At 38.1% G+C, this 72,089-nt stretch overlaps 5 protein-coding genes and 1 long non-coding RNA gene across 10 annotated transcripts; 2 read left to right on the top strand and 4 right to left on the bottom strand.

Moving 5' to 3' along the window:
- Positions 1-3,137: 3,137 nt before the first annotated feature.
- Positions 3,138-4,212, bottom strand: LOC120293164. Its single transcript, XR_005550868.1, has 3 exons — positions 4,091-4,212; positions 3,726-3,974; positions 3,138-3,411 (listed from the first exon to the last, which is right to left on the bottom strand). It is a non-coding gene; the product is annotated as an uncharacterized LOC120293164 (long non-coding RNA).
- A 26,517-nt stretch (positions 4,213-30,729) lies between these two features.
- On the top strand, positions 30,730-31,899 carry LOC120293817 (toll/interleukin-1 receptor-like protein). The gene is made up of 2 exons (XM_039313575.1): positions 30,730-31,214; positions 31,566-31,899. Exons 1-2 carry the CDS (start codon positions 30,730-30,732, stop codon positions 31,897-31,899), a joined length of 819 nt encoding a protein of 272 aa, XP_039169509.1.
- Positions 31,900-32,163: 264 nt separating this feature from the next.
- On the top strand, positions 32,164-35,257 carry LOC120286298 (disease resistance protein RPV1-like). The gene is made up of 3 exons (XM_039314175.1): positions 32,164-32,695; positions 33,761-34,042; positions 34,711-35,257. Exons 1-3 carry the CDS (start codon positions 32,204-32,206, stop codon positions 35,245-35,247), a joined length of 1,311 nt encoding a protein of 436 aa, XP_039170109.1. The 5' UTR covers positions 32,164-32,203; the 3' UTR covers positions 35,248-35,257.
- A 2,551-nt stretch (positions 35,258-37,808) lies between these two features.
- Positions 37,809-40,164, bottom strand: LOC104425579 (probable mannitol dehydrogenase). The gene is given in 6 exon segments (XM_010038299.3): positions 37,809-38,060; positions 38,248-38,287; positions 38,290-38,403; positions 38,655-39,171; positions 39,860-39,973; positions 40,058-40,164. Coding segments are annotated over 6 exon segments (1,095 nt in total). The 3' UTR covers positions 37,809-37,857.
- Positions 40,165-40,696: 532 nt separating this feature from the next.
- LOC104425580 (kxDL motif-containing protein 1) lies at positions 40,697-47,548 on the bottom strand. Of its 4 annotated transcripts, none has more exons than XM_039311930.1 (5): positions 47,292-47,548; positions 45,996-46,133; positions 43,655-43,807; positions 41,492-41,590; positions 40,697-41,350 (listed from the first exon to the last, which is right to left on the bottom strand). In XM_039311930.1, the coding sequence occupies exons 2-5, from the start codon at positions 46,109-46,111 to the stop codon at positions 41,347-41,349; spliced, it is 372 nt and encodes a 123-aa protein (XP_039167864.1). In that variant the 5' UTR covers positions 46,112-46,133; positions 47,292-47,548; the 3' UTR covers positions 40,697-41,346. The 4 variants fall into 4 exon arrangements, with proteins under 4 accessions (XP_039167864.1, XP_039167863.1, XP_039167862.1 ...); XM_039311929.1 differs by having other exon boundaries at positions 45,996-46,138; positions 47,305-47,548; XM_039311928.1 differs by having other exon boundaries at positions 47,305-47,547.
- A 2,618-nt stretch (positions 47,549-50,166) lies between these two features.
- LOC104425581 (nuclear transcription factor Y subunit A-7) lies at positions 50,167-57,673 on the bottom strand. 2 transcript variants are annotated; one of them, XM_039312844.1, is made up of 7 exons: positions 57,103-57,673; positions 55,390-55,452; positions 54,211-54,350; positions 52,538-52,639; positions 52,242-52,406; positions 50,661-50,832; positions 50,167-50,543 (listed from the first exon to the last, which is right to left on the bottom strand). In XM_039312844.1, the coding sequence occupies exons 2-6, from the start codon at positions 55,415-55,417 to the stop codon at positions 50,662-50,664; spliced, it is 606 nt and encodes a 201-aa protein (XP_039168778.1). In that variant the 5' UTR covers positions 55,418-55,452; positions 57,103-57,673; the 3' UTR covers positions 50,167-50,543; position 50,661. The 2 variants fall into 2 exon arrangements, with proteins under 2 accessions (XP_039168778.1, XP_010036606.1); XM_010038304.3 differs by having other exon boundaries at positions 50,209-50,832; positions 57,103-57,671.
- Between the last annotated feature and the right edge of the window lie 14,416 nt (positions 57,674-72,089).

Raw genomic sequence — 72,089 nt, 5'->3', positions numbered from 1 at the left:
TCTCACAGCCGCTCGTGCTTGCCTAAACTAAAACTGGACTTCCAATTGGCAACGGAACAGCCAAAAGTTACAGCTTGATCCTGGACGGCTTACCTCCTATGTCAAATCACGTTATTTCTATCTGGAATTGGCGGAACACACCTCGTCCGATGGTATATGTGAGTCTAAGTGGAGCCAAGAGTTTTTCTAAAAATGGGAAGAAAAATCACGTATGGAGTTGAGTCTATTGAACAAGGTTTATCTTGATCGCTGATCATTTGCGCCACAAGTAACGGTCTAGATGAACCCATTCGGACTTGGGTAGACAAATTCTTTCTCTTGAGTAATAGTTTTAGATGTGTGAATATCAATTCAAAATTTATTGCAATAAGCAGATAATATTCCAACGGTAGATTAGAAGAGCTCCGCGAATTCTTCCTGTGTTATTGCTCGAGGCTATCTGCACCATCGATGATCTAGGCGTTTGAGGAAAAAAGACCATCGTCCTTATGTCGGGAATAATGCGGTATAAAAAATGTGCGAAAGCCTTGCAGTTTTGTAAGAGTCGATCTGATTCCACTGATTTTCGAGATGTGAATACCTTAATATAGTAGAACAAGACTTCATGTAGGATGTCCGAAATCATATGATGACGATGCTGTTTACTGCTTCTGTTAAAACGTGCCTCAACACATGTATTTGCCAACACCATAAAAAGTTCCCGCGCCATGAAATATCGAAACTACCATAACTAAGATGTTATGTAGTTGCACAAGAGATCCTTGATTTCATATTTATAAGTTGATTTGTTATGCTCAGAATAGTGAATGCGGGTATTACGAGTGTCACAGGAACAATTGATGCACGGGGAACTATACTTTTCTCTTACTTGGTTGCTTAATAAGCGTCCAAAAAGCATTTGTTAATAAAATCCATCTTTGAAACGCTATTCGCAACTAAAAAGAAAGAAGCAAAAGACCCGGTATTATATCCCCCCTTCGGCAAGAGCTCGAGCCACTTCGTGCAGCACAACAAGCAGTTTCGAGCAGTCCTTCCTCGTTCATTCTAGCCACGCTGCCGATGTTTACGTAAAAGACTGATCTGCTAGCTTGTCCGTTGAGCCATGAAATGCACCCGGTATCTTCCTTCAGTAATGAGCTAGATGAAGAAGGAGCCAACTTGTGAAAAGGACCAACAGAAAATATCGGTGCAAGGCATATATTCTCCAATCTTCGGTAGCATTTCTTATTCGAGGAAATGCACTGTGTTCGCGATGGTCGCACAAGAATTTCTCGTCGCCCTTGTCATGGCAGCCCGGAGATCTAGGGTGGTGTCTGAGGGATTCTCGCCATGGTAATGGGAAGGTCATTGAGTGACAGCAACTTGTTCTGATTTTCGATAATTAGATATCTCATGTAACGTCTTCCTAGTTGCCTTGCGAACCGTTTAGATGGACTTCTCAATTCAAACTTGCCTTGGAAAGTTATATAGCCTTGCTTGTTGGCTAGGGGAAAGGCGGCAAAAGCCAAAATAGAAGCAGCTGCACTGGCGTGTTCGAGGGCCGCTCAGGTGAAGCTGGGAAGCCGGTTACGATGGAGATCTACTTCCATTCAATTCAAAAGAAGGTTTTATTTGGGAATCATGCAAACTTAATTTTTACTACAAATCCGTATCTTGGTTTACGAAATTTAGTAATGGCAAACCGTCTTAAGCTATGGCTTCCGGAAATCATTGCAACAGAACATAGTGCCTTTGTGAGTGGAAGACAAATACAGGACAATATCTTGATAGTTCAGGAGGTGCTACATCAACTGCGCATTCGCAAGAGGAAAAAGAAAGCTCAGGCAGTTCTTAAATTAGACATGCAAAAGGCATATGATCGAGTTGAATGGGATTTCTTATGTGAGTGTATGAAGAAAATGGGATTCTGCAAGGAATGGGTCCAGTGTGTGAAACAGTGCATTTCCACAGTTATTTAGTGTGAAAATTAATGGAGAGTCGATGCAACAGTTCCATCCATCTCGAGGCATAAGACAGGGAGATCCACTTTCGCCTTACTTATTTATTCTTATGGCAAATGTGCTATCTATACTAATGAGCAGGGCAGTATCAGATGGAAGTCTGAGGGGAATCAAATTAAATAGGTGGTGTCCAACTCTATCTCATCTTTTATTTGCGGATGACGCCATATTTTTCTTGGATGGAACGATTATGGAATGTCAAAACTTGGCGAATATCCTAAACAAGTATTGTTATGCATCAGGGCAGGCCATCAACTTAAACAAGTCAGGTATTTTCTTTAGCCAGAATTGTCCACTAACTCTAAAGAGAAACTTGGCAAATCAACTATGAGTCCCTATTATAGACAAGACAGGCAAATACTTGGGAATTCCATCTGACTGGGGACAATCAAAAAAGCATATGTTTGCATGGATCCTAGCAAGGGTCAACTCGAAGCTAGAGGGCTAGAAGGAGAAATTGTTGACTAAAGTAGGGAAAGAGGTACTTATCAAAACAGTTGTACAAGCTCTTCCACAGTATGCAATGTCTATTTTCAAGATACCGATCTCTATTTGTAAAGCAATAGAAAAAAGAATTGCGTGCTTTTGGTGGAAACAAACTGTTGACCGAAAAGGAATTCATTGGAAGAGCTGGGAATCTTTGAGAACAAGGAAGGACACCGGAGGATTAGGGTTCAGAGATTTAGTGTCTTTCAACAAGGCTATGCTGGGGAGACAAGCGTGGCGACTTGTTCAGGATCCGAATTCCCTATGGACAAAAGTTGTTAAAGGTATTTATTACCCACAAGGAGAGTTTTGGCGAGCTGGTAAGGGTAGTCGCCCCTCATGGGGCTGGCAAAGTTTGCTGATAGGAAGGGAAGCGATTGAATCGGAGACGAGATGGCTGGTGGGTGATGGCAAACGAGATCAGAATAAGGGAAGATGTGTGGCTACCTAGAGGCCGGATCGGAGGAGGTGCAAATCTAAATGAACCAACGACTGTTGCGGAATTGATAGTACCCGAAGAAAAAGAATGGGATGTGGTGAAGCTAAAGGAAATGTTCGACAAGCAAGTTATCAACGAGATCCTATCAATACCACTCAGTTCACACTCATCAATGGACAGAATAGCGTGGATGGGCAATAATGTGGGCTCCTATTCGGTCAAAAGTGGCTACAACAAAATATGCTCCCAGAAAAAACAGCTGAAAGAAAACCAACCATCATCGTCATATCAGCCACCCCGAGGTCTATGGACAACAATTTGGCAAACCCCACACTACCCAAAAGTGAAATTTTTCCTATGGAGCGTCTGTAATAATGCGTTGCCGACAAGAGAAAATCTCTACAGGAGGAAAATGTTACCTGATCCACTTTGTCCCATTTGCCACGAAGCCCCAGAAACTCTCGAACATCTCCTCCTATTATGTCCCTGGACGAAATGGATATGGTTAGACCCCCGCATACAATTGAAAACAGCCATTGAGAAAGTCACAAGAATGGATAAATGGATCTCGGAGAACTTGTTTCACAAGAATGAGTGGAAATCAAACGCACTCCTTGCAGGTATTTTATGGTCGATATGGAAAGCAAGAAATGCGTGGGTTTTCAGATCCAGTAAACTAAAACCACAACAAATCGTGGAGGACGCAAGCTATGATCTTGAACTCTACAGAAAATGGAGCCCCAATACCACAATGCAGAACCGAAAGAACGAGCAAGGTGGGAGAGGGGAGGAGTGGATACCACCAACAAAAGGCGAGCTGAAATTGAACGTGGATGGGTCTTGGAGTTGCGCCTCAAAACAGGGTGCGGTTGCTTGGATTTGCAGAGACCATCACTGGTGTCTTGTGGGTGGATTCGCCAAGAAAATCCTCACTCAATCTGCCCTGGTAGCAGAAACCCTAGCTCTAAAGGAAGGGCTGCACTTCGTGGAGAAGATGCGCACGAGTGCCCTTCAGTTCAACGAACAGGGGAGACCAACTAAAGTACTTCCTGTTCAGATCGTCACATACAACTTAACAACAGCGAAGCCATTCTGGGCCAGGCCGAAATACCTTGGGCTGTTCTATCGGTGGTGGAAGAGTGTAAACAAAAGCTGGGTTCATTACCTGCAGTGTCCGTGGGCTTCAATCCGCGAGAAATGAACCGGGCAGCAGATTGGATCGCGAAGGCATGCCACGACGACTCCCTTGCGCCGAACTGGTTGTCTCATCCTCCTCATTGTCTTACGTCTATCTTATGTTTGGATTTGGGCAAATGTCCTTGTTTTGTTCCCAGGAAGTAATGAAAGAAACCTCTTTTGACCAAAAAAAAAAAAAAAAAAAACGACTAAATTACTCGTTCCATTTCCCTCCAATTTCTCTAATCGGGCCTTTTTTTCCCCAAAAACAAAATTGGGCACAAATTTCAGAAAATAAAATACAAAAAGCAAATTTCTTAATTATTTTTCAAATTAATATCTGAACTTTAGTTTGGTTCACGAATTATTAAACGTACAATGATAATATCACTGCTTTGGCAAAACCTGCATTTGTCAAGTACCGTACAATGTTCTTCCTTCATTTGCCGGGATAGCAGAATCCGATACAAGTTTTAGGTGACATAGCACCTTACAATTCTCATATCTGTAGTTAAATACAAGGCATGCCCATCAGACAAGACTCGAAAGTCCTACAAAAGAACGTAAGACACTCTCCAAATCAACCTCAGCTCACAAAATTTGCCTCCTTAAAATTGCAAGCCACAACTCGCAGTTCATGATAATTGAACATTCTTAGAGCTCTCAGAAAAAAAATTCCAGAATCTGATTTTCGGATGAGAAGGAATTCAGAGAGCGAGGGAGCACGGAAGCAGAAAGCGAACAAGCCAAGCAAGCGCCGGAGCATAGAGCGAAAGAAGAAGACACAATGAGAACAAACGCCAAGCGAGCGAGCACGCATCGGAGAGAACAAAGACGAGAGAACCTGAAATTTTGAACTTACAAGAGGAAGGGAGAGAGAAGGCGTCAGTCTTCATCCTTCGGATGGAGAAAAAGCAGGAGAGAGATGTAAGAATTATTGTGGCCCATATTATGTGATTTATTATATGTTTTAATAATTATTGAAATGCTATAAATAATATTGGTTATGAGAAGGTACGACTCTAATAAAACGAAAGGGTATATCGCTTTGATGGAAGACACATTTTCAACGAACGTATAAATAGAGTCCGGTCCTCTCTCCACCCACATACGAACAACAGTAACCAAAAGGAACGTATTCTCTCCTCCATCAATTGAATATATTAAGGTTTAGTGGGTTAAGGGAGAGAAATCGGATTTCTCCTTTTGGTTCGAGATCATTGGGTTTTCTACAACGATCATCATCAAGCGTAGCGCTATGGATAAAGGTTTGTCTGAATCTATTTGTGAAAATCATAAAGATCAAAGATCATTGATTTGTTATGAATTTCTGCATCAAGTTTTATATGAATTGTCTAACAGTTGGTATCAGAGCGTTTGGTTTATGATCTCATGATTTTTCCATTTAAAGAAATATTATAGTTTATGTTTGATGATTTGTTGAACGATCCTGTTCGTAGCATTTGTTGCTGTTGAAATGTTTTGGAAGGTTCTTAAAGAAAATCCGAATGATGGAGCGTTTTTCATGGACTAAAATGGTGAAGAAAAGTTACTGTGTGTGCACGAGTGGAAAAGGACAAAAATGGAGGAATTCGGAATTTTGAGGGCAAGGAAGAAACTCGCCGGTTCCGGGTAAAATCCGGCAACCCACCGCTTGATTTCGGACCCACACCGTCACACTGTCATGAGGAACATTAGCCATGAGTTTTCCGGTATATCGGTGTTCGCGAAGGCTAATTGAGCGGCGGTGGTGGAAGTTTTGTGTTGAGAATTTTCGTTTGATTTGGGGCCAATTTTTGGTCATTTTCTCGAAACTTGGACGCATGTGATCGTGCCGGCATGTTCTTCAAAACCGCGAAGAATCGGCCGGCGAAGAAACGGCCGGCGAAACCGCGGCGGAACGGCGAAAACGGCGAAGAATCGCGTACGTGCCCGAGGAAGAAGGCTCGTGGGCTCCACGCCCGCGCTGCGGTTGCGGCGCGTGGAACCCATGCGCCACGCGCCTTCACGCGCGCGGGGCTTCCGGCGCAGTTGCAGGCGCGCGTGCGAGGCACGCGCTTGCGTCCCCGCGCGGCCTTATTTACGTTTTGCCCCTATGCCATTTTAAAATTCCAATTTTGTCCTTCTCACAATTTATTTATTGTTATGCCCCTGTTTAATTAATAATTACAATTCTGCCATTGCTGATTATTTACCATTTTGCCCCTAGATATTAAATTTATGATTCCGCCCTTATGAAATTATGATTTTACGATTTTTCCCTTCGCTTTGATTAAGTTGTGTCCTTGTGTGCAAATTTGGTAAATATTTGTATTTTACAATATTGAAAAATTCATATTATGAATGGTTTGTTAGTCACCAAAGTGGCCGAACCTTGAAGTCTTTTGAATTTTTGATATTGTAAATTATTTTATTCAATTACCCATGATTAAGTGATGCTATATATGAAATTGATATGTTTTATATCATTATTGGAGTTATGGGTATATTGAAGTTCATTTATTATAAGAACTTAGGGATTAACCCAAAGGTTAATTATTTTCTTATAATTCATGAAGATGATGGTTGATAATTAATATGATTTGTTAAATTTATTTGTATATCCAAAGATAACAAATAAATTTTAATAATATATATTTACAATTATCAAATAAAAGTTATTAGCATCATTATGGTTTATATATATTTGTATATCATAGGATCGCCCAAAGGAGAACTATGATGTGCATGTGTAGTTTAGTTTGAATATGATTATATGATATTCTCAAAGCATTAATGTATGAGTATTTTCTTGCACATTTGCAGTATCTGTACCTGTTTCACTCCATTCACACGCCTCATTTGTTCCCTTATTCAATGGGATAAATTTTCTGATTGGAGTGAACAAGTCGGTTTCACTTAGGTGTCCTGGATCTTGATTTAGCACTTCAAGCTGAGAAACCAGCTGCTATTGCGATGAAAGTAGCAATGATGAAAAGTCTTTCCATAAAGCTTGGGAAAGATCGAACAGATTGAGCTTAATGTTCATGCGAATGACAGTTGCAAACAATTTAAAGACTTCTCTTCCCAATACTAACAATGCTAAGGAATTTATGAAATTTGTGGAAGAGCGTTCTCAAGCTGGCGATAAGTCACTTGCTGGTACACCGATGAGCACACTGACCACCATGAAATATGATGGTTCACGTACCATGCATGAGCATATACTTGAGATGACCAATTTAGCAGCAAAGTTAAGGACTTTGGGAATGAATGTGGATGAGTACTTTTTAGTACAATTTATACTTAATTCCTTACCTCATGAGCAATATGGGCCATTTCAAATGAATTACAACACTATAAAGGATAAGTGGAATGTAAACGAATTGGCCAGTATGCTAGTTCAAGAGGAAATAAGGATAAAGAATCAAAAGGCTCATTATGTTCATCTCTCAAGTCATCAAGAAGTTCGAAAGAATTTTAAGAGGAAAGGTGGAAGGAGCAAGAAGAAAGGACTATACATCCTGAATGACTCTTCAAAGGCTTCTCAAATCCACAAGAAGGAACACAATCTTATTAAGTGTCATTTTTGCAACAAAATTGGACACTTGAAGAAAGATTGTCTAAAATGTAAGGCTTGGTTCGAAAAGAAAGGTAAGCCTTGTGCTTTAGTATGTTTTGAATCAAACTTTACTGAAGTTCCTTATAATACTTGGTGGATTGATTCTTGTGCCACCACTCATGTGTCAAATACGATGCAGGGATTTCTTACGATCCAAACTATAAAGCCAAATGAAAGTTATGTGATTACGGGGGAACAGAGACAAAGCTCCAGTTGAAGGCATTGTCACTTATCGTTTGATCTTAGATCTTTTGGGCATTATTTGGATTTGTTTGAACCCTTTATGTACCTACATTTTCTCGCAATTTAGTTTCTTTGCCAATACTTGATGTGGCGGGATTTTATTGTAAGTTTGGATCTGAATCTTTCAGTCTATTTAAGAGTGATACTCTTATTGGAATTGGAACTTTATGTGATGGTCTCTACAAATTTAGACTTGATAATACTTTTGTTGAGACATTAATGACCTTGCATTATAATGTTGGCATTAAACGAAGTTTGGTGAATGAAAATTCTGCTTACTTGTGGCATAAACGGTTGGGTCATATATCCAAAGAAAGAATGCAAAGATTAGTAAAGAATGAAATTCTTCCAAATTTGGATTTTACTGACCTTGGAGTGTGTATTGATTGTATTAAAGGTAAACAAACAAAGCACACTAAGAAAGGTGCCACAAGAAGCACGAGCTTCTTGAAATTATACATCTTGACATATGTGGTCCTTTCGATGTTCCATCTTTTGGTAAGGAAAGTTATTTCATAACCTTTATTGATGATTTTTCACGTTATGGTTACATTTATCTATTGCATGATAAGTCTCAATCAGTGAATGCACTTGAAGTGTATATTAAAGAGGTTGGGAGGCAATTAGATAGAAAGGTGAAAATAGTAAGATCGGATAGAGGTGGTGAATATTATGGAAAATATGATGAATCGGGACAATGTCCAGGTCCATTTGCTAAATTCCTTGAAAGACATGACATTTGTGCTCAATACACAATGCCAGGTACACCACAACAAAATGGTGTAGCAGAAAGGCGTAATCGTACTTTAATAGAAATGGTTAGGAGTATGATGAGTCATTCATCTTTACCCTTATCTTTGTGGATGTATGCTTTAAAGACTTCTATGTACTTATTAAATAGGGTTCCTAGTAAGGCAGTTCCAAAAACTCCATTTGAACTGTGGACGGGAAGGAAACCTAGTTTACGATACCTGCATGTTTGGGGTTGTCAAGCAGAAGTAAGAATTTACAATCCACATGAAAGGAAATTGGATTAAAGAACAACCAGTTGTTATTTCTTTGGTTATGCAGAGAAATCCAAAGGGTATAAATTTTATTGTCCTAATCATAGTACAAGAATTGTTGAATCTGGAAATGCTAGGTTCATTGAGAATTGTGACATCAGTGGGAGTGAAAGAATGCGCAATGCTTGCATTCAAGAAGTAAGGGTAGAAGTTCCTATGCCTAAAGCTTCTAAAGTTGTTGTTTATGATATTGTAGTACAATCTAACAATAATCAAGAACAACAAACACTCAATAATGGAGATGTCAATAATGAACCTCTAATAGCCGAGTCACAAGAAATAACATTAAGGAGATCTCAAAGAGAAAAGAGGTCGGCTATTTCTGATGACTATATGGTTTATCTACAAGAGTCAGAAATTGACTTAGGAATTGGAAATGATCCAGATTCATTTTCCCAAGCCATGGAATGTGAAGATTCTAATGAATGGTTTAATGCCATGGAAGAAGAGTTAAAATCCATGCATCAAAATCAAGTTTGGGATATAGTTGAATTGCCTAAAGGATGTAAGACGGTCGGGTGTAAATGGGTCTTTAAGACCAAGCGCGACTCAAAAGGCAATATTGAACGACATAAAGCCAGACTTGTTGCAAAGGGTTTTACTCAGAAAGAAGGCATTGACTATAAAGAGACATTTTCACCGGTCTCTAAGAAGGACTCACTTAGAATCATTATGGCTTTGGTGGCTTATTATGACTTGGAGTTACACCAAATGGATGTAAAAACCGCATTTCTTAATGGGAATTTAGAGGAAGAGGTTTATATGGACCAACCCGAAGGCTTTTCAGTTATAGGAAAGGAACACATGGTATGTAAATTAAAGAAGTCAATATATGGACTTAAACAAGCTTCTCGACAATGGTATCTTAAGTTTAACGATACCATAATTTCATTTGATTTAAGGAAAACACCGTTGATCGGTGTATATATATGAAGATTAGTGGGAGCAAGTTTATTTTTCTAGTTCGTATGTTGATGATATTTTGCTTGCTGCTAATGATCTTGGTTTGTTACATGAAACCAAGAAATTTCTCTCTAAGAATTTTGAAATGAAGGATATGGGAGAGGCAACATATGTGATAGGAATAGAAATATTCCGTGATAGATCACAAGGATTATTAGGATTGTCTCGAAAGCCTACATTGAGAAAATTTTAGAGAGATTTAATATGAGTAAATGTTCAGCAGGAATAGTTCCAATTCAGAAAGGTGATAAATTTAGCCTTATGCAATGTCCGAAAAGTGAATTGGAACGAGGACAAATGAATAACATTCCTTATGCATCTATTGTGGGAAGCTTAATGTATGCACAAACTTGCACCAGACCAGACATCAGTTTTGCTGTCGGAATGCTGGGTATGTATCAAAGTAATCCTGGAATGGATCATTGGAAAGCTGCAAAGAAAGTTCTTAGATGCGGCAAGGAACGAAGAATCATATGCTCACTTATAAAAGATCGATCATCTCGAGGTGATTGGATATTCAGATTCAGACTTAGCCGGATGTGTCGATACAAGAAAATCAACATTTGGTTACTTGTTTCTTCCGGGCTGGAGGGGCAATTTCATGGAAGAGTGCGTAGCAGTCGGTTATTGCTGCATCCACTATGGAAGCTGAATTTGTGGCATGCTTTGAGGCCACAATTCATGGATTATAGCTGCGGAATTTTATTTCAGGGCTTGTGATCGTCGACAGTATTGCCAAACCGCTGAAAATCTATTGTGATAACTCTGCAGGTTTTTTCTTCTCTAAGAACGACAAGTATTCTAAGGGTGCTAAGCATATGGAGATCAAATACTTGTCTGTCAAAGAAGAAGTTCAGAAACAAAGAGTGTCAATTGAGCACATTAGCACCAATCTTATGATAGCAGATCCCTTAACAAAAGGATTGCCGCCCAAAACATTTAATGAGCATGTTGAAATGATGGGCATTATTGGACGTCATTAATGCCCATCAGAAAAGTCTCTTAACCATGAAAAGTCATTAAGACACAATCTTCATGAATTTAGTTTCATCATCCAAAATAATTACACGTGAACGAACATGAGTTTATAGCAGCAATCAGAAAAGTCAACGCACCGCTAGGTAATGACAGCCTCTTAACCATGTAATGGTCTCAAGATGGGGATATCACAACCAGAACAGCCTATAATAGATTGAGTATCCATATAAAATCTCAACAACACAGAAAATACAACAAATTGGAACACCACAAGGTTTTTTAAGGGCTAAAATCGTGATGTATCATCAAATGGATCCATACCACCTTTCATCCATTGAGTACATATGATTATTACTGCAGATGCTATCAAAATGACTCCTGGCATATATTCCAACTACAGGGAGAAATTCGGAGTGACCTACTGGGAAAATAAGATACCAACAATTTACTGCATAGGAGCTAAAATTCTGGAGGGCTCAACTCACAACTGTCGTCTCAAATTACAAATTGGAGAATAGGCAGCGATCATTTCTGCTGATTGGAGATGATGAGTAGATACAAGAATCAACAAAGTCTTCAAGAGATGAGAACATAGTTTTGTTGTTAAGTATTGTCTCATAGCAGTTTCTTGATTCAATCTGGCTATGGGATCTTCCATGTCTTTTTTGCTGTAGATAACCTTTGTTGCAGAGTCGTAAGAAATCTGTTCAACTTATGCCACTCTTCTGATGGAAGAGAGACTGCCAAGTCCCTTGGAAATCTGTAACCTTGCGGTGGCAGGATTTTGCACATCAGGAAATTCGGGACTCTTCATAGTTGTTTGCAATGGGAGTAAATGAAGCTCCTTCACCCGCTTTTCCGGAGCTTAAGTTGCTACCAACAATTTCTGATGATTGTATTCGAGCATAAAACACGTGAGTTTATGTTTCAGAAGGATAGTCCTTGTCATACTGATCTTTGACCATGGAAGCATTATCGTAAGGGGCTCCTCTGCCACTCACAATGTTGTTTCCACCTCTACTGCGTACTTTAAGCAAGGAAGATCTTTCTATGTTGTCCAAAATGAACTTTTTATTAAAGAGTGCCTACGTCAAACTTGCCTCCGGAGAGGTCAAATCATGTTCAGAGTTGTCAATGCCAAGATCAGCAAAATCACTATGCTTAAGTCTTATAGGATGAATCATTGCCTTGATCTGACAATACAGAGGGCTTGCAACACAATTGTAGACATCAGTTACAGGTTGTGGTGTTAGCAAAGGAATGACACCAGTCGCAATTAAATATGCATTCGAGCTCTGCAAATGTACCTCATCAAATCTGCAAAATCTAGGAAAACATATCTCAATACCATTCATGCAACAATCTCGGTTCAAGTGAAGAGAAATAATGTATTGATGAGAATTCATCCAATGAGAAACTGCATGACCTCACAGCAGCTTCAAGCTCAAAAAGTATAGCAAATTGTGATACATCGATATCAAATAAGAGGTTTAGCATCCAATTCTCAAGAAAACACTTTCTTTGCAGTGAACTAAATGTTTGAGCACATCACTATTACCATTCCTATAAATGAATTTATTATGTATGATAGCACTAAAAATTATTTAACAGTAGATCTTGGGATAATAAACAAGGGTCTAAATTGGAGCTTTTTTCTTAAAAAGGGGCCCAGTGTCTGAACAAATTCGTGGCCTATGCTTCCTTGAACGGTGATGCTTCATACCAAAGTGGAGGCTAGTTTTACAGGGAAGGGGAGGAATCGGAATCAGAAAGGATACTGCCAAGAGCAATATGCTCGTTGAGGAGGTAAAGAAGGTGGAGCAAGTATTGCCCGGAAAGCTTAAATCAACATTTGATAGTTTGGTGAAAAGCAACTGGAGTGGTGAAAAAGTTTGAGGATTAACCCAACTGTAGCTCTCATAGTAGGGATGAAGGCAGACACAGAAGTTGTTTATGAGGAACTTCCGCTGAAGTTACTTGTTATAATAAACAAATTGTTCTTATCCAGTTGATATCTGGGGCGCACTCAAGTTATTCATCCATTTTGTTCATAGAATGTAAGCCATTTAAGCACGTGGGAATCAATAATATCCAAAGAAGTTTCCAACGTGCTCAGGTTCAACACAATAGAAACACATTACACAGACATTTAAATTTAACAGTACTGTAGTTTCTAATAAGCAAAGTGCTCTGATCAACTAACAAAAAGATATGATCAGAAAGCAAAAACAAAAGAAAAACTTCCACTGACCAATCCAACACAAGTCATTTACATTTTAATCAAAAGCTCACACCTAATTATCACATGAAAATAGTCAGCATCCTTCAACATCACAGAGCCACTTTAACCACATTTCTGATGAGAGAGCTGAAAGACAAAATAATTCATATGCGGAAACCAGGATCGATTATAGACAAACCTCTGGTCATTGTTTTTGTTCTTGTTCGTCTGAAAAACCTGAATATAATAAGAAAATTGGGCACACACTATTAACCCAATTCCCTCACGTACTGATGGTGTATTCCAAATAAGAGGGTTTGTGTTAGACCATGCAGTTGCCCGTTAGAATGAACGGTCGTTCATTTATACACCGCATTCCATCAAAGCGATTATCAAATGGGCGGTTGTCACGAAAATGTGCAAAATGTGGAAAAACTGCATGTCGAATAACCGCCACTTTAAAGAGAAAATGTGGGTCCGAAAATGTGGAATCACAAAAATAAATAACATTCTCCCACTTGATCCCATCATTTTCATCATACGGATTATCCAACTAATTCCACGAAAACTTAATGCTTAAAGAAAAGAAATAAAACACATGGATCATGGTGACATGTCCTCTAAGAGTGAGTAATATCTTTCATATATCACAATGCATCTTATTTCTTTAATGTCAACCTATATGTGACAACATATCTTAATGAATAAACCCTATGTTTATTCCAGAACCAAGGATAAATGTTATTCTCATAAACAACATAATGTGTACACCAAAATTGAGAATCGACATTACAACTGAATAAGAGTTTCATACAACAGAAATCGTCCATATGACGACAAATTGCATTATGGGACCTACTCTCATACTAGTCACATGATCCTTATACTTCATCGGCGGCATGCCTTTAGTTAAAGGATCAGCTATCATTAATCCAGTGCTAACGTGTTTTATGACCACTTTGTTCTCCTTAACGCGTTCCCTTCTGGCTAAATACTTAATGTCGATATGCTTACTTCGACTACCACTTTTGGCATTTTTAGCCATAAAAACCACAGCTGAATTGTTACAATACATTCTTAATGGCCTAGAAATTGAATCAACAATTCTGAGCCCAACAATGAAACTCTTCAATCATACACCATGTGAGGTAGACTTAAAACAAGAAACAAACTCAGCCTCCATAGTGGAAGTAGCAGTCAAAGTCTGCTTGGCACTTCTCCATGACATGGCTCTGCCAGCTAACATAAAAATGTATCAAGATGTTGATTTTCGTGAATCAACGCAGCTCGTGAAATCTGCATCCAAATAACCGACTACTTCCAGGTTGTCAGTCCGTTTATACATAAGCATATAGTCTTTGCAACTCTCCAGTGGTCTAAACCTAGATTACTCTGATATCTTCCCAACATTCCCACAGCAAAAGCGATGTCAGGTCGAGTGCAAACCTGAGCATACATCAAGCTTCTAACAGCAGAAGCATATGAAATGTTGTACATTTGTTCCCTTTCTAGATCGTTCTTTGGGTATTGGTTCAAATTGAACCTGTCACCCTTCACAATGGATGCTATACTTGATGAACAATCTTTCATCTGAAATCTCTCTAGGACCTTATTTATATAGGTTTCTTGAGATAGTCCTAAAATTCCTCGAGGTCTATCTCTATGGATCTTGATGCCAATTACATAAGATGCCTCACCCATATCCTTCATATCAAAACTCTTAGAGAGAAATTGTTTCACCTCATGTAGCAACCTCTTATCGTTGGTTACAAGTAATATATCATCCACATACAGCACAAGAAAACAAATTTTACTCCCACTAACTTTCTAGTATATACATTGATCCATGACATTCTCTACAAAACTGAATGAAGAGACGACATCCTGGAACCTCAAGTACCATTGGTGGGATGCTTGTTTCAGGCCATATATAGATTTCTTAAGCTTGCACACCAATGCTCACTTTTACTAGAGGGGAATCCTTCATGTTGTTTCATGTAAACCTCCTCCTCTAGTTCTCCATTGAGGAACGCCGTTTTCACATCCATCTGATGTAATTCCATATCAAAATGAGCAACCAATGCCAAAACTATACGAAGAGAATCTTTCTTAGATACAAGAGAAAATGTCTCTGTGTAATCGATTCCTTCTTTTTTAGTGAATCATTTGGCAACGGGTCTAACTTTATATCTTTCAACGTTACCCAATGAATCCATTTTAGTTTTGAAGACCCATTTACAACCAATGGCCTTCGCACCATCAAGTAACTGAACCAAATCCCAGACTTCATTAGATGCAATAGAACTCATCTCTTCCTTCATGGCATTGTATCACAAATTGGATTTACCACTATCCATGGCTTGTGAAAATGTTTCGGGATCATTCTCAGCTCCAATATTGTAGTCAGACTCTTGTAAATACACAATATAATCACTAGGAATTGTCGATTTCCTTATTCTAGTAGATCTTCTCAATGTTGCATCAACATTCTCTTGAGGAGCGTGTTGTTCAACTGATTGTGCAACAGTTTCTAGTAATTACTGAACAACTGGATCTATTAGATCAATATCAGCAGGTTGTGGAACTTCAACGATTGGTTGTTCAATAGCCGGTTGAACTGAAGGGGCATTATGAGCAACAATAAACCTTAAACTTGAGGTGGAATGTTGAGTATTTGTATGATCTTTCTTAGGATCAAGGTCCTTCGATCGATCGTTCCCACTAATCAAGTCATTTTTAAAAAAATTAGCATTTCTTGATTTCACAATCCTAGTGGTGTGAGATGGACAATAAAACATGTATTGTGAGATGGATAATAAAACTTGTATCCCTTAGACCTTTCGGCATATCCAATGAAATACCCACTTATGGTCATTGGGTCCAACTTCTTTTTTTATGGATTGTAAACTCTCACTTCAGACGGGCATCCCCAAATGTGTACATGTTGCAAACTCGGTTTCCAACCTTTAAATAACTCAAAAGGTGTCCTTGGGATAGCCTTGGTCGGAACTCGGTTTAATATGTACATAGCCGTCTTAAGTGCTTCAGTCCACAAGGACTTAGGAAGTCTGTAACCGCTAAGCATACTCCGCACCATGTCCAATAAAGTTCGATTTCTTCTTTCCGCTACACCGTTTTGATCCGGAGAACCAAGCATAGTATATTGGGCAACTATCCCATGCTCTTGAAGAAACTTTGCAAATGGACCAGGTGCTTGTCCATCTTCAGTGTATCTACCACAGAATTCTCCACCTTTATCTGATCTCACGATCTTAATTTGTTTACCACATTGTTTCTCTACTTCCACCTTAAATACCTTAAAGGCATATAATGCTTCATACTTATTATGAATCAAGTAGAGATACATGTAACGTGAGTAATCATCTATGAAAGAGATGAAGTATTTCTGACCACAAGAGTCCATATTCGGATTACATATATTTGTATATATGATTTCTAATATTTATGTACTCCACTTGGCACATTTCTTCGACTTGTTGGTCTCCTTTCCCTTTATGCAATCCACACAAGTATCACAATCAGTAAAATCTAAAGTACTGAGTACTCCATCATTTACTAATCGCTTAATTCTTTCTATGGAGATATGTCATAATCTCTGGTGCCACAACATAGAGGAATGTTTTTTCACAATACATCGTTTCATACCAACGTTATCATGAACATGCATCGCATCATAATAGGCATTGTCTTGTAAATTTATTTGAAAAAGACCATCAGACAAAGTACCACTCCCAATAATTTCATATTTAAATGATAAACAGAAGTTTGAATCTAAAAAGTTAAAAGAATAACCCAAAGGTACAAGTCTTGAAACTGAAATTAAGTTTCTAGAGAAACTAGGAACATAAAATGTCATTTCCAAATTCAAAACAAAACCACTATTGAGAACTAGTCTGCATGTCCTAATAGCTTCCACACGCGAATGCATCTTGTTTCCTGAATAGATACTTTGTTCACTTCCCATTGGCTTCCTATGGTTTTGAAAACCCTTTAAGGAATTCGTAATGTGGATTGTAGATCCAAAATCAATCCACCAAGTGTTGTGACTTACATCAGCTATATTAGATTCATAACAAACACAAAAGATTGGATTACCTTTCTTCTCAAGCCAGACCTTAAATTTGACGCAATCCTTCTTTATATGCCCATTCCTTTTACAGAAGAAACATTTGGATTCTTTCTTAATGTCAGCTTGGGGAAGTATTTTACCTTTTCCCTTATACTTGCCATGGCCCTTATTCTTTTCTTGTATTGCCAAATGAACACTTTCTCCCAATTCCATAATCAGTCTTTCTTCTTCTTGAACATACATGGTCATGAGTTCATTAATTGACAATTTGTTCTTATGTGTGTTGTAAGATCTTCAAAGGTGCATACTATTGTGGGAAAGTGTTCAAAATGTAATACACAAGAAATGATTCAAATATCTCAACCTCGAGGTTCTTAAGCTAAGCCGCAATATCCCTCATTTTCATGATGTGCTCGCGTACACCTTTAACACTAGTGAGCTTCAATGATGAAAACTTCATAATTAAGATCATGGCATACGACTTCTCAGAACTCTCAAACTGTGCATCTATGGCCTCCAACAAGGCCTTAGCATTGCTATGCTCAGCAATCAAACCACGAATACTATGATATATCTTAGCCCATATAAACATAGCACAAACGCGGTTGGACCGCTCCCATTGATTATAAAGGGCTATCTCAGCTGTAGTGCTCGAATCAGTAGCAGTAGGTGGTTCGTCTTTCCTTATAGCATAGTTAATGTCCATCCTTCCCAATTGAAGAAGAACTAACTCATTCCAAACTTTATAGTTCTCACCATTCAGTACGGGAACATCAAACTTAAATTCAGAGAAATTTACAGGTTGTAAAGCTGCATATCAAATAATCACGCTTATGTCACAAAATTTGAGGCATAATATACATAAATCATGTTTTACGAATGTAAACATGTCACGAATATAAATCACATAACATAAAACTGCATGTATGCTAAGTTTTTAATTTAAATAGATTCATAATTACTTCATGAAGAAACTACCATATTATATACCTTTTCTTAATCCCTATGGGTAAATTAAGAAAATAATATGATATTTCATCCTAATTAATCATATTAATACAATAAAAATTCCTGTGAGATAAAATTCATCATATTAATATAATTAATTACAATCAATGTCCATTTCTAAATATGATCCAAAGGCTCTTAATATATAATTTAATTAATTAAAGATGATGTGGCTACTCTCTAATTAATTAAATATATGGATCATTGGACATTAAATTTCATGCATAAAATATTCATAAAAATGCATGAAATGACATAATAATTAATAAATGTACCGAGGGCAAAACAGTAAATAAATTGGCCAAGGGCAGGATTGCAAAAACATGAAAAATTTGAGGCAAAAGCGTAAAAAAAAAAAAAAAAGACGCGTGGAGGGAACATCGGGCGCGTGGTCCGCACGCGAGCGGTCTAACACGCACACACGCGCCGCACTGCCGCCCGGGCAGTTCCGCACACATGGGCCCCATGTACTAGCGGTTGGGGCACGTGTGGATCCCACACGCACAACGGTTGTGCGGGCGTGAAGGCTCGTGGACCCCACGCTCCTTCCTCGAGCGACAGAGCCATTTCTTCATCATTTTCACCATTTCGCCACGGTTTTGCCGGCCGTTTCTTCTCTGGCAGCCCATCCCATACACAAATAAATAATGGGTTTTGATGATCATGCCAGCACGACCACATGGGTCCAAGTTTCGGCGAAAATGAGCAAGAAATTAGCCCCAAATCAAAAGAAAATTACCCAAAACACAAATTCTCAACCACCTCGACTTTCGCCGCCCGATTAGCCTCCGGCGAACACGTATATGCTGAAATAACTCATGGCTAATGTTCCTTATGGCGGTGCGACCGTACGGGTCCGAAATCAAGAGGTGGGTCGCCGGAATTTGCTCGGAATCGGCGAGTTTCTCTCTTGGCCTCAAAACTCCAAATTACTGTTCATGTTCAAAAATGCCCGAAAATACACCAAAAATTCAAGAAAAACAAGGCAGAGGCACTAAACATGCTCGATACCAAATGAAAGACAAAATAATTCATATGCGAAAGCCAGGATTGATTATAGACAAACCATCAACCATTGTTCTTGTTCTCGTTCGTCTGAAAATCCTGAAAATAATAAGAAAATTGGGTACACGCTACTAGCCCAATTCCCTCACGTACTGATGGTGTATTCAAAATGAGAGGGTTTGTGTTAGACCTTGCAGTTGCCCGTTAGAATGAATGATTGTTCCTTTATACACCGCCTTCCATTAAGGCGGTTACCAAATGGGCGGTTGTCATGAAAAGGTGCAAAATGTGAAAAAATTGCATGTCGAATAACCGCCACTTTAAAGAGAAAATGTGGGTAAAAAAATGTGGGATCACAAAAATAAATAACAAGAGCGCCAAGAAGAAGCCCGAAGTATGTATGTATTGTGCACTATGCCTAACAAAGGCCCATCAATAATAGGTGTGAAAGGGATGATTCAAAGTGTGCTAAAGACCGCCCAGAAGAGAAAAACTAAGGGAAAATTTCAAAAATGGACCTAAAGTGCCATCTTTTTCTCAAATAAGGACCTAAAGTGGATTTTGTTTCAAATAAGGACCTGAAGTGATTTTAGTTGTTTCAAATAACAGCTCAAAGTGGTTTTGGTTGTTTCAAATAAGGACCGAACCTCGCCGGTCACTCATTGGCTAAATTTTTCGATCACTCAAAGGTATTTTCGTCATTTGGCATCCCCCCTTTCTTCCTTTTTTCCTTACCCTTTTTTTTTCTTCCAATTCTTCTTCTTTCTCTTCGCCGGTCGCCTAGGCCTCACTGACCGTGGGCGAGGCCACCCTCGCCAGATCGGTCTCACCTAGGGTCGCGAGGGCCGACCTCGCGGATGGCCCTTAGGTGAGGGTTGCCTTGCCTAGGCGAGGCCGTCCCTCACCCGTGGCTAGCATGGGTGGCCCTCGTTGGCGAGGGCGACCATCGCCTAGCCCCTCGTGGGCATTGCCGATGGCTGGCCGGCCACCGATGAAGAGGAAGAAGAAGAACCGAAAAAAAAAAGAAAAAAAAGGGGGGGACAAATGACAAATCACAAAAATACCCTTGACCGTCAAAAAGTTAGGTCCTTATTTGCAATAGACATAATCACTTCAGGTCTTTATTTGAAATAAATATAATTACTTCAGGTCCTCATTTGAAACAACATTCACTTTAGGCCCTTATTTGAGAAAAAAAATTGCACTTTAAGTCTTTATTTGAAACAAGGTCCACTTCAGGTCCTTATTTGAGAGAAATAGGGCACTTCATGTCCCTTTTTAGGATTTTCCCAAAAACTAATGCTTAAGTTCTTGCTTTGTAATTTGGGCAACGTGTGAGCCACTCTAATTATCCCAATCAAGATCATTTTCGTTTGTTATACTATTTTAGAAGGCCCATTTTTGTGTGAGCTGATCCATATGCTAGCTTTATCCCTCCATTCTCCACTGGCTGCTCGTCGTTACTTGTTGAATTACCTTCTATTAAAGTCAATCCAATCTTCTCAAGGATTGGGGAAGAAAGATCGTTCCAAAGGGAAGAATTCTCCAGCAAAGCATCAATGTCAAGATATTGATGCATTGAATGAATTCAGATCCATGGAACCACCAATTCCCGAATCAGTTCCCGCTTTATCCTCACCAGCAGTATTTGGAACTCTATCTTGCATCATATCTGGCAATGAAGAGAGCTTAGGCAAAGTCACATCTTCCTCACCAATTAAGGCAGTGGGCAATCTCCTCTTCCACTAGGCGGACTCACGGCTAAAAGCTCACTTAGAATTACTCTTGACACCCGAATTTTCGTCAATCATGTAGGTGTCCGTCTTTTTGCAAAAATAAAAAAGAAAAAGGAAAAAATATGAAAATAAATAAAAATTAGACAAATAATAATAATAAAATACATCGGATGAGCCTATGTCCCCTAGCCCATTCTCCTTAGCAAAATTTTGGGCTTGCAAGAGCCCATGCGACTAGCCTTCCTCTTCTCATTACCCGGATTATTATTTCCTCTGGGGCCCAAGTTTTTTGTGTTGTTATCTTTGAGCCCAGGACTTTGTTATCTTTGAGCCCAGGACTTGCAACAAAAGCCGGGCGAGTGGATGGCGAGCGAAGCACCGTCTGTGACACAAGGAAAGCACGGGCGTGTGACATGAGCAGAGCCCGGGTCTGCCCTCATTCAATGGCACAGCAGTTGATAAAGCTCGATCGACAAGCTCCTCTCCCGGAGCTCCTACTCCTCGCGCCCTCTCCAGCTATGGCGGAGGCTTGCCTCCGGAGATTGGTGACCTGACTGAACTCGTTAGGCTCGATGCTGCTAACTGCGGATTGTCCGGCGAAATACCGCCTGAGATTTGTCGAGTTGCAGAATCTCGACACTCTGTTTCTGCAAGTGAATGCGTTTGACTCCGGAGTTGGGCTACTTGAAGAGCCTCAAGTTTCTGGATTTGTCTAGCAAAATGTTATCAGGAGAGATTCCCGAGTCCTTGTCCCAGTTGAAGAAGCCAACCCTTTTGCATCTCCTCGGAAACAAGCTTAATGGTGAGATTCCTGAATTCATGCTGATTTGCCTTGAGTTATAGCACGGTCATTTGCTTCTCTTTAATCCACTGCGCACCCTATCTGACAAAATATTTATACCAAGTTGTGCCATTTTCGTCGGATTTTTAGTTGCTTCGAATGTGTAGTAATGGGGCTCGTTTAATGGTGATCTTTCATTAACCTCAATGTACGCTTTTGTCACCATTGTTCAATATGCTTTTTGTTCTTTTTGAGTCTTGTTCGGTGCTTCTATGGTGCTTGCTTGGTTAGTGTGGCGAAGTCCTAAGTGAGAATAGATGATGGTCGATGATGCCTGAGTGGTCCACAAAGTGCAGATGATGAAGGTGTGTTTGATAATTATTATGTTTCGAAAAATAACTTTTGCTCAGAAATAATTTTTTTTTTCGATTCTATTCATGAAAACAATTTCTAAATATTTGACCCACCTCGCGATGGACGAGTTGTTTCGCGCTTTGACCCCTCATCCAGGAGGGTAGAGGTTCGAAACTTCTCGCCTCAATTGCACGACTTAAGTAGGGTGTCGTGGGAGGTGGGTCCCGCACTAGTGTCCCCCGGGTTTACGTCAGCTTTAGGTTGTACGGTGGTTCCCGGGTAAAAATAAAAAAAAAATAATATAAGCATTTGAAGGCGTTTTATAAAATGCTTAAAATTTTTATTCCTAGAGTAGAAATGTGTTTAATAAAACCCTTAAAATTTCTGGTCTAAATCATTTTTTTAATCTTTTAATAATGTTATTAAATTTTTTCTTTTCTTTTTCCCTTTTCATCTTCTTCTTCTTCCGATCACTGACCCTAGCTAAACGAGGGCCCACAACCTTGCCAAAGCATCACTAACCCCCGAAAACCCAAGCCACGGTGAGGCCTGGGCAACGCTGACCCAGAGGTGGCTTGGCGAGGCTCCTTGCCATGGCTCGGCATCGCCGAGGGCTGGCGACACTCTAGCAAGGTCACCGGCCCTTGTTTGGTTGGTTGCCGGCCATGGCATAGGTTGTCAGCTCTCGTTTAGCTAGTCACTAGCTAGGGGTAAGCATGATTCGAGTTGGGTCGCCCCTAATCTTAAGACCAATTCACACAATATTGGTCCTCAATTTTTTGAACCGAAAACCAACCCTATTGAGCTTGGGACAGAGGACCAGATTGATCCAATGAATTCGGTCCAATTTAAAGTTCAATCCAAGATCAATCGATAATTTTTTTGTTTCATTTTTTGTACTCTCTGAAAAGGCAAACCTACCATTTCACATGACATATACATTGACAATGTAGTGTTGTGCAACCAAACTATAAATACTAGTACATATTCAACAAATTTAAGATAGGATAACAACATAAATTTTACACAAACTAAAAGACCGCTCATAGAGATATTGGACAAGATGAGAGGTTCTTGTAATCATCTATCAATAATACTCATAACATTATATGCAAAAACGTTTTCTTGTGTTCGATCAAGCAGAATCCAATTAACCAAAAAATGAGCTTCACACCATTTGACTAGCAAATCATTGTAGCAATTGTAATACTACTCTTCAAAAACTACTATCATTTGACACAAATTGAAAAGCAAAGTGCACCTAAGACTTACTAATAAAATACAATTAAACCATAAGAAGTTCAAAATATTTAATATGAACTATGAATATACAATTTCACATCTTTTTTCTCTAAATAAAAAATTATAAATAATATATTAGATATATATATATATATATATATATTAGATATATATATATAAAATATATTAGATAATATATATAATCATGGTTGGATTAACTCTAAACTTCTAGGACCGAAAACTAACTCGCACATTGTTGGTCTAAAGATCCTAGGATTAAGGATTGACTTAATCTCTTTGGAAATCGAATTAGGACTAGGGGTTTCGGTCCAAAGTCGATCCGGGGTTGACCCTAGACCAATGCTCACCCCTATCGCCATGAGGTCGGTGATAGGGGTGTGCATGGTCCGGGCAAGCGATTCCGCGACCTAAAACCGGGAACCGCCCGCTAAAACCGATTCCAAAAAATTGGAATTGGGAACCGCCCGCTAGTTGCATATGGATCCACTTGGGAATCGGACCATCGGTCCAGTCCGGTTCCCGGGTGGATCCATAGAACTGGTCCAATCTCCACGCCTTCCCATTTTCTCCTTCAACCAGTTGAGACCCTCGCTTTCTTCCGTCTCGACCACCACCACCATCTTGGCCACCGCCTCCGTTGTCTCCCACTCCTCCCTTGAGATCGACAATGAGGAGGACAACAGGGACGATGAGCCATTCTTAGACCTAGAGTTTGCTCGTCCCCGAAGATGAGTGTCGCGACCTAAATTTGCGGGTGCACCACTTAAAACTAGGTTAATGGACTCTTAAGTTTTTACACTTAGCTCGGGCTCTCCCAGCTCATACCATTCGCGACCTAAGGTTTATTTTTTTTAACATGCAAAAGATGATTATTTAGGAGTCGCCACTAATCGGTTTATGGTAGGTCGATTAGACACTTAAGTAAAATAAAGGGAGATTTATTTTACTTTCACGAACTGCAGAACCAGCAAGACGGGGATTTGGTTACTGATTTCTCTAATGCCCTACCATTTCTTTTTAATTTTTCAAAATGTTTTTTTTTTTTGCAAGCGGCTAATTTATTTTAACCTAAATTACTATCATACAAATGTGGTGACCACACGGGTGCTCATCCATTATTAAAGCAATCAAATAAATAAATTGCATCACACAAAGCAATCAATCATTTTTTTTTTTTTTTGGTTTTCTTAGAAATTAGAATGATTTTATGAAAATGCATTTTTAAACCAAATGACTTAATCTTATTAACATGCAAATTTTAATTAAATGGGCCTATTATGCAAACTAATTATTATGCACCTTATGACCTAACTTTACTAATAAATTCTAATTAAATGATCATATTATGCAACTAATTAACATGCACCTAGATTTTTGGATTTTTATATTTTTTATTGAAATTCAAAACTAATAAAAACCCTAATTGAGCTATCTAAAGTAATTTTCTAATCCATTTTTAGGATTAATTTGACTTAAACCCTATTATGTCTTAGAAAACTATTTTTTTTATTTTAAAAAAGAGGATGAGAATATGAAAATTTGCCAATTATATCTAAGACTCTAAAAAGGCTATTTAAGTCTAATCCTAACTTATTTCTTTTAAAATATCTAAAAATGCAGTCCTAAAAATATTATCTAAAAATGCAATCCTAGAAATATAATCCTAAAAAAAAATTCTAATTTGTTAAACCTACATGCTTGATTTACTAAACCTAATGTCCTATATGCTTATGCAATTTTTTTGAATATTTTGATTTTTGATTTTTTAGTTTCTTTTTAGTTTTTTTAGGTTGAATGATTGTTAAATTAGGGTTAAATCTAAACAATTAATATAATCACTAAATAAAGGATCAAAGTAATTGAAAAAATAACATGTCGTCTCTCACATGTTAAATTAACAATTATTCTAACCCTAATCATCACAACAACTCAAAATAATTAAAAATCTAATCCGAAGTCTTACGGATAAATTAAATAATTATTATGATTTAACAATTGAGATTCTACCAAAAAAGTCCAAAAATTAAAAATAATTAGAAAAATGATCCGATGTCTCGGATCAAATTAATAATTATATTAATTTCGGACAAAATCCCTATGGATAATGCATACTAAAATCATAAATATTAACATCAAATATTACAACTTAAATAGATGAACTAAAATGAGATAAAATAGAACAAAATAAATAAAAGAAAAAGCTGAACCACCTAAAAAAAAAGAGGCTTGCTGCAGCGTTGATGGGCGCCGGATGGACGGTGGCCGGCGTCGGGTACTGCAGGTCAGCGACGGCAAGGTGGCGCGGGAGGTGCAGGCACGGGCGTCGGGTCGAGCAGCGAGAGGGGTCCTGGATCGGCTCGGGCTGCAACGACGTCGTCGTTCGGGCGGAGCTGCAGGAGACGGTGGCTGGCGAGGTCGCGGGCGGATCGGGGACAGGCGACGCAAGGCGGGGCTCAGCGTCGGGGCCGCGTGGGTCGATCGGTGACGGTGTTGCGGGCAAGGCTGGCAGGGCGTTGAGGCGCGGCGCGGCGTCGGGGAAGGACGGTAGAGGTCGCGACCGGAGCAGGGGAATGCCGGATGCTGAGTCACGAGCAGATCTCAGGCACGGGCGTCGAGGGGAAGCTCGGAGCCGACGCGGTGCAGGCGGTGGGCGGATCTGGCTCGGGTCCGGCTGATTTGGGGCTCTGGTGGCGTCGGTGGTGCTTCGGTGCAGAGTTGCAGGAGCGGTGAGGGTGGCGACGGACGCGGCACAGCGTCAGGCGAGCGGCGCGGCGGAAGGGCAGGCGCGGGTGAGTGGGGCGGAGGTGCGTTGGAGGCTGGCGTCGCGGTGCCGGTGCAACGCACGGTCGGCGCGTCGGGGTCTCCGCGAGTTGCAGAGGCGGCGGTGAGGAGTGGCTCCGGCGTCACGAACCAGCGCGGATTGGAGATGAGGCGGAGCACGCGGATTGGCGAGGCAGCAGCAGAAACCTGGCTAAAGCGCCGGCGACAGGGCCGGCGTGGGTGCTCGCGGACGGACACTCCAAAAAGAGGGTGAGCGGCGAGGGCTCCGGTGTCGTCGGATCTCGGCTGAAAACGAAATTGCAGAAGTGGGGCAGCGGATTTGGGGAAGATGATGAACAGTAAAGGTCAAATCAACCTTTACTGTTTCGGCCGCTTCCCCCTCAAACTCACTTCTCTCTTTTACTTTTTCCTTGTGTACTTCCTGCAAGGAAAATTTTCTTCTCTTTCTCTTTTCTTTTCTGAATTTTTTTCCAGAGAAGCCCCCCTTTTCGACTTCCGTCCGCACTCTTTTATAGGCCAAAACGAAATGTGATCTTTTATCAATATTTCCTCTAACAAAAAGATTGCCGAGAACCTCTTGATCACAAAAAATATTTTTATTCTCCTCATCTCTCGAACATCTCTAATGATTTTATCGCATATTGATAAAAAATAAGATTACAATGCGATTTTTTTTTTTAATTTTCAAAACCATAATATCGCATCAAATCTTAATTTTTGCAAGATAATCAATTAAAAATAACGACAGGCTTGGGTTAATTTTATCCTTTCATGAGCCTAGCCCGGCCTATCGAACTAGAGCTCAAAAACATAAAATTTGAGCTCATCCACCACCGGTCCTAAAAATAAAAAATAAAATGCAAAACATGTAAATTAAAAATAAATGCACCTAAAAATTATATGCTATGCGATTGAATTATAATATTTTTAGGGGTTAAATTAATCCCCAATTTTTATGCAATAAATGACTAAATGGGTTGTCAAAAATTTGGTGTCAATGAGGATGATGGGGAGAAGCCTAAGGAGGGGGAGGAGGAAGAGGGGTGGTAGAAACGGGACGAGCCCAACAACGAAAAGGACGATAGCGATAGTGAATGCAGATGTGGCGATGACGTGCAGAGAGAGTTCAAGTTCGAGAGAGGAAAAGAGAATTAACTCACTGTTTCACCGAGTTTGGACTAGGACTCAAAGGGAGATGAGTAGATCCGGAGGTGAATCGAAAAGGAAGAGGGAGCTTGGGGAGATTTTGAACTAAGAGAAGATGAGATGAGATGGAGTAAGAGAGTAGTGAATTGAAACAAGATGATGATTGAAGTCATAAATTTTAGATTTACTAATTTCAAAAAAATTTAATATTAAAAATTAATATATTATTATAATATAACCAGTCCGGTCCGGGTGGGCGGGTGGGCGGATCTGCCCATGGAACCAGGAACCTAACCGGTATCCACCAGTTCCCTTAAGAATCACCGGTTCCGAGTGGTCTAAGCGGGTCCCGGTTGTTTTGTACGCTCTTAGTCGGTGATGACTTACCAAAAAGAAGAAGAAGAAGAAAAAGAAAAGAGAAGAGAAAAGAAGAAACATTAGACTTGATTCTAGAATTGTTCTTGGAAATGAGAACAATTTTTTAAAACTTTTTTATTCTGTTCCAAATTTATTCTAGATAACAAGAAAATAGATTTTTATTCTGGAGAATAAAAAATTTACTAAACAGATTTTTGTCCTTTTTTTTATTTTAGAAAACAAAAGAATATAATCAAATACTATTTAGAGTGTTATCAAACATGCCCTAAACGATGGCAGTCCATGAGTGACGCCTTCTTTTGTTGATTTTAAGTCCTAATGTTGAAGGAGGATAAGTTCACGTTCTGGGTCAGGCAGAGAGAGCTTTAGGCAGAGAGGGTGTCCTTCGGGCATGAGACTGGCGGAGGAGAAGGGAGAATAAATAAATAAATAAAGAATAAGCCAAAAACAATATTATAATATATATAGAAAATGGGCTGCGTTTTTAGGGACCGGCCCTTGTTTTTAGTTTAACCTTGACCAATGTGTCTAGGTTGGTTTGGTCGGGCTGGATCTCTTTACACGATCTGAACGATCTGAATTCTCTTTTTATAACATTAAATTTCATTAAAAAAATAATTTAAAAAATATTTGAAAAAAAAAATTTAAAAAAGATTAAAAAATATTTTCAGAAAATCTTAAAATTTTTTTAAAAATCGTAACATAAAAATATGAAAAATTGAAAAAAATTCGTAAAATCATAAAAGAAATTCAGAAAATTCTAAAAAATTTAGAAAAAATGGAAAATTCTTAAAAGTTAAAACCCAAAATTGGACAAACCTTTAGGGCTTTACAATAAGATTTTTTTTTTTGGATTGTCCTTTTCTTTTAGAGACAATATTAGGATGCTCAAATGTTTTTCTTTATAATTATACTTGGTTGTGCACCTCAATATCGTGAATGTAGAACTCAAGTCAATGAAAATCATTGGCCGGAAGTTGACAATATTATTAAGCTAATTCCCATTCCCTAGCCAAAGAGGCTAGGTCGCCACAGTTCCCCTTTGAATAGGGCAACATTCAGTCCCACAATCTGCCCCTAGCATAATCTTAGATGCCTCATTCATCATAGAGTAATATTTAACAATCCGTCTGAAGCATTAGTATCATCATTCCTAGACACATCTTCCTGCTTAAGCCTTCACTATTTGTTGCCTATAGTTATTTGTATGTTGTTCTCATTCTAATGTTGGACAAAGTGTGCCAACAATCCAGGGCTCTGAATAGACTGTGTCAGGAATGACATCATTTGCTGCTGCCACAGCTCCATCCCTTGAAGGCATTTGACTGTCGGTTGTAATTGTTTCTCAGTAGCCTATTGTTGTTGCCTAAACTTTACAAGCTCCTGCATAAGCAAATTCTTGTCTCTTTTGAACCTATCAACCTCTTCCTCACATTTTCCAATCTCCACACAAGCACCGACTGATTTACTATTTGATTGCTATGTCAGCTAATGACTATGTCCATGAGTAGGTTTTTCGCCGATTTATACTCCTATCTAGCTCTTGTACCTATGAAGACTCTGCTAGAAAATTACCGTCAAAATGAAGCCCTAATACGCAATCCGACTTGTGCCACATTGAGAACAGTCACCTGCAATTGTCATCGTGGAAGCCACTCAGGCCTTGGCTACCATTTGTTGATCATCACTATTGCCATTGGAGGGCATGTCGCTACCGCTGGGGTTTCAGTCACTGCTGAAATCCAAGCCCTAGGACTCGGTTTTTGGGGCCCCCAATGTTGTCACGTCCTTCAACTGCTTGCCACTAGTCCCCATCCAAGCCCAAGCCATCATCATCGGTCATTGTCAAGCTCGTGCGACTAATGAAGAAATGGATGCATCCAGGAAAGAAAAGCGTTACTTAGAAGTGTGTAAATTTGAAACTACCACTTCTTGAAATGTTGGAGCCATGGAGCGTCGTTGTTTGATATGACCAAGCCATTCTAATTCTGGAGGAAATGTCAATTAAAGAATAAATTTCACAAGAGAAATGATATAGTGGAAATTATTGACTTCTTCATCATCTTCATCCTTTTCTTCGGTTCGGACATACATTTTTAAAGTACAGCATATTACCAAATTGACTTGTTTCCTCAATCTTGCATTGTCAATGAAAAAGACTGTCAGCATCTTCCTCAATTTTTCTCATGGTTTCAAGTTTCATCTCAAGATGACCTTCTTTTGACACCTGAATTTTTGTCGACGTTTTAAATATTCATTTATTTTGCAAAAAAAAAGTTAAAAACTTATAAAAAGGTCAAGAGCAGAAAAAATATGTATAAATAAAAAATAAAAAGTAGTAGTAGTAGTAATAGTACTAGTAGTTCAGTAGTAGTAGTAATAATAATAAAATAATAATACATGAGAGTGGTTAAAAAATGATTTCTCTTCCAGCCTTTTCTTTGTCTTTATTTCTCTTTCCAGCCTTTTCTTTCGTCTTTCCTTTGGGCCCATCGGAAATTATATAAAAGAGAGGGCCAGCCCATCATCTCCTTATGCACGCCCCCGCCCGAGGAAGGGGACGAGACCCGGCAGGTATCGTGAGCCAACCTTCCCCCGTTCGAAGATCTTTCTGCAACCGGAGGGTCTTTCTGGCCAAGCGTTCCTCTCGAAAATATCTGTGAATGTCAAACCACTACTTCTAGATAAGAGGTCCTAGCGCACAAGAAGGAAAGTGTAAAGCAACCTTATTTATTGCCAACCGCTTTGGAGGAATTCCGTTGACTTATTAAAGCCGTCGCCGTTCCTAATCCTTTCGGTGCCGGGCAAAAAAAAAAGAGAAAAAGGCAAACAAATCCGAGAAAGAAAGCGAAAGAGCATTGCAATTCTCCTGCCTCTAGCGCTTTGCTGAGTCCTGTTGAGAAATCCAGCTCAGATCCAGAAAGGGCTGCACGTCTCGTTGCGATCCAACCCGGTGAAGATTTTGAGCTGCTGACGGAGAATGAAGAGAAAGAGGGACTCACCAGACGCAGCGACCATGTCCACTGTCGATGATGGCAATTCGTCATCGGGGGCCGAATTCGAGGTGTTTTTGAGTTTTAGAGGCCCCGATACTCGCCTCAACTTCACTGATTGCCTTTATCACTCCTTAGACAAAGCTGGAATTCAAGTTTTCAAAGACGATGAAAATATCCGAAAGGGCAAAAAGATTGAAGGCGAACTTCTGCGTGTCATTGAATCCTCCAAAATATATTTGCCTGTCTTCTCTAGGAACTACGCATCAAGTAAGTGGTGTCTTCACGAGCTCACACACATGCTGAAGTGCTCGAGCAAAGCGAATGACAAAGTGATCCTACCCATTTTTTATGATGTAAATCCCGACGATGTAAAGCTCAAAACTCGATTGTACTCCAATGCTCTGAAAAAGCATGAGAAGAAGTTCAGCTGCAATCAGATTCGGCAATGGAAGGAAGCTTTGACCAAGGTCTCAAAAATCAAGGGATGGGACATGAAGGACAAAGGGTAAGAGTATGACTTTGGAATCTGCTTTTGTTCATTTTTGGCCCTAGCAATGAAAAGTGAGATTATAATAAAGAATAGAATTTTTTCCCATTTTTTTTCTATATTAATTACTCCCACCAAACACAGTATATTGGTTTATCCATTTTTGTTTTTTTTCCTAGTAATTGTTATCTTATGTTCTCCAATCACTCATCCAAACAGAGTATAGATCTAATTTTTCATTAGTCAAGATTTCCTTTTATTAAAGAAGCCCATTTAAAAATCCGATTAGTTTCATGTCTACAATATTCCTTAACTCAATAGTTCATTTGCCATGTGTTTCACCCTAAGACTCTTATGTCAATATGGCAGCCACGGTGAAATCATCAACATTATCGTTGATGAGGTTTTGACTAAGCTGATGAAAAGAATGAGAAATCTACCTAATCATTTAGTCGGGATCCATGATCATGTTGAAGCTATCATGGACATGTTAAACAAAGGTTCTCATGATGTTCACTACCTGGTCATCCATGGAATGGGCGGTATCGGTAAGACAACTCTTGCAAGTGCTATTTTTAATCAAATGTCTAGTCAATTTCAAGGATGTAGCTTCCTTTCAGACATTCGTGAATTTGCACAACAAGGAAGAATTGTTGACTTACAGAAACAATTGTTATCGAGATTCTCCAAGGTGGATCTCTAGGGATCCACAATTCTATTGATGTAGGGATTAACACAATTAGAGAAAGATTTCGTGATAAGAAAGTTCTCCTTATTCTTGATGACGTGGATAAGAGGGATCAACTCTCTAAGCTAGCTGGAAAGAGTGATTGGTTTGGTCCAGGAAGCATAATCATCATTACAACAAGGGACATCAACTTTTTGCCAATCAAAGAAAAGGACAAAGAGAGTAGTTTCCAAGCACATTCTCAAGAGTTTCAAATCTATAAAATGACAAAATGGATTTTTTCCATGCTCTTCGGCTTTTTAGTAAACATGCCTTCGGGATGGACTTACCACCACATGACTTTGTTGATATCTCAAGGCAAATTACCACCAAAACAAGTGGACTTCCTTTAGCTCTTGAGATTATCGGTTCCTCACTTTATGGCGAGAGCAAAAAGTTTTGGAAAGGCACTTTGCAAAAATTAGAGTTGGTGCCCAACCAAGTTGTCCTCAATAAATTAAAAATCAGTTATGACATGTTAGAGCCTCATCAAATAGAGATCTTTCTTGATATTGCATGTTTCTTCATTAGAAAAGATAGACTCCACCCGTGTTATATGTGGAAAGCTTCCAACTATTTTCCAAAGAGAGAACTACTTGTCCTTAGTCGTATGTCTTTGTTAAGGATAACAAAAGATGATACATTATGGATGCATAATCAACTTAGAGATCTTGGAAGAGAAATTGTTCGGCGCGAAGATGTCAATTTTCCAAGGAATCGTAGTAGGTTGTGGGAGCCCAAGATTGCCTTTGATGTGGTTCGGATGAAAGAGGTAAGCTATTGTCACCTTACTATTTTCTTTAGGTAAAAAATCAACCATGCATTTTTCAAAGGTTGTGGAGTTAGTTTCTTACTGGTTTTTTTTTTTTTTTTAACTTTTACTATGGAAAAGAGAAAATTAAAAAAGGTTTGTATAAGAACTCATGATGGTAATTCCATTACATATCACATATCTAAAAGGTTACAACGTGAAAGTAGCAAACACTTCATAAATACATTTAAACACAAGGTTATTGTTCAACAAATTATACGGGAACAGATCTAGATTGCAACTTCCTAAGCTATCAAAGCTATTTAAGGCTGATTTTATTTCTTTTACTCGGCAATGAGACTCCTTTCCTGAATTTTGGTAATAGATTTTGTAATTGATTGTAGTATGCAATCTTTTATGTAGAGACGGTAGAGCTTTCAAACAATATATGAGACTTTTATGAGGTTGGTTGAATATGTTTACTATTATGAAAGCATATCTTTTTTTCACATTGCTCTTTTATTTTGTAGAATCGGCAACAAGTCCTAAAACAAGACTTTCTAGCTCTTGTCTTCATCCTGTAATAAAACTCATAGGAAACCTAAAATGGGATGCTCTGGAGTAAATTGAGCTTCCACACACTCCAGACCAAGCATATTTCGGTGCATAGAGTCAAAATAGGGCTATAAACTCAAGAGACTTCTTTTAATTTGGTCTAGCAACTTTTTTCTAACTTGCAAAACCATTGCAGAGTTTTTGTGTTGTTTGAATGTGGAGGCAACATTTTCTATCAAATGGTTTTGCTCAATGATAATAAAGTTTTTTTGTTATCATTTTCCGATAGGAATTGGCTTAAATTGATGGAATAGAAATATTACTATGCTTTGCACAATGTAGAGAACTCTATCAAATTGTATGAGCCAGTCAGATTAACTTGATTAACTCTTTGTTATGGTCAATTTAGATCTATATGAACAAAACAGTAATGCATGTTTCATTAATGAATATAATGAAGCTCCTTAGACTTGTGCAACACAATGTTTGTCATCCAGTTCAAATGTTCACATATGCTTTTCCTATTACTAGGGGACATACAAAGTTGTGGCACTCAGATTAACAAGACTATACAAAGAGCATAGTTTCACAAGTGAAGAATTTTCAAAGTTGCCCAATCTAAGATATCTGGAATTAGAGGGCGGGAACTTGGTAGGGGACTTTAAGAATCTTCTCTCCAAGTTAACATGGCTCTCTTGGAGTAATTGCCCTTCGGAACTAAACGTGATGAATTTGTGTCTTGAGAAATTAGTCGTGCTCAAGCTTTCGGGAATTAACATTACTGAAGGTTGGGCCGGATGGAGGTCATGCCTGGTACAAACATCATACTATCCAGTTTACTTTTTCTTGGGCAAAAGAACACTAGAAGTATCAAATGTTATGTATAGCACTCACTTTAGTATCAAAAGTTTTCGCCGGCTCATTTAAGTGCTAAATCGAAGGAAAAACGACTACTTAAGTGCTAACGGTAAGAAATTCTGACCAAATTAATTATATAGCATTTATAATTAAAATTATAATATGACATGGCCAATTTTTTAAAAACTCCAGCCCATGTGGCATTTTCACGTGGTGTACTTGACACTAAAGTAATTGTTGATTAACAATGACTAGCACTGAAGCAATCACTTTAAACAAAATTTGATATTTAAATGATCAATATTCACAACTTTTAAACAACGTCATTAAGGATTATATGTTGACTAAATATGCTGGCAAACCACTTAGGATTGAGAAATTACTAAAATATAGCTACGTCGGATTTCCGACAACCAAGATCGAGATTGGCACTTAAGTGATCATTTAAAAAAAAAAAAAGTGGCATTGAAATGATCCAAAAAATTTTTGACACTACAGTGAGTGCCGTTCACAATTTTTGACACTTTTAGTATCCTTTTGCCCTTTTTCTTGTGTTTGTCTCGCTGACCAAACTTACCAATTTGCCATTATTGACTTGGTTGATTCTTGGTTTGTTTTTTCAGATGAGCAAGGACTTGAAAGTTATAGAAATCAATTCTTACCCAGGCTTAAAAAGGACTCCCGACTTCTCGAAATGTTTGAATTTGAAGAGATTGGTTATTAAACAGAGTACAAACTTGCTAGTGGTTGATGGCTCTCTCTCTAAACTAGAGCACCTGAAGCACTTCGAAATCATCTCTTGTGAATCCCCGAAGAGGGATGGTTGCGAACATTATCCGGTGCCTTTTGTATTAGGTAGTCTAAAATCAATGTCAAAGCTAGGAATGAGAGGGATGCACCTTCAAGAACTTCATCATTCCATTGGACAAATGACGCGTCTAGAGTATTTGTCTTTAGATTATTGTTCTTTTCTTAAAACACTTCCAAACTCCATTGGAGATCTTAAAATGTTGAGGTGGATAAGTCTTATTGGAACTTCGATAAAGAAGCTACCAAGAACAATGGGAAAATTAGTGTCTCTGCTTGAACTAGATTTGAGCATGACGAAAATCAAAAATTACCTACTTCTATTAGAAATCTCAAACGGTTGGAGATTTTAAGTCTAAACAATTGTGCAATTAGAGAGCTACCAAAAGCCATAGGGATGCTAGAGAATCTTACAGCTCCATATGCTAGCTTCTGTGAAAATATGGAGGGAGAAATTCCAACTGAAATTGGGGGTCTATCCTTTTTAACGAAGCTAGGGCTGACAAAGAGCAAGATTCGGAGGTTGCCCGCAACTATGAATAAGCTTTCTCATCTCCAACAACTTCTTCTGAATCAATGTGATGAACTTAAACAGTTGCCAAAGCTCCCTGTGAGTTTGAAGGAGTTAAAGATCTCATCTCATTTATTGTGGACAGCTCTTGACCTTTCATACCTGACTAACTTAGTTGATCTTCATATACGGGGTGACACTCCTAGGTTGTCAGAATTTAGACAAGGAGTTCCAAAGATAGAGTGGATCGAAGGATTATCTTATTTGGAGAGATTGACACTTGTCATTGGAGATGACACATGTCCTTGATTAATTTGGCTACTCTTTCGCGGCTTCAGATTCTTGAGATAACTTGTGTTGACTCGCGATCTCTAGTCGGGCTTCCATCCAGTCTTATAGAATTGACTCTACGTGATGTAAAGTCACCCATGGGAAGGTCACTCTTTTCCAATTTGACAAATCTGTCCCATTTGTGCCTTCTTAATTGCCAGTTGAGGGAAGTCGAATTTGATGATGTGCTTGGACAGCAACTAAAGAAACTCCGTAGTTTGTATTTGAGGGATACTGCAATGCTTGAGAGACTTTTGGTATCGAGATTAGAGGGCCTCCGAGTGTTGAGTATGAATGGTTGCCCTGGGCTAATGGAGACTCGAGGTCTGGAGAAATTAGAATCATTAGTTTCATTGGTTTTTTTGGGATGCGGTTCCTTGAAAGAGTTGCCTGATTTATCAAAATTAAAGAAGCTGTGGCTATTGGTTGTGCCAAATCATCTTCAGGAAAAGTTGTTTTATCCCCGTCTTCCGTACACGTGGGAAGGCCATAAATTTCATATTCTAGAAAGAAAATAGTTATCTCCTCCCCTTACAGTCGGTAAAAGTTCCTTTGGTTTCTTCTCCCTCTATAATTTTTTCTTTCCTGAGCAATTTTCTACTTGTCCCTGTTAGAAATATTCAGTTTAAAGCACCAACGCAAGTTCACTTTTAAGTCTTAAAACTATGATCTGTGGATTAAATATTTACGTTATTGTAGGAATTATAAGGTGGTCCATAAGTGAGATGATGATTGTAGAAGTGCTAATGGATGAAATAATAGGTGTTCACATTGTTTAAAAAGTGCTTAGAGGGACTTCATGTTAGCCAAGACAAAATTGATTCTATTACTTAAATGGGTATGGTATTTTCACAATAATAATAATTTCTTCCACAATTTAAGAACTAGAAAATGCTCTTTCATGACAATAATAACTTCTTCTTCGACAATTTTATGACTTAGTACGTGATGTACTTGTGTAATAGTTGTGGAAAAAGTTATTAGAGGTGTGGAAATATCACGAGCCTTGTGTAAAGGGATTAATTTGTTTAGTCACATATGTAGTGGAGGAGAGAGGAAGGTCTTTGAAGGAAGACAGAGTCATCGGTTAATTATTTATGGAAGCACGAGAGAAAACTGTTGGGGCAAATGACAAGGTAATATATCGTTTTGCAAATATACCGAAAACTTGTTAGAATGGATTATTGAAATCTATATGGATGAAAATTATTAAAGACTAATTTCTATCTAGGTCTTATGAAGTAGTCGAAAGTTCAAGGCGGCGATGGATCGCTATAATGCAGCAAAATTGCGGTTATTTTCTTGATTTTCATGTAATTTTGTCCAATGATTATTCCGATCATTAATTTGGCTAGTCGTCTTATGCAGAATTATTTTCATGTAATTTGGGGGTATCGATGGCACTATAGTTGATCATCATGGTTTCAGCAGACAAGCCGATTTGTTCGAGGCCAGGTGGGGGCTCGGTGCATCGTAGAACAATTGCGATATCGTTGAATCTCGTATGACCACCTTGTAGCTATTTTATTTTATTTTTCCAAATGCATGTAAATCTATTCCTTTTTTTCCGATAACGTAAAGACTCGTTCATATAGTGGAAACCTGGGCAATATATGTTTTCTTCTAAATTTTAGGTAACTAAATTAGCTCCGGCCGGAGTTGCTGGCCGGAGCCAATATATGATGCCCTGACAATGTGATTCAGATTCGATCGCCAATGATAAATTACATACCATATAATAACTCTGATTAGATAATTAAAAATTGAGATTTTTCACCTGAAAATGACCTTATGCTAGAGGACCAAAAATAGAATTTATCTCTTTGATTCAAACACCCAATGACCGAATATAAGTCCCGGTTTCTAGTGATAAATTCTACATTAGCAGGACATTTCTTTTTCGACTGATTGAAAGTAATTAATCTTAGGGATAAACTGAGACTCCTCATCTGCAGTTGGATCCATGTCTCGAGTGCAAACTATTTAAGTTACATATGTGGGTTCACCTTGTAAATTACTAATTTAGAAGGATCGCATAACCCGATAATGTATCAAAATAATCCTGTCACTCTATCTACTAAAACATACCAAGTAATAACATAGAGGCAACGCAGACATGGAATCAGAGATTGGTGAGTGTATTGGCTATGTCGATGACAAATCGATATCGGACATCTCCTCTGGCGAGTCGGTCCATGGCTTCGTTCACGTAATCCATCGCGATAACCTCCACATTCGACGTTATGCCGTGCTCTGCTGCGAAATCCATCATCTCCTGCGTCTCCTTGATTCCACCGCACATACTTCCCACCAAAGATTTCCGCCCTGCATTTTCGAATTTCCGATTATTCCGGAAAAATGGGTTAAAGCATTGGGACCTTATTTAACTAAGATGGACCAAAGTAGTTCAAATAATTAAAATAGAATAAAATCAGAGACCAATTTAAAAGAAATATTCACTTGTGAAGCAGAAGCAACTTTGAAGAAGAGATTTGAATATTTCCAAAGTTACCAAATAATGGAAAGAGCGGCACTTGAGCGGGCGTCTCAGATCAGGTGCGCTCAACATGATGAGCTTTCCATCCGTTCTCAGTAGATCCAACAACGGCTTCAATGGATGCGTCACCGAGACCGTGTCGATGATCCCATCCATTGTGCCGATCGCAGCCTATAATTTCTCAAATCAAATCAAATAAAAACATAAATTAAAAAGAAAACATGTATACATGAAGTAATTAGCAGAAGTTCTCTTGGCTTGTTTAAGTTTAGATTGATCAAAGTTCATTTTATAGGGAGAAAATTTCAATGCATATATCTGTTATGGTCAAATTGTATAGACAAACTTTTTTTTATATGGTCAACATATGATTTGTAATAATAATTCATTGCTTCACTGTGTTTTTTTTTTTTTTTCCATACCTGCATTTGCTTCATATCATGGCTTAGTATGAACGAGTCAGTCTTCAATTCCTCAATTGCTTCCTGCCTCTTGCTTTCCGAAGTACTTATGACGGTGACCTTGGCGCCGAACGCCTTGCCGAACTTCACCGCCAGGTGCCCCAGCCCTCCCAGGCCGACGACGCCAATACGCTTCCCAGGCCGGTCCAAACCGAAATGCCTGATTGGGCTGTAAACCGTGATCCCGGCGCAGAGTAGGGGAGCGCAGCCGGCGAGCGAAATGGCATCGGGGATCCGGACCGCAAAATGCTCGTCGACGACGAGGATGTCGGAGTACCCGCCGTAGCGTTTGGTGTCGCCCTCGGATTCGAAGATCGTGTACGTGTAGACCGGCTTGGGGCAGTAGTTCTCCAACCCTCCATGGCAGTTGTCACATTCTCCACATGAACCAATTAGGCAACCAACGCCTACTTTGTCTCCAACTTTGAATTTATTCACTTTGCCCCCAGCTTGAGTCACCACTCCTACAATTTCATGGCTATAATAAACCCATAAAAAAAAATTAATACCATGAAAAATCCTAAACTAATAACTTTATGACAAATTTATTCCTTATAACTAATTTACTTCAAATTAATTTAAAAATCTCAAATTAATACATTTATGATAAATTTACCCTTCATTAATTTTCATTAAATTATGTTTTTTTATTCCAAATTGATACATTTGTAATAACTAGTGGAGGACCCACCACCCCTACATCGCGCTTAATTTCCATTAAATTATGTTATTCATTAAATTATGTTTTTTTTTTGGTAAGAATCATTAAATTATGTTAATACCGTGAAAAACTATAAATCGGTACACTTGTGACAAATGGAAGGTAAAACATTAAACCGATATATTAATCAATTAGCATGTGTCATCCAACTCAATAATTTGACTATAAAATTAAAAAAAATTAACGGATATAGTAAATTTATTGCGAGCATACTAGTTTGAGATTTTTTGAGGACTCAAAAAAAAAAAAAGTCGAAAACCAGAAATTGACTTTGGTTAATTAAACGGAAGATTATTGCCTCTTTAGCTTCCTTAATTCTAAAGCAGCATATTGCCTTTACAATCTCTACTGTTGGTAATTATGGAGCAAGTTACTATGTGAGTATAACAAGCTCCCAAATTACCTCAAGTAATATTCAAAACAAGCAGACGAAGCCTAGACGTACCCGGGTACGATAGGGTAGCTCGAAATCCCGTGTTCATTCTTAATGATGTGAAGGTCGGAATGGCAAATTCCGCAGTACAGGATCTTCATCGTAATGTCATGATCTCGATTGGCCCTGCGACGCAGAACATGCGTTAGCGATAGCCAGGTCTTCAGGATCGTGTCCTGGATTATCAAAAAGTTGAAAGTAGATGCAAACCTTCTGGTGAAAGAGAAAGGAGAAAGGACTCCTGAAGAGTCCCTCGCTGCATAACCGAACGCTCTCTGCATCTGCTCTTCTTTCCCATTCAGCTTCAACGCCTCCATCTTCTCTTTTTCAATTCTCAGACTTAGTTAATTTGGGTTGATCAAATATCGTAAATGCATAGGAGGTTTTATAGGAAACCGTCTGGTTGGAAAAAATTTGCAGCTCATCGTTTCTGCCATTTTTTTTTTTTCCGTCAGGCGTTTGCCAGTTGATTATTCTTAACTCTTCTCCAAGAAAGAGGACGAAAAGTATATTAAACAGTGGAGTTGACTTTTTCCGTTTTCTTTTCTTGACTGGGAGTTCTGGTAAATTGGATTGAATATTCCAAAGGGAGGAATCAAAATTCGATTTTGACACATTTTTTGGGTCGTCGTTGTCATGTCATGCAATTTGTTGTTGACTAAGGAAATTTAGATTTCAATCATGCAATGTGTTTAAATTTAATCTCTTTGAGGATTGATATAACAAAGTTGGAGTTCAAAATCTCTCACTACAGATAGAAATATATATATATCAACTTTTAGGGGGAATTTTATAGACGATTGTATTAGAAACCGTTATTGAAACCCATTGATCCATGCTCTTCAGATCTCATGAGAATGCGCAAATTTAATTTGCTGACTTGTGGAAACACATGTAAGTATGGACCCCAGCCGTTCGCTATTAAATTTAAGCTCAGACGGTTCGAAAGTCTTTTCCTCCCAGTCCCACCGGTGACATTCAGCTCATTTTGGAACTAACATTTGGTGTCGACAGCCTATAATGCCTTACCAGACTAGAGATGCTTCGCCGGGTACATCATAGATCCTGTCAAATAGCCTTCAAATCTGGCGCATCCCGTAGGTAAAATCCATATACGACTCGACCCGACCCGACTCTGCACCATGCCCATCGCCCGAAATAGCGACCCTCAATAACCGGTCATGACAGAATATGACATGAGTCACGCAATTTCACACGCCCCTAAAAAAGCGATCATCAGACTTCTAGTATACATCATTTCCCTCAGATACATGAGTTTCACTGTTGCATCGCTCAATCAGCTGTCAGCTCTCCCACATGCCCGACATGGAACGAACAGTTCAAACATAAAGCGGATTTCCTAACCACGAAGCTGCTGGGTAATCATTTCATATGCACTGATGAAGCAACTGCAATGGCACTTTATCTCTGAATTAGCAGTTTTCGCGAATAGACCACAAACAAACAGGATGCTCCGATGCAGAACTTGCCATATTAATTCACCTGCAGAAGAGCAACCGATAAGAGAAAGAAAGGAAATAGAGACATCTACTTGAAGACGATTGGAGCATCAATAAGCTTTTCTTCCGCTCTTCTTCTCCAATAGACAAAAACAAACTTGTTTCAAGAAATTATCGTAATTACTGCAACAGCTCGAGGTCTGGCCTACGATCAACTATTTCTCCTTTAGAGTCGTCAGAAAATGCATCAGGATACGTGGCCAAAAGCTTCGCCTTCATACTCCTGGCGTTACAAAAAGAAAAAAAAAAATTAGATCAGTTCATCGACATGCAGAAAAACGATCTTTAATTTAACCTCAAGAGCTCATCAGAGGCAACCATTCCATAGAATCGGGTACCGAACATATCTGAGAGGATTCTAGGTATATGAAGCACACACAGAAGGTCCCAAAATAATCAATCACAAGTCAAAAATGTGCTAAGCAACTAAGATTATAAATGGGATTCCTACAAAAATTGAAATCAGATTGCCCTCTGAAGATATTATGTAATTCCATTATAGAAATCTCCTCTCTCATATCAAAATACAACAGGTTTCATCTTTTTAATTGCAGAAAGAAGTTGACAAGCTCCAACCAAATCTATGTGCAATGAACAGTAGGAATTCAAGTATAAAGGGGCAAGTAGTCGTCGTAAATTGCTGCACACTTTGGATGAAGGTCAATATGACTGTTTATCTAGCTTATCTATTTTATCAGTTACCACTAAAAAAATACTATCAAAGATAACATCAAAATTTTGGTTGCCCCTTATATGTTCATACTCCTCATTGTGAAATTTTGAAGTTCTCTTATTTTCATTATTAATTATAAGAACAGTGAACTTGTGCTCCTCATGAAATTTTTGAAAATCAAACAAAGAAGTCATGTCCTATTATTATGCAAGGTAAACATGGATTTTACAATAAGAATCCTACTTGAAAGAGCCCCACTCCAATGACCGTGATTCCATTCCATTCCACTCCACTACCTTCCTAAGAGAGAAGAATGACAGCTAAAAAGATCCAGGGACTTAATAAAAGTGGAGTATGACTTAGATACCAATATAGTGGCATCTGCATATCAGACTATCACATAAAATGAACTTTATTTTCCCTTTCAATTTAAAGTTTTTTCTTTCAAAACTTTTTAATTTAGTATTGTACTATAAACAACTTATCTAAGCTCGCAGATGCTTTTTACATTATCAATCCCTTCTTTAAAACTTTAAGCATGGACAACACACTTTCATCAAATTCCCAAGTTATCAGCAGATATTCGATCCAGAAACAGATGAAACCCTATCATTACCTAGTAAAAACAAAGCCTTAATTTTAATCATCAACTCTACCGTTGCATCCCTACACTGTGGAAGCACAGACAGACATGTGAAATTGGGAAGGCAGAACATACAGAACACCTAGGCATGGTCAGTTCTTCGCATCCCAGCATGTATGTTTTGTTGATCAACTTAAATGACACTAAGTAGAAAATCTAAGCTTTAGTCTTTAGTGTCAATAGGAAGTTAGACCAGAGTGAGTACCTTGATCATAACCAGCAATTCATTTAAAGAAAATGACTAGCAATTTCTAGAAGATATCCCAAAATAGTCTGATGAAATCTGCATTCTTTACAGAATTTATTGACAGCAAAGTCGAACAAGTGAGCAAATATAACACAGATAGTATAGCAATCATGATGAGGAAGACCAGTTTATAGGCTCTTTATGGTAAACATGCTTGTTTTTTCATGTGAAGTTATTAAATGTGTTTTGAGTGATTGTGAAGTAACATCTTCATCAATAAATGGGCTACAAGTTATTAAAAGAAAGTGGAAACATCAGGAGCAGACATAACTAGGCACAAGAAATTGACTCCCAACATGAACATTAGGAGCAAACATCAGGAGCTAACATTTAGATCACATGGCCAGGATAAAATGACGTAAACAACAAAGCAAAGAACAGGATGAAGTACAGCAGGCATGTGTTCCCAATGATTTGTCAAGCAATATGTATATCAGCTGTGAACCAAATGACTAATCACCTTATGGTGCTTTTTTTTTCTTTTTTTGGTTGGAGACATTTCAGCAGTATACCCTCAATTAACTACAAAAAGAATAGTTGTTTAAACATAATTGAAACGTCCCTGAGAAGTGAAGATACTCCTGGACAACAAATTATCAATTCATTGTCCAAGAAATTTTAAAATGAAGCATATCATAACTTAAAGCTTAAAAAATCCAGACAACCAATTATTAGCCAGCATGTCATGACAATAAGAATGCAACTAGAGATAATAATAATGTACCTTAGCTTCTGAAAGATGTAGTCAAGGTCCGACTTCATGGACCTCAAGAGACGGGTATTTTTGGAGAAATCACCTGAAACCTCATTAAAGCAATTCTCAGAATATTCATTAAAATGTGAGAGCACCGCATTGCTGTCCTGTAGCCTTCCCAAACTGCAATTTGAACCACAAAACAGGAAACAACCATCAAAAGAAGATAATATTACAATAAGCAATCCATCTAGAGCAACCAGACAGTCCAAAGATGAAATGGTAAGAACTACACCGCACGTCATCCCACAGAAGAATTTTACCAACATAAGCAAGTCCATCTAAAGGAACAAGTAACCCATTCAAAGATCAAAAGGGGACAAGCATGCCGCAAGTCATCCACAGTGAGGAAAACAGTAGCATATGTACTTAAGTAGCACATCCACACAGATATGATTAATCTAAATTAATTATGCTAAACATAGACAGCCCTCATTCTTTTAACTATCAATGGTTAGAAAAACAGGTAAGCACAGAAATCTCCCATAACCAGCCAAATAACTGGCCAGGATCATTTCATGGAACAAATATACAGCATGTATGTAGGTATGTAATGTATTTTGAAAGTATGCACGTACTGATGTACTTATGAAACTATCTATATTACAGGTAACCTATATGTATCAACATATATATGTGAATGTCTCCAATAAAATAATTTTCTGGTCTTACAGAATCATTCAACATTTGAAGCCACTTATTTCCAATTTATCTTAGATGTCCACCCAGAAGATCAGATCCTCTATACTAGTCTAAAGATTTTGAACTCACGCAGCAAAAAGCCTTAAATGATAAAGAAATCACCATAACCAGAACATGATCCTAAGTAGTGCAGAATTGCCCAGGCTCCAATTCGTAATCAAGTGAGCTGAACAAATACAAGAAGTGTGAGTCCACTTCCAACAGGTTTAGCATTCTTTACACTGAACTGGAACCCAAGAAGAGAATGTCTAGTTCTCTTATCACTTCATCTGCTTCTCCTTTTCCACTCTAGCTTGACTCTATTTTTTATTACTCAATTCATTTTACAAAATCTTCTGGCCTTGCTAAATGGGAACTAGCCTACCTAAAGACATATCTAAAGCTAACGGTCATTCTATCAGGCATTTGGATGATAGTTAAAAGTGCATGTTTTTCATAGTTGACCCAGCATAGAGAACCGCATGTATGAATCTTAGTCAACAAAAATGACCCATAATACTGCGTTAGATCATAAATACTGGAACTCAAATGAACCGATCATCTAACTTTGAACATCCACTTTAAGGATATGAGCATTTCCTATGAATTAGATAGTTTGTTAACTTAATTTTCCACAACCATCTTATGATGAATTATCATCCTAGTTTCCTATGAATTAGATAATTAAGGCACTCATTTTTCCACAAGAATCTTATGTTATCATCCTTGTTTGCCCAAGGGTGGAAAGTACATGTTTATCATAGAAGCTAAACATTCAAATCAAATCAGAAGCTTTCCCAAAGGAGAAGCAAAAGTATTTTTTATATATTGAGAGTAAAATATGTAAGATTATTTTGACAAATGTAATAGTCGTTGATGCACTTCTGTAACTATCATCAATTTGCTACTACTGTGTAAACAGTTGATGTAAATAATAGTAGGGAAAAAAAAAAGCACATCAAATGTGTAAAGTTTCACTTGGTTTGACTTATTCTCCTTTGTCTATATGCATTGATGACTAAGAATAAAGAAAAATGGCAATTTGAATGAACCTGAGGTAGCTTTCTTATTCATAGACGAGAATATGATGAGACAGACGTAAGGGAGAATGCAGGATATTTACCAAGTGAAAGGATTCACCTATAGATAGATCATAGTGAAGAACACCAGTACAGACATACCTCTTTCACTGACTAAAAATTTCCAACAAAAGTGAAGCTTTTCCTTCACTAGAAACAAAATTATTTTTCAGGAAAATCCAGAAGTTGGACCTCTTCTGTGCATTCCTCATATTTATTTGCTTTAGTTTCACATTGATCCATACTAACTCCTTGGCAGACCTACTTGTGTGGTAAATTTCCTAATTCCTAATGCAACATTCCACTAGGCATCACTTAAGTTCCAGAATTCAACATACACCGCTCCACTTTTATAGTTCAAATTCTGAATAGATATAAAATGCAGTATGCCAGCTCCAAGAAAAAAACTACAAGATCTCACGGAGACACAGAATTCAACATACACTGCTCCACTTTTACTGTTCAAATTCTCAATAAATATAAAATGCAGTATGCCAGCTCCAAGAAAAAAACTACAACATCCCACCAAGAGAGAGAGAGAGAGAGAGTACATGAGGTCCTGTGTTTGCTTAAGGGAATCAACATCATCTGTATTAATGAGGGTCTTGAACTCTTGAGAAACCTCCACTGATGCCTCTTTTATTGATTCTTTCTCTGATTCTTCCATTGATGATAGAGTGTAAAAACTTCTGCACTTTGAGAAAAATTCAAATAAGGGGCATGTAACATGGAACTGCTCACAATTTTTCATTTTGAAAAAGAAATGGTAACTTGACATTAACAATCAGGCCATACAGTTCAGGATATGAGAGCCACAATCAATGATCTTCTTCTCATGTCCAAATGATCAAACTCAGCAATCCACTATTATTTTTGACAGGTAAGGTGGGATGGGCAAATAGGAATATGAAGAAAGACCTCTTGGACCTTAGTAAGTTGTAACACAACTAAACCAACGACAACCAGCGTGAGCAGCTATGATTACTGGTGTTAGAATCCAGGAACCCAAAAAATCCTTAGGCATTCGAGATAAAGATTACTCTTTAGGTAGTCCATGCTATATAAGTTCACACAGCATTCCATTAAAAATGCAGAAGAAAACTGCTATCACTTTATCAGCATATATGGTGGTAAAGAAAACCAGCAAAGGTTCAAAAAGGAAGCACAAGGTGATAGGAGCAAACAACCTAAGACTTCCCCTCTCATACCGCCTTTTAGATTATTGGACTATAATCCACTGAGGTAGGTCCAGCAACGCGGGAGATGACTCATTAACATGTACATGAAATGACAGGACCCAACTACACAACCTAGAAAGTAAATCCAAATACAGCAAATGCATAAAGAGAGGATTACGAAATGGCATATCCTGCCTCCCTTGGAGGGTCATATGGAAGCCCACAAAGCTAATTATACCAGAGAAATGCTAGCAAGCTTCCGTGACTTATTAAGCAGACGCTTAATCAACAACCACATCGAGCACTAAAGCTTCAATTTGTAGCAGTGCAGCAATACGATTGACCTTAAAAAGTTCACACAATCTAAAACGCCATAAGCCGCCACAAATCGAACCTTTTTACCTGGGTGGACGTCAAATTACAACCATTTTGAACAAACATCACAACATCAACATCAATATCAACATCAACATCAATTCCCCCTGACATCATTTACACGACTATTAAGGCACTTCAGTCGTCTGAATCAGGTATACATAACTGGTCGACCTGCCAGCTTGCAGAAATGAGAACACCCACGAAAGATCATCGACCGATGAGCAAATTTCGACGTTCAAAATCAAAACTTTTCAGTGCCCAATTCATGATACTAAGCGCAACTTTTCCCACCTGACATCCTTACCTTGAACTCTGCTTCTTCACATCACGCTCCGGACATTGTGGGGCGTTTAATCTGCACGGAGAAGTTTTCCGAACGGTAGAGATTCGCAAGGATGACAGTCGATCCCGTTTCGTGATCACAGAAGAGAGAGAGAGAGACTGCGTTGATTTGAGTAATCGAATGGTTATTTTCTCGGAAGAAGGGGGAAGAGGAAAAGAGGAGAATTGCTTTTCCAAATCCTAACTAAAAGTTTCTCTCTCCCCTAACATGGGAGTGGACAAAAACTATTACAAATTCGAGAATTGAATTTTTTTTTTTTTCTCATCTTTTTATGACAAGGGGTGTGGAGAAACGGGTCGACCAATTCGACTAATCTCCATTGGGTGTAATAGTCTCCTGGCCGTGTGTAAATTGAGTAATTAGAGATTGAAACTTAAATTTTGTTGCAAAGGAATGTGGTTATATTTGTATATGTTTCGAGGCAAATATCCCATCAAAAGATACATTGTTATTTTATAGAGGTTGTGAGGAGCTGTATAAAGTGAAGTTCACATTTAAAGTTCCATAGGATGATAAGAAAGATCTTTTACAAGATTCCATAAGGTACACATTATTTTAGCCCTCGCTTGGCCCAAGTTCAATATAAAATATATGTAAAAAGCCATAGATGAGTTATATCATTTAAACATGGCCCTATACATATCAGAAATAGTCATTCAATTCACAACTTGAATGCAAATATCAATATTTAATGTCCGATTTCAAAACTATTGTCATGCTTACTATCCTATGAGAAGGCCTACTAAGTTTCTCCCTTCACGTAGGTCTCTATCAGCCCTGGCTTGGCCCAAACAGGACATTCTAGAATATTACGCATACTCACAACACCTCAATTGATTCACACTATAGACAGAACATTAAAACCAACGACAAATCCTTCAATCGTTCACAAAGCCATCCTAGTGCCATTCCTCAAGATATAGAGACACGATTTGGTCATTCCACAGTATGGAGGATAGGGGTGAGCATCAATCCAGGGTCAACCTTGGACCGACCCTGGACCGGTCCAACTCTGCCGATCCTAGTCCAGTTCTTAGGGAGATTGGGTCGATCCTTAGTCTTAGAATTACTAGACCAGCATTGTGCGGGTTGGTCCTTGATTTTGAGAGTTCTAGATCGATCCAACCAAGACCAACCTTAACTATATATAATATTATTTATAACTTTTTTATATGGAGAAAACCTTAAAATAAATTACGTCAATAACATCAAATAGCTCTTTAGTAAGGAATTTAAGTAATTTTACATTATTCTTTAATAACTTAAGTTTTTAATGTCTTTTACGGCGTTAATAGTCATAATTTACGAAGAATAAAAATATTTTTGTGATGAGTCCTCAAGACATTCAAAAATGCACCTTATAGCATCCTACTCTAGTATTTGTTCTCTTCTATTTTATTTGTCCTTTAGTCTTCAATTTGCTAAAATCGAAAAAAAAACTTCTCCACTCGCCACTGACACTCTCCTCGCTCACTTTGGGTCACTCGTGTTTTTGTCGCTCAATGCTCGCTTAGCTTGTTGCTCCCCACTCAACATTCGATGCTCATTTTGTTTGACACTCACCTCACTTAACCCTCACTGCTTGCCTTTTTTAGCTGACTTTACTCATCATTGAATCCATTGGGTCGGTACGGTCTTCGATTACCCTTTTAAGAAGTACAAAAAATGAAATAAAAAATTATTGATTAGTTATGGATTGACCTTAAAATTGGACCAAACATATTAGGTCAGTTTGATTCTCAATTGCTTTTCTAAGGAGTATAAAAAATGAAATAAAAAATTATCAGTTGGTCTTAAGTTGATCTTTTGGGTCGGTTCCAGTCATCGGTCCCAAACTCAATAGGATCGATCTTTGGTCCTAAAAATTGAGGACTAACACTGTGCGGGTTAATCCTAAAATTATGGGGTGGACCGGCCCAACCCGAACCATACTCACCCGCTCCAAATTTAATCACGCATCCTCTATTATAAACCAATGAGTCGTTAGCCACCTTTAAAGCATCTCGGGGCAACAATCTCCTTATCCCTTCCTCGCGCACACATGATAATTATGGGCTGTACAAAAAATTGAGCTTTTGGGGATGGCCCCTCGAATAAGGCATAAACGTGATGATAGAGTATGCAACGAGACACTTCATCCGTGGACTCGTGCCCATTTGCAACATTTATGAACCTAAATAAGCGTAAGATACTACCAACTCCTTAATGATTTTATCCGTAAGCTCCCCGAGTTTAAACAAATCTTCGTTTATTGTTTGCCTTATAATCGTACGCGTTGTCCGCGTTCCACAATGCGTACGTTTCAGTCTGCAATAGTTTTAGGATGAATGCCATGTCCTTCTAAGAATGGACACAAAAGGTCTAGCGCTATTGAATTCGTGACCGCATCCTAACTCACTATTTAAGTTCTAAGTTTTGAAGAGATTGAAGTACGCCGCTCTAGAGTCAGCAATCGGCCTTTTTGTCTCCGATAATTTGACTTCAGTCTTAAGCTTTGCTGGAATGCCATTACGAAAGTCTAAATAGTCTTGACTTTCACATTAGCCTCCCTCTTTTTGTAAGGAAAATAACTGCAAAAATCGAAAAAGATGGGAAATACCAGGAGCGAGAGCCGTCGTGGACAAGACGGAAGATAATCGCCTCAGATTCCGGTTCCCAACTACTAAAATAGAGGGGCGTCGCACCACAGGTGCTTGGCCATGAAAGCATAACCTTGACACCTACGAGCTATGTATTAACAGATGCTGATATCGCGTCGAACCCAAAGGACTTTCGTAAATCAACAGACATGCATGTCCCTTCGGGAAAAAGCAAGAATAGACATTGATATCCACCCCTCCCCTGAAGGTAACATTTTGCATGGTGCATGAGCACTGCTCGGTACCATATTAGCTTATTGTCCCGTTCTCTTTGACAATAAATTTGTACAGGGACTAATGATACATTACCACCACCAATACATCCTAGGATACACCACCGGAGCATCATAATGTAACAAGAACAAGAACAAGACGACTCTCTTTCTACGAACTCAAACTAGCGACATACTCGATCACAATGGCCGAATAGAACATCTAGTTCTTAATGCCAGAAGAGGTACGAGCAATAACATCTTCAAGACCTACTCGAAACTACCATCTATGCAGCAGGTTTCCCTCAGAACTACAAACAGATTCACACTACCAACTAAAGAGACTGACCTACAAGCAGAAGAGCAGGGCAATTGGTGAGGCTAGGCTAGGTAGGGGAAATCTATTGATGAACAGGCATGATTCATGCACGAAAGAGATTACTTTGCATTGATCAGGAAGTTGCACCTCAGGAGGAGCGATCGCTTTTATCAGAGTTGAGATTGATATTTCCCTGTGATTTGTCTGCTGAAGAAACCTCGCTCTGCTGATTTTCATCCTTCTTTGCATTCAGGAACCGCCCCCCACATCCTCTAGCTCTTCTCAATGCATGCAAATGTCGAGATTCATGCAAGTAAGGCTGCAAAGTAAGTTACGCATGAGACATGTCAGAGACACAGAATAAAACATGGAGAATCACACAGCAAACTAGTCCAAAGCACTACAGAAATTGAGACGCGAGGAGAGATGCTTGAACAGTGAAAATAGCACATTATAAGATGACTGACCACTCAAGATGGACTTGTTATATTGAGCAAATGCCATAGAATAAATTATTTTATAACTCGGGAATAATCATCACAAACAATGCTTTCGGATAAGCATGTGAAATCAAATGAAATATAGTGGTTCAAATGATCATTGCTCATGTTGACTTTGTAAGCACAGGATAATAAACTTCACTTATCACAATGTCCTTAAAGTAACAACTTGTTTCTGCTTTCCTCTTTCATTCTAGCTGGACTGAATTACTCTAAAACTAGTTACTTTTTAAATTCTAAGATACACAACAACAGAGAGGCAAGATATATATAAATTTCCAGGAAATAGTGCTCAATGGATCAACACGATATGGGTGAGAAAAAGCAACTGGCAAGAGTTAAAAGAGTAAAGATCTAACCACCCTTGCAGATCCTAATAGAGTGATCTCATTGAAAATCCGTTTTGCATTTCTCAAACCTATAATGCCAGTCTATTTTCGTATGACTCTCCAAGACAAAATGAGTTCTCTTCCTGCTGAGGGGCTTCCATGCTAGTCAAATATATGTGGTTGGATGAAGCCCAAAGAAGGGGGATCGACCAGGTGCTTTTTATGTATCTCACACTAGTGCAAAGCAATGCAAAAAGCACGAGCAACTAGACAGACACTATATTACCATGGCAAAGGAGCCAACAAGCCCTTTTGTGACTTAGAATTTCGAAAAAAAAAATCAGTCATCCAGTCTCCATGACATGGAATCAGTTTTGTCCACACCCAGCAAAGGGGGTTCATCTGCTGGGGAGCTTACAAAACAGTCTCGAAAAGAATTTTTGTCCTTTTCCCAAATAAAATGCTTTCCTTCAGTCATTTCTGCACTTTCTAAAGAAATATAATAAGAATAAATCGCTATCCAACTTCTGATTAATCACAGGCTTTTATGTCAACTTGAAGTCCTAATGTCATACACTTACAAGAACACAAATAAAGGCTGGAGTTGCAGCAACTCAAGGCACACGTCTCATTAAATGATGACAGAATTTCTTACATGAATTTGTTCCTTCCTTTCTCACAAAGACACAAAATCAGCACAAGAAAAAGAGAATATGTAAGATCAAAATGAGGCATCACAATCTATCTACTTACGTAATATCTTGAAAATTCTCCTCCACATACCTAAGCTACAAACATTTTGTGACGCTAATTCCTTCAACGTTTGATATTTAAACTCTTTTATAGCAGTCACCCTATCAGAACTACATTCCTAGCTTAATACCTGAACTACAAAATACCTTGCGAGATTTAAGAGCTTTGTTCTCTAACTCAGCTTTTGCACGAGACTGTCGACGCCGCAAGATGCCATGATATTGTTTTGCATTGACAAATACAGGTTCCTCAACTGCATCTGATGGCAAAGGCACTCCAGCTTGTTGAATTCCCATTAATTGCAGATGGACCTGGGCAAACAATTTTTGGATGATCAAAACGTTCAAATGCATGAGAAATCAAAGGTCCTCACATCACAGAATATGCTGCTGCATACAATAAAGAAATGATTCCAGCAATATGATATTCAAAAGCATTATACCATAGGCTGTGCACCATAGGGCTGCTGCGGGTACGACTGCGCATCATAGGGAGCAAAGATGCTTCGATAATAAGGGTCTGGATAGGGGTAAGCAGGTGGTGTCTGCAATGAAATGAGCCAAAAATGGAAGTTGGTCTCAGACTCAAAGTCCATCAGTGAAAACTACTCCTAAGCCTTTTCATATCTAGCAATACCCAACCATGGTATAAGCAGTATGCCAAAGAAAGGCAGAAAATAAGAACCATTCTTAATTCAACCCCAAATAACATAAATTATGAATATAGGTACTAGACATTAATAATGAGGACGGAGTTACCCATTTGAAAACAAATTTAAGGGAGAAAGTCTCACTCGCAATTCACTCACACTCTGACTTGTCCACAGAGCGGGAGAAAATTAAGCAAAAAATTAATCAAACATAAAAGGGGGCCAAGACAGCAAATATGATTCTAATCATGATACCAGTGAAAGAAAGGACAATAATTGGCAAACCAATGGCTTGCCCACCCATAATTGTGGGAAAACTGAATAAAGACTCTGATAATTGTCCCCCTCATCCCTTTTTGTCTGCTACAGAGAGAGCTATTAAGGATAGAGCCAGAGTTCTCCAGTGCAAAGGATTGACAGTCAAGTCTTTTCAGCATACAGTGGTCACAAGAGCAATTTAGAATGATTAAACTGTCTTCACAGATCAGTCATCCGCTAAATCATGATGTAAACAAGTTAGTACCTACTCGGTGATTTGTACAGGAGCTATACAATTATAATTGATAGGGTTCAAGCAGAATTTACAGACAATATCAAAATTGTCTCGAGAAAACTCTACAAACCTAAGGATGTTGATGATAACCATTCAATGTATCAGAAATCCCTTGTACCTGAGTCATTTAACCATAATCAACCGCAAGAACTTCATTAGCCATTCAACACAGTCAAACGCTTGATCTAAAAATCCTGTCTGCTACAGCAAAAGGTTTGCGAAAGAACAAAGTCATGTGGTCCATGTCAAGAGTCTAAATTTCTATCGGCTAGAGTATTTTCTTCTTAATACACATATCAGGACCCAACACCACACTCATCCTGTTATATTTCAGTCATCAATCACATTAAAACAAAAGCAAGCACTTGACTATGTAATTTTTATATTTCAGTCATCAACCAAATTACTCATTCTGTTATATTATCCTACCTTTTAAAGATTACAACCCAAAAGCTATTTTCATCGAAAGAAAGCAAACTCAGTGGCACAAAAAGCCACCAGCAAAAGACAAAAGTAAACAGCTTCCCGAGTGATATCATGTGATGCATCAAACCAAATAGACGTAACTCAATCTGGACAACTAGACTAGATACGTCCCCTGAAAAAAAGGCAACCTATGTTTGTATAATATGATACCATCTTGTCATCCAGCAAAAAAAAAAACTGCCAGCCCTGGGTTTATATCAACAGTGTTCACATCTTATGCAGTTGAGACCATAACACTATATTTAATTTGTAAGATTCAGTAGGTCTTTCTTTCTTCCATTATTTACTTAAGGCAACGCAACCTGGGAAGGAGAAGAAAAATGGAAGATGAAAGCTGCGACTCTTTCCACAACAAGATAACATTATGAAAATAAAAAGAATGAAGTAGACAATAATTGACATTATAGAGGCAACAAGGACATAATACCATGGCATGTCCCGCTCCAAGTTGTGGAGGCGTTGCATATTGGACATTGGGCAAAGAGACACCAGGATGAGGCACTCCAGTTGCAGGGGAGGACTCATGCTGTTCTGAATGTTTTTGCTGTTCATCAGCTTCCCCATTTTCTGTATGCGTTTCGTATTAAGGATCCAAAAGAAGTCAGATAAGTACAAAAGATATTAAGCATCTGATGCCTACCAAGCACAGATGACAAAACTAGAGCTGTATCACAAAAAGGATTTTTTGCCCATAGATGTATGCACCGACAGAAGCAATTCCTCAAGAACCATCACTATGAATAATATTCAATCCAAGTAATACAAGACTTGTAGGTGAGAGATCCATCAGGAACCATTTTGAAAATCCCAATAATTCTCCAAATTTAAAGCCCGATAAAGTGGAGTCTACTAAAGGAAGGTTTTATTCTTACAACTCATGGGTTGGTTTAGTAACTAAGGGACTAACTTTAGAGTCTGAATAAGGCACACAACACGAATTTGATTAAACACGCCACCAAGTATAAACCATTCCACATTGGGACCAGCCCCATGGGCCTTGGCTTACATCTTAACTGGTCCACGAGGTTACCGGGGCACTTCACGAATCCAAGCTTTACCAACCTAAGGCCTAGTTCCTTACCCTTGAAAAAAAAAGTTGTTCTTACAAAGGCATTCATTGAAGTACCAAGGTGACTGAAAGAATAATATGCCATAAGCCAGGTCATAACAAAGACATCATTGTTCTTACAGACAATCTTAGCATTGTCAGGTCACCCCACCGTCATTACCTCAATTTATAATTTAGAGTATCCATAAGATGGTATAGGACACGGTGTAAGTATGTTAAAAACACAAAGGACAATTAGCAAGAACTCATCTGATGAAAGATCCCTGTTTTAAAGAATAATAATAATAGAAGGAATTTAAGTACTCATAAAATGACTCACGACCAACTCAGGCATTGATGAGTCAAAGAGATCAGCCAGTTGATAGTACAAGACAGAGAAATCTATCAACACTAACAATTTGTTATATCAGCATCAGAAAGTCGGAATCAAAAGCAAATAGAGAACCCCAGCAATCATTTAGCAGAAAACAAAACACAATCTCCAAAGGAAAACATCAAAAATACCAAATGACACATATATATATGGATTAAATATACCTGAAATGTCATGCACAGAGGAAGTCATCAAGGATGATACAAGTAAGTTCCCAAGCCCAATGTCTGCGGGCATAAAAAATATAAAATGGATAAGATAATTATGCAATTCAATCAACAAGTAAACCAAATTACACGATTATTGATCCATCACAATTATAAATGTAGAAGTTCATTGCAATTCTAGTTAATGGCCAAAAAACAAAGACAGCAATTTGATTCCACAGAAATTCCAGTCTCACTGAAAACAGTCTCCACACATCATAACCACATTGTACTCAGTTGAGGACACAGCATATATCATATACCAACAATTCTAAATAGATAAGCAGGGTGAAAGAACGTCATCCAATTTCTTGTCAAAACACTTACACCCCAACAAGAAAATATCATCACATTATCCCAAAACGATAAAAGAAACTATCAGCATTATGGGAAAGAACCCTGAAGCATCATACCTTACAGCAACAAATCGTACCATAATAACATTCATTTAGGACTTAAAGACTATCTTGGTTGCACTTGGAGGCCTTACCATATTGTTAAACAATATGATTCACCCATCGCACCATAGACAGCACCTTTGTCAAACCCATCTCAAGTCAAACCCCATGAGGGGTCTAACAGATTGGTAGTTTGGTATATGGGCACGAATAATCCTCTCGCCACATGATGCTTATGCATCAATGTGACTCACAAGCTTTACCAAATGCAACCTGGTTTCTTGCAATTTTTGGATTTACTCGGCGTTTCAGCTACCACAATAGTGTGTTCCATAGCTCCCCTTTCTGGAGAGTATTCACTACCTGAGCCACAGAAGATGCTTTTTGACCAATAGCTACATAAACACATATTACATTTTGACCTTGTTGATTGAGAATAGTATCTGTGGCCACTGTTGTTTTACTGGTCTGTCTGTCCCCAATAATTAATTCTTGCTGACCACATCCTATAGGGATCATCGCATCGATAGCAATAAGTCACATGCTGGAGTTGCACTAACCTAGTCTAGGCCAATTAGGAGCCAACTAGAGTGCAGGAGATTGCTTTACCTCTGTGAACCAATATTAGATACAAGGACTTGCTTATACTACATTAAGCCAACACTTGTTACCAGTATCACCTTTTTAAGGAGATCTTTTCATGAAATCTTGTTTATGCAATTCTAGATGACCAAGTTCACTAATAAAAACTAATGCAATTACAAAGAATGACAACCCTAACCTAACAATATGCAAATTGACGAAAACTCTAAAATAAACCACAAAATATTGAACTTTCACGACCGAAATCTAGACTCAAACAAGTACACAAGGACCCTTATCACCTAGTAACAAGATCAGGCCTAATTACGCTCAAAATTCTCCTTGAATCATGCAATTAGGCAAAACTAAATCTTAACAGCAAACACCCACCATCCGGCTAATGACAAGATTCGCGACTCAGATCGTAATAAAGCATGAAATCGCCTCCTAACCATAATTGGTGAGCTAGCATTAAAATGACATTACTTTCTCTCGTCACTAAAAAAATTCCAGAATCTTCCTCAACTCCAAACAGCAGCTAAGTTTGATCAAATATTAATTGGACTAAGCATGCATTACTCCACGCGATTGAGACTACGATCAAAGAGGGCACACACGCCAAATGTAAAGATCAACTCACTTCCCCCACTCTAATTCAAGAAAATCGTTTAGAACCCGGGCTCCACTTTACCTGATCGTGACCAAAAAAAGGCTTAACAGCTGTGGTCTCAGGCGATGGGGCCGGAAGAGCAACGGTTACTCAGCTAAAGTTCGGCAAACTCTCGGCAATTCGGCGCAACAACTCCTCGCGACACCGAGTCAGAGCAGATTGCGCGAGGACGGGCAGCAGCGACTCCGCGAGAGCGGGCAGAGTTCGGTCCCGAGTCCCGACGGAAGAAACGTCCGGCGAGCTCCGGCCACTCGGATCGGAACCGGCGACGACGCGGCGAAGCGGCGGCGGGCCGGAGATCGGCGCACTCGGCCAGGGGGTGCGGGACCTGGGACCCGCCCGAGGCGGCGGCGGCGGCGACGAGAATTCCGGCGATGGGGTTCCGGCTGGCGGCGATGGGGTTGTGTGGTGCAGCGAAATTGGCGGAGGGAGAGGGAGGGAGAAGTGGGGTCTCTGGCGATGGCGTTGTGTGGATGGAGTAGGAGGATGCGATGGAGAAGGAGACGACAACACACAGGGACAGATAGAGAGAGAGAGAGAGAGAGAGAGAGGAAGGAGGAGAAATCTCGGCCGCGCCCTCGGAATTTTCTGGATGCCGCGGAATTTTCCCGAGGCCCGGGGTCGTTTGAGAATATTGGGTACTTTCTTCTACTATTGATAATTACTAAAAATAATATATATAGAATAGAAGAAGTACACTAGTAAAACAATGTACTTTATATAAGTGTGGATACTTTTCGACTAATCACTTCAAAATGCCACTTTGATTAAAAAAATTTAGGTTGCCGTCATAGATTTAAAATGCAGAAAATCTGGAGTCTTCTTCTTCTTCCTCCTCTTCGTAATAATATTTTATTACAGTCACGTGCGACGCCGGCTCGTGGGTTGTTTTTCATCCATCGATCGGCCTTCTCCGCGTGTCCCACTAGAAACCCAACATTGTATTAGTTCCATATAAACGCATTTAAAAGACATCGTTGCACATGTTTGCCCAAAATTTGAAAAGAAAATATTTTTTGGACGAAAAAGAGAGGGACAAACAGGCTCAATTTCGAGTCCTTTTTGAGAAAATGAAGTCATTTCTTCCTTATTTGAGATAAACGCATTTAAAAGACATCGTTGCACATGTTTGCCCAAAATTTAAAAGAGAGGGACAAACAGGCTCAATTTCCCTCATTCTTCAAACCCTAATTCAGACCAAGATACTTTGGGGCACACTTAAGAGCCGATCCTTGCAATGTAGAGCAATAGTAGGAAAAATGGCAAGTTGGTGTCATTAAAGCTAAGACAAAAGTGAATATGAATGCCATTGCGGGTTGAGAAGTCCCAGAAGAGTAGTGTGGACTAGGTTGCATCTCGAAAGGTTTCATGGATGCATCAAGTATAGAAAAAGCTCAAAGTGCAAATATTTAAGATCATGGGTCGATGTAGAATTTGCAGGTCGAGTTGTAAAATTCATCTTGGAGTTACTTCAAGGACCACATCAACCTTCACCTACATTTATAACCAAGCTGAACAATGCTAACTCAATGCAAGTGTGACGATCCCAGCACATCACGGCTACTATAAAACTACTATCACCATTATCTTCTTCCTTTCAATTTTCTTAAGCATGAGGAAGCATAAGGGTTTTAAAGAAAATTCTAGGGTACACGTGATTTTTCTGTAAACAGTGCAATTTCATTTCTTATTTATTTATACATTTACATCGAACAACAAGTGAGGTGCTATGGGGAAGTACAAAAGGTCAACACTAAACTGACTATACTGGACTCTAGGTCAGTCACCCCTCCCCACCTAACTGTACAAGGGTCGTCTAATAGTTGGGCCTGATGTTCTCAAAATCTTCCAAGTTCCGAAAATCATGTTCCCTCTTTCCTCCTTCCTATGTCGTTGAGCTATCTCCGCCTCCTAACCCTTCAAAGGATAGTAGGAGTGGACCCACCATATGTCCGTTAACACAAGCATATAACCCGACAAACTCAAGGGTAACCTGCCGCGTTGGAGGCCCTACGTCAACGACCATATTCGACTTGATCGGAATAAAGATAATATTCGAATATCGAGGTCCGTGAACCTATCTTCCTCCCAAGTGAAGTTCACCGACACCCCGTAGCGAATCATCGAGGAGACAGGTGGGATCGACATTCTTATGATATGAAAAGATGAAGTCAACAACTAATGAGTCACAACCCAGCAAGTAGAAAGTCCACCGGTCTATACCACACAAATCGGTCACCATATGACAAAGAAAGTCTCAATAGAAAGTTTCGTAAATCACATACACAATAGCTTACCTGAGAACCTTTCAAAATACACGGTTGATCAATATAAGTTATAATTTTCCCTAACAAATAACCAATAGTTCAATTAAGGAATACCAAAGTCACAATCAATACAAGTTCATGGTGCCATCATCTTCCGGGGAACCCCGTTTCCCCCTGGGCATCTCGCACCCATTAGGCATCGCAAGGCATCTAAAGGACCCGTGTTACACACCTCCAAGCATCTAGAGGAACCTAGTTACCCTCCAGGCATCATTACTACAACCTGGGGCATTGTTGTCCTAAGGACCGACGGCATTATCAATCACACATTCACACCATGCAACAATTTCATAATTCAATTAAAAGTACATTAGCACCACTACCATTCAGGGATTCAAGCATGCATCTAATGAATCATCATTCATTTTCAATCCTTAGACTAATCAAACCCATCCATATAGATATTAAGTGAACCGTGGGGAAGATCCCACATTCTAGGCCTAGAGTAGCCTCATAAGGAGTCTCACACACCTCTAGGGTTGATGGCTATTGTCTAGGTAATTGATCTTCAAAAATTATGAAACTTTAGTATGAGGTGGAAAAGACCTAAAGGAACATCTTTTGTGAATAACTCAAAATCCAGTTCAGTTCATACAATTCTAAATAATTTTTGCAGTCTGGGCTCAAAATAGTCAAAATCTCCAGGACGAAATTGAATAGAAAAATAAATCTTTCACTAAACTATTGAGATCGAAAAATTATGAAAATTTAGTATGTTGTAGCTTGGTATGTGATCTACAACTTTTGTGAAGAACATATTTTATAATTCTGGACCGAGAAAGATAATGAGCAGAAAGAGGTCAGTCTAGTGACCCAAAAACCGATTTTGAATCCTAAAGTTTTTCAAATATATTTTTGTCATATGAAATCAAAAAATTATGAAATTGAAGTATATCATAGATCAGTCAATAAGGGACAACTCTCATGAAGAATGCCCCATGAGATTTGCAGCATATAAGTTGGTACAAAATTAGCAAACTTCTGGGTCGGGCTAGAGCTGAAGCCCAGTCACGGATTTCCTTAAAAGTTTCTGCCGTTCCGGCCTTCGCACATGCCAAATATTGACTATCAATGCCTCTACGACCTAACTACAAGTTCAACTATTTCGAACTCAACAACGTAGCTATGTAGCATAGTCGAAACTTCCGATTAAACAAACAACCTAGTCGAGACTTTGATTAAACGAAAATCTCAACAACATGGATTTCTACGAAACTATTCTCGTCACACGATAAATGATCAATATAGGATAGAACGGAGGATATCCACTTGCCTCGGGTCCTAGTGCATTGCGGAGACGACTTGGCGGAATGGAGACAAGCTAACAGTGACAACGCAAGGGCCAAAAAGAGAGAAAAACCCAACCTTCTTGTGCTAAGGAGAGGTCCCTACATTGCTGGCTTCTCTGCACATTGTTGACTGAAATGGACGGTGAAGTGAAAGGCAAAAGGTGGGCAGGATGGGGTTTGGTGATCAAGGAAGAGCTTCCCTCTTTCTCTCTCTTATTTATTTATTTTCTCCACCACCATACTTGGTCTTCAATTTGGGCAGCACTTGTTGATTCATACTAGCTGGAACATGGAGTACCTTGGAGAAAATCCAAGAGTCTTGGTAAATTTTATTTTTTAAGTTATTTCTTTAAAGGCCAATGCCTTGAAAGTTCTTGAAGTTGGGATGTTTGGATCAACGTAATTTATTGACGACAAGGTAACAGCGGCGACTTGGTGATGTCGCAATGAGGATGCAAATAGTGTAGTTCGATAGAGAGCTCGCTATTTTGTCGAGCAAAAAATCAGAATGTCACAACAAGCAGAAATGAAAGCTTTGGAAATTCTAGCCAACTATTTAAAGAAGTAAGTTTAAAGGGCTAAAAGCGAAAGAAAGTTTCTATGAAATGTTATTTGTGGTGTTATTTTTTGGTTTGAACCATTTCATGAGAAAATGTCAACTAAGTGATGAGAAGAACCACCGTTGAAGATCATAGGAATGTGTTGTTGTATTGGGACAATTTAAGTTAGTTACTGCCTTGTTTTGTATTGAATATGTTGTTTTGTTGCTCAAATGTATAGTAAGTTCAATCAACCAAACAAGTTTCAATTAGTTATTCTTCATGTAACCATAACGTATGATGGTTACTACACTATAATATACTCAATTTGATGGAACTTTGTATGATGTTGCAATATTGGTAATTGTTATGACCAGGACCTATTAAGAAAGCAAGCAAGCATTCATTTGCTATTTTTTTTTTTTTGCAATTGATTGTGTGTCTAGATTTTATTTTTTTGTCCTACTCTAACTATTGTTTATTTGGCCAATTGTATAGAAAATTTGGCGAACCAAACAAACTCCAATTAGTTATTCATCATGTAATTGTAGCATGTGTTAGTTACTACCTTATAGTATGGTCAATTTGCTAGAACTTTTTGTAATGCTGTAATAGTTGGTAATTATTGTTACGTCCATGAACTATTGGGTAAGGAAGCAAGTATTAACATATTTTTTTTTTTTTTCTTTCAAATTATGTTGTATAGATTTTTTTTTTTTTTTTTTTTTTTTTTTTTGTCTTTTCTACTCTAACTCTTCTTTCTCTGTCAAACTTTACATCACCTCTTGCAAAGCGTAGAAGTTAAATCTCACACATGAAACTAATTGTTCTCACCTCACCAAATTCCCCTACCACTAGGCCGTGTGCTTAGTGGATTCTATGTATGGGGTTTAAATGGCTGATTATATGCTTAATTTGCTATATGACATCTTTTCATTAAGTTTTGTATTGCAATTTCTACTGTAATGTTTGATTAAGGATTGATGGTTGAGTGTACAAATAGCTCGTTTTGGCCACTATTTGTATAGGATAGCATAATAGTATGTGTGTCACAAGTTCACTAGTGATCATTTGACCATCAATTTTTTGTAAAAATTTATCAATTATATTTTTGACATTTTAAAAAGTGATGTGTTGGTTTACTTTCTTAAACACATCCCCTACTAGCTTATAACAAAGCATGAATGGTTGGTAAAACATATTGCATACAAACTTGGATACACATATAAACCACCCAAAAACGAGTAAAATGACGTAACAAAATCTCGAAAACAAAACCATATGGAGCACCTTCCATCAATCAATCTCAATAATCTCTCCACTTCCTTTTCCTTTTGGTTGATGCTTGATTTGGTTCATAATTCTTACACTCTTTTTAACTAAAACTTGAAATGCAATGATACTCTTGATTGGTTTCCTTATCCAAATATCTTCTTCTTTGCATCAATCATTCTCTTTTTAGAAGATTGATACTAGTTGATCATTTGAGATAAGCTTTTCTCTAATTAATATTCCCTCTTTGGGTGTGATGCTGGGCTCATTGTTGGTACCAAGATCAACTGATTGAGATGAAACTGAAGTTTGGATCTTTATTGGTGATTATTTTGGAGTTGGACCTTGTGTCATCTTTTTTAGAGCCCTCTTATTTGGAGCTATTCTCGTGCTCGAGTTGCTTTTGATAGGTTTGTTTGGGTTTTCCCTTAGGTTATTCTTCAAGTACAATCCTTGATTCTTTACTTGGATGCCCTTGAGAGATTAACAACTTTGAACTTCTCTCAAGTTATGACAACATAATCATATTATCATTAAAATAAGATGCCTTAAATTAAATGCACAAGACCTTAAAAACTTATTTCCTTAGCCTTTTGCCAAAAGGTTATTTTATTTGTTGTGATACAAAACTTTCACAAACCTCTTCAATTGTCTTTTTCAAACACAAGCACATAACAAACTTAAAATTTGGCAACAAATAGACATACAAATATACTAATACAAATTACAGTTTACTCAACAAGTTTTAATACTCTATGCAAGAGTGGACTCAACGCTCTCCTCCCCCCCAACTTTTCTAAATATCTTTGCTCTCTTGAAATAGCTAATTCCATATTATTATTTTTTGCAGAAAAACAACTTAAATTCTTGTGTAATATATGCTTGGATACTTTACTAAGCATAACTTAGTGTGAACGGGTGGTTCATCTTTCCAACTGCATTACTATAAAGAAACATATAGAGAAAAGCAGAAAATAGAGTAAAGAAAAGAGGAGTCTCCACTGAGTGTAGGCATAAAAGTCTAGTAATAAAATATTGCGTTAATTGTGTGAATGGTATGGAGAGTTTGTCCTTTTCTAATAACATAACTAGAGTGTTTATTTCCCTTGAGCATCCACTTTATTCTTAACCAGTGGTGTCAGAGCCATGTTTCCACACCTAACAAGTGGCATCAAAGTGGGTGGTGAAGAACTGTGAATTATGTGATCGACAGTTGTGGTATGCAAGGACAGTTGTCAAGGCCCATTGCACATGAGCATGCAATTTTGAATTGGCGTATGCTAGAGTATTGCTAATGCTTAGAGATTGTTATAAGTTCATCTAGGATCATCCTTACTTAATATAAATTCAGCATTATGACCAAGTTAGGATGACAAAAATAGCAAGTTTGCTTAGCAGTATTCGAAAATCAATAACTCTAATTATAATAATTAAATTACTAGCGTGCAATTTTATTTGCTGAGTTAAATTGTAACTTATTATTGGTGGCAGCAATGCCATATCATGAATTAGTATGAAGCAAGAAATTTGCTTCTCTTGTACTTGTCTTCTAGGTGATTCCTATGACTTTGTTGCTTAAGCTAGATTGTACAAATGGTGTATGCATAAGATATTCTAGTTACTTATCAAGCTCAACATGAACATTTTTTCCTCTTTAGTTGAACAATATACTTATCACTATTGTTCATGATCTCATAACCATCATCCTTATTTCAAAATTGATGATAGAACCTACTAGTAGCTTTATGTCATTCAATCTCATGGTAATCATAGGACCACATAGTCTATTCCACTTTGTAATCTCATCTTTTTGTCTATGCAATCTTGTTATGACCATAACTCGTATGCCTTCAAGCATGGCGGTGATTGATTTGCACCTGGCCTCTATGATTCTCTTCAAAGCACATATAAGTTAGAATTACATCACAATAAACACTTCTAAGCAATTAACAAGAGCTTTGAGTAGGCAACAATTTTCTAAAAATGATTCAAGCAATTAAAACTCCAAGCATAAAGAATTTCTTGAATTGAATGAGGGGAACCTAATAAAAGAAGGAAATATGAGCTACCATCCTCTTCTTAAGACACAATAAGTGAGAAAGTGTTTCTCTTAACCTTTTCTAGCATAGAACGTGTGAAAGATGAAAGACAACTTTAATATCACACAAATTTTAAGCACTCAAAAGTCAAAACACCTATATCAAAGACATTAGAGAGAGAAACGGATGTAGATGCCCTTGCTGGTCTTAGATCTCTGCCAAGCAAAGTGAAAATTTCAAAAGAAATAATAGTAACCACAATTGAAATGTTATTCAGTATGAAACTATTTAAGTGTGGAAAAAGATAGAAAAGCAATACTTAAAATGCCAACCTTATGGTCATCAAAGTTTCTACCAATATCAATCCACTGTCAAATAGTATTTTAAAATAGAGGTGGGCACTAGATAAGAAATTCTGCTGAGCAATCATGATATTCACTTAGATTTTTAATCCAAGCAACAAAAATTGTTAGCTTTTTAATCACCAAGAAGGAAACTAAGTGAAGTTAGCCTCATCCTCATTTATGTTTTCATTTAGGCTGATTTTTTGGGATATATTCACTAGAAGTCCTAAAACTTGTCACAAAAGTATAATTGAGTCCTAAAATTTATAAAAGTGCAATCAAGTCTGAAAACTTGTCAAGTTGGTTCAATTGAGTCTTTTCATTAACAATATCAATTTAGACCAATGAAAAATGCTAACGTGACTTATTTTAATCATTTCTCTCTTACATGGCAATTAGGCAAGGAAGATCATCCAAGTCAGCAAAACGAAACCATTTGGGATTTATTTACTTGTCCAAAATGACATGTTCTCTCGTCGTTGCCCTACATTCTCCTTCACTTCATCTTCACATTTCATTCCATTCTCCTCTATCTCAAATTGATTAATTATTCCTATGTCTAAACCCTAAGCCCTAAATTAAGTTGACACAAATCACGATTTGGGTGTCTCGTGAGTTGGAGTTCTTCATCAAATTTGAGTTCATGTACATGTTTATGTGCATACATGTTTATTGCAGAATTATTGCAAATTTCCCCAATAGTGGTTATGATTCTGCCAATTCAACATATCGAGTTCGCTTAATTTTTTGCCTAAACTAATAATGACCAGTATTGTGATATTTGGTGACCCAATTCGACATGTCAAGTTAGCTTGATTTATGCATTATTTATACGTGATTATTGTGAAAGCATTCAAAATAGATATGATATCATTGCAAATTTCGTAATATATGTTTTATGGTAGTGTAAATGGATTGTGCTGAATTAGCTTCCTAAATGGGTTATGCTGCAGCAAATTCTGAATTAGTAATAAGTTGAATATTGTTATTGCTAAATGTATTCAAATAATTTCTCTTATTACTTAAGATACTTTTCAATGAATTAATTTGCATCTATTCTCTTACGGTGTAGGTTTTGCTAGTTTGCAACTGAGATATACTTATTTAATATGACAACAAAAAGAATAAGGGCAACAACTTCTAAATCAAATGGTATAACTTCTAATGAGATTGAGTCAAAGCACTAACCTGCTATTATGGTCTTTGATCACAAATTCTTATTACAAAGACAAGCAAAAACGCAAGAATAAGGTTTTATGAATGTGCTAAGTTTGATAGTCCAGGTTGCTACAATTATTTCATGTGGGTTGACATGAAGTTATTGGATCAAGCGAGGGACATGATAGACAACTTACTTGAAAGAAATCAAGCACTATCGGAAATAAGCCAATCAAGATGCGACAAGATTGATGTGAGCTCACTGATATCTAAAATGAAGGCGCAAAAGGCCAAAAATAGACTTTTAAAGGATGAACTTGCACAAGTGCATCAAGAAAAGACACTATATCGATTGGCATTTTTCTATGCATGTGTTGTATTATTATGTGGGTTATATCTAATGTGAAAGCTAGTATGAAGTTTCTAAGTCTTCCATGGTATCATATTTCTAAATTTGTATTTAATTGCTTTATCGCAACCCTCTTTTTCCCAGTAAAATTAGGAAACTCATGTTGCTTGGAAATGTAAGGAAGCTTAATCAATTTCATGTGTTTTTATTATCTTATGGTGCATGTGGTCAATGAACCTTACTCATTCTCAATTCCTTGAAAGGGTTGGGCTTGCTTAGTTGTATAGATTGATTAATTGAATTTCATTATTCAATGATCAATGAGGCGGTGATGGTTTTGCCTTCCCAATTTTGATCCTCCATAATCGAAGACATTGGCTAAATGTGTTATATGTGATGTCAATTAATAGTTTAGTGATACTTTTAGAATGCTTTTATATATTATGGTATGTGGAGTGATACAATGCGCATGTCTTTGAAAACTTGGATATGTTGCAAAGTTTTTTTTTTTCCTATTTCTTGTGGTGGCTATATGTTTCGTATACGTTGAATCATTTTATACGAAAGAGGCTTCAAGTGGAGTGCTCCTATTATAACTTTGGATAGAGAGAGTAAATATTTTCTTTCACATGAGTTTTGTTGTGATGATATTGATACATGATTGATATCCCACCCGGCGCAAGAGCACAAACTAGAGACTTTTATTTGGTGAATGTATATTTGAATGAAGATGTTCAAATGTTCCCTCAAATATATTAGAATTTCCTTTTGATGCTCTACCAATGAAACATTATAGTTTTGTTTAAACACAAGATATATGCTTCCAAAATGTAAAGCAGTGAAAAAGTAGTTGAGGGCAAAAATATATGACGTGCACATGTGAGAAACTCATCTATTTTGTTTAAATAATTTCTAGAGATTTTATTTTGTCTCAAACGGTATCAATGATAAGAACAAAATGAGATGTTCGAGTTCCCAATTTCGGTCAATGACTCTTTGAGTCTTTTAAAGCAAATTCATTTCACCTCAGGCTAAAAAATGGGCAAAGTAAATAGTTGATGGTAATAAATAAAATGATGTGCTTGAGTTTAACAAAATTAATTTTGACAGATAATCTTTACCTACCTTTTTGAAGTGAATCGAATAGCCAAATCAAATCTTACAATGCAGTGACTCTTTGAGCTATTGAGCTTGTGGACATTAGCCATCTCCAAGGAAACACCAAAAAAACAAGTGAAAAAACGCCCCATCCATTGGAGAGAACTGTTGAACAAGCCAATCAAGAATGCAAGAGTCATGGTTAATTTCTCTTCTAATACAAAAGTGTGAAATTTAAGGGGCTTTTAGCCAAAAGCCTAAAACCATATGGTTGTATGGCCTATTTGGGTTTTGAATTCATCACACTAGAATAAACAAAAAAGATGATTAAAACGTTAACTTCATCATACCAGACATGGTAAAAAGCTCACAATAAACTCCCAATGTATTAGCAAATACATCAATCCAAGTCTATTGTCTTTATTGGTCTAGAAAGTTTGGTGTGCACTGGATTCTTAAGTCTTGAGCTTTTCATTATATAAGGTGTACCTCTTGTGACTCTCTTCCAAATAAGCTTTGGAGGAGCTATTAAAGCATGAGATTATTTAGGCTAGGAACTCGCTTGGGGTTGTGATTGTGACTTTGGCTTTATATCAAATACTTTCAAGACAAAGGTTGAGAACTTGCCTAGGTTTGTGATGATGGCTTTGGTTTTACAATGACATGCTTTTAAGGATAAGTTCTTAAGGATTGAGGCTGGAAACTATCCTAGAGTTGCGATGGTGGCTTTGGTTTCGTAATAACAAGCCTTCGATGAGAGCCATAAGATGACTGAGGCTGTGCATTGGCTTAGGGATGCACTTTTGCAATTGAAGCTCCTAAAACTATTCATTTGTCTAGTAATTTCAATAATCTTGCACCAATTGTCCCAAACTACATAAAGAATGGATATGTTTTTGGCTCAAGGAGATGATCAGTTGCTATTATAAAATAATAAAATATAACTCAAATTAAGAATTTGAAAGTTTATTTTAGGATTTGTGTAAACCATTTTTTTCTTCTTCAGTTGAGATTGCCCTTTTCATCATTTCCATTTCAATTGGAGGTCTTCTGAACTATAAAATAAAGATTTTTTTTTTTTTAAAAAGATGGACATGAGAACATAATCACAACACATGAATGCATAGGTGATTAGGTATTACTCAAGGGGATTTTTTGAGATCTATCATGAGATATTGCACTGGCTTAAGCACAAAAAAATCCTTGTTGTTGATTAACACCAACTTCAGCAAAAGCATTGGTATGTCCACTACATCTATCTACATTAGCAATAGCCCTACATCTCCTTTCATCTACACTAGATTGAGCAAAAGCATTGCTTGAAGTATTCACCTGCCCACTATTGCCATATACACGTGCATTGGCTTCCGCAGAAGCGATGACGTGACCTTTAGATCCTCATTTAATTATGTTTGTCATTATTATAGCTTTAGCATGAATAGATACCCATCGTTATTAAACCGAAACCTTCACACATTTATAACTTATAATATATGTATCCATCACAAATTACTTGTCTTTTTTTTTTTAGCCTTAATCCATTGGAATTGACCTGAGATTGAGCATAAATTTGAGCTCCAAGTGCATTAGCATACGCATTGGATGCGTATGCATTGACCTAAGAAACACTTAACAAGCATTAATGACAAGATAACAAGTTTAGAATTAACATGATCAACTAGTTAAGAAATATATTTTTCAGATGACATCCCTTACAATTATGTGCAACCACATTGTAGATAAAATAAGTCATTTGAGCTACCACTAAGCTAGCAATGTGTTGCTGCGGAAGGTACCAGCACCACTTAGTACAAGATGTGCATACTACACACTTGTACCGGGTGATGCAAGTGCCCCCAACCATTAACTACCACCAAGCACCACCAATACCACCTCAAGCCACCATTAGTCACCACTATATTGGTGGCATGTTGCTGCAGAAGGTGCTAATGCAAGCCTTACACAAGCAACAGCTAGTGCACACTTGCACCAAGTACTGCACAAACCCCTAACCACTACCACGAACCCCCAACTACTAGCCACCACCAGCCACTAACTCGAGCCACCATTATGCTGGTGGTGTGCTGCTATAGAAAATGCTGGTGCAAGCTTTGCACCAACTTGCACCAGCATCCCTTGGTGCAAAATGTGCACACTACACACTTGCACCAAGTGCTGCACAAGTCCCTAACCATCACCAACCACTACCAATTAGCAGACACTACCACCAAACACCATTAGGCACCATCAACCACCACCTTGAGCCACCACTAGCCACAATTGTATTGGTTTATACTGCTGCAAAAGATGCTGATGTAAGCATTGCACCAACTTGCACCAACACTACTAGTGTAAAGATGTGTACACTACATACTTACACCAAGTGCCACACGAGCCTCCAACCACTATTACAAACCCACCACCACCAAACACTAACATAACCACTAGCTACCATCACAACACAAATAGTCAAAACCACCATCAACTACCAATCAAGACAAACGGGAAGTAAAAGTAGCATCTAAAAAATGAAAAAGGCAAAAAAAATTGATAAGTAACAATATCATTCTATTGATATTAAAATTAAATTTCAGTGAACTCAGTGACAAACTAAAACAAAAACTATCCATAGCAAGTTATAAATGAAACTAACTCATGAGTTCCACAAACCCTATCACATCCTATTTCATCAATCAATATGCACAATCCTCTTGTTAGTGCTTCTTTCGAAGGACATTTCACTTGATTCATAATCCTTGCGCTCTTTCTTACTAGATGTGCAACTTCTTCTTCAAATGTTTTAGGTTGCACATATTCATATGGAGCTGCAACTATCCCAAAATGAACGGATTCAAATAGAGCTACAATTGGGTTCTTGTTCTTTTTCATTGGCACGACCGACGTCTTCTTCTTTGTTGGGCCAGCTGTTAATTATTGAATTGGGCCTTGAGAGATAAAAACCTCCAAAATTCTCTCATGCTATGAAAAGATGACTAAATTGTTAGCAAAAGTTCGCACCATAAATTAAATACGACCAATAAGACTTACATTTATTCCAGTACGCTCATTTATATAAATGCCATAACTATATTGTCTCAGTCTCTTTTTAAGAGCCCCTCTTGTTTGAATGGGAGTATTACTTTCAACAGTTTATAATTTATTGGCCCTTCTACTCGCTTATGATTTCTTGGGCCTTTCTCTTAGCCCTCCAATTGGCCATCCAGCTTCAGCTACTTTTGGCCCTTCAGTTACATCAAGAGCTTCTTCAATCGATTCTTCAACTGGACATCTTTTAGATGGCTTTCTTGTAGTTGATCCTTTAGTTGGCTCTTCAATTAGCAAAAAAAAAAAAAATAGCCCTTCTATTGATAGTTGAGCTTTAGCTTATCTTCTTCGAAATTGAGAAAGAGGCAAAAAACATTATAAATATAACATCGGACCATATAATAACGTAAAGGAAAACTAAACACAAATTGTTGAACTTACTGGTTTTTTTTCTCTACTAAAGAATAATCAGCTGCTTCGGCCAATCCTTCAGCTAGTCATTTTCTACCTTGCCTTCTTCAAACAGGCCCTTCAGTTTCAAGTACAATAGAGTTTTCGGTCAATCCTTCAAGTGTTCATCTTGTGACCTAATAAAGACATTACGTAGAAGGCAAGTGAGGCTATGTATATATTTGAAATAAATCATAAAACAACATAAACACAAATTTCATGACTTGCTAGATTCTTTGTCATCGATTAAAGAACAGTTGACTCACTTGGCCATTCTATTTGGTCTTCAACTGGCCCTCGAACTATCCCTTCACTAAGCTCTTCAGCTGGCCTCTCACCTACCAATTCTTACTACTTTTTTGATCGATAACCTTTAGTATTATGCCCTACCACATGACAATAAGAGCACGTCATCTCTACACATATCTTACTTATTCTTTGTTGATCGAAGACCTCCCCTTCCAACATTTTTTGTCTTTGTTTTGGCCTTTCCATTTTCTTCTTCAGTAATAAAGGTTAAGGTACTTTATGATCTGTTAGCTCCTAACTTGCTATTGTTAATTGGTTATATTGAATTAGTACGAAGCAAGATATTGTGTTTTCTTATACCAATCATTAATGTAATTCTCCGCATTATGACTCTTCAAATGGATAATACATTGGCATGTGCACAAGAAATTCCACTTAGTTGCCATATTTTACATGAACACTTCCACGTACCTAAGTAAACAATATACTTATTAGAACCCTTCATTATCTCATACTATTCATCTTCATTCCAAATGGAATGACAATACCTACTTATAGCCAAGTTCTTATCCAATTTTTTGTCAATCCTAAGACTACATTACTTAGTCCACTTTGCAGCCTTATCTCTTTATTTGTACAACTAAGTCATGACATAACTCATATATCTTCAAGTATCAAAATGATTGGCTTACATTTAGCATTTATTATCCTCCCATTGAATGTTTCATAAATGTTATTGTTGATGTTATCGCACTTGTATTTCTCGGTGAAGAACACCCCCACCAATGCTTTGGTTATGTTTGGAATAATGTAACATAACCTTTCTTTGTCAACTCAAGCAATTCTTTT

This window comes from Eucalyptus grandis, chromosome 5 (assembly GCF_016545825.1).
Source record: "Eucalyptus grandis isolate ANBG69807.140 chromosome 5, ASM1654582v1, whole genome shotgun sequence".
In the NCBI taxonomy this organism is placed as follows: domain Eukaryota; kingdom Viridiplantae; phylum Streptophyta; class Magnoliopsida; order Myrtales; family Myrtaceae; genus Eucalyptus; species Eucalyptus grandis.
The sequence above is the reverse complement of the archived record's forward strand: the minus strand, read 5'-3'. Positions and strand labels throughout refer to the sequence as shown.

Coding starts and splice junctions, on each gene's coding strand:
- LOC120286298 (XM_039314175.1), top strand. CDS start 32,204: ATGGACTTACCACCACATGACTTTGTTGATATCTCAAGGCAAATTACC. Junction 32,696..33,760: donor ATGTGGTTCGGATGAAAGAG/GTAAGCTATTGT, acceptor TCCTATTACTAG/GGGACATACAAAGTTGTGGC. Junction 34,043..34,710: donor CCGGATGGAGGTCATGCCTG/GTACAAACATCA, acceptor TTGTTTTTTCAG/ATGAGCAAGGACTTGAAAGT.
- LOC120293817 (XM_039313575.1), top strand. CDS start 30,730: ATGTCCACTGTCGATGATGGCAATTCGTCATCGGGGGCCGAATTCGAG. Junction 31,215..31,565: donor TGGGACATGAAGGACAAAGG/GTAAGAGTATGA, acceptor TCAATATGGCAG/CCACGGTGAAATCATCAACA.
- LOC104425581 (XM_039312844.1), bottom strand. CDS start 55,417: ATGACTTCCTCTGTGCATGACATTTCAG. Junction 54,351..55,389: donor CTCTGTGCATGACATTTCAG/GTATATTTAATC, acceptor AAACGCATACAG/AAAATGGGGAAGCTGATGAA. Junction 50,833..52,241: donor AAGCTCTTAAATCTCGCAAG/GTATTTTGTAGT, acceptor CTTACTTTGCAG/CCTTACTTGCATGAATCTCG.
- LOC104425580 (XM_039311930.1), bottom strand. CDS start 46,111: ATGGAAGAATCAGAGAAAGAATCAATAAAAGAGGCATCAGTGGAGGTT. Junction 43,808..45,995: donor AAGCAAACACAGGACCTCAT/GTACTCTCTCTC, acceptor TTCAAATTGCAG/TTTGGGAAGGCTACAGGACA. Junction 41,591..43,654: donor TACATCTTTCAGAAGCTAAG/GTACATTATTAT, acceptor TTGTAACGCCAG/GAGTATGAAGGCGAAGCTTT.